Source organism: Onychostoma macrolepis, chromosome 18, assembly GCF_012432095.1.
Source record: "Onychostoma macrolepis isolate SWU-2019 chromosome 18, ASM1243209v1, whole genome shotgun sequence".
Lineage (NCBI taxonomy): Eukaryota > Metazoa > Chordata > Actinopteri > Cypriniformes > Cyprinidae > Onychostoma > Onychostoma macrolepis.
Window position 1 is genome coordinate 23,228,196 of NC_081172.1, and position 72,089 is coordinate 23,300,284.

The following is a 72,089-nucleotide window of genomic DNA, read 5'->3' on the forward strand; positions in this document are numbered from 1 at the left end:
ATTTTCATACAGCTAAAAATAAAATCATAGTGGTTTGATATGGCCTGAAGGTGAGTTAATGATGACTTCTGAACTATTGCTGTAGCATGCCAGTGGGTTTGCCCCTGTTGAGAAAATGCTCTGGTTACTAACATAACCTCGGTTCCCTGAGATAAGGGAGCGAGAGCGTTGCATCATTGATGCTATGGGAAAACTCCTGTTTTACTCTGATACTGAAGCCTGATTTGTTCATGTTTGTGTAGCTGCACAAACCAATGGTGCTCTAGGAGGAGCCGAACGGATATATAAGCTGGCTCAGAGTGCCATTTCATTAGAATCACTCAACTGAAGCAACAGCCATTGATTCACCTTCAGCTTATACAGTAGCACGGCCAGTTACACAATGCTTATTCCCTTATTTCAGGAAACCGAGGTTATGTTGGTAACCGGAGTGTTCCCTATCGAACGGTCTCTCCCGTTGCGTCACTGTCGCTATGGGGAATACATCCAGCCAAGCTGTGCTATGAGCAGAAGCAAAACTAAGCCTGCTCCGCAAGCCCAAGTCCAAAGCACTCAGAGAACGCTTCATAAGTCTGAGCTACAAGGAGACCCGTGAGGACAACCAACTTAACCCTTTACGGACAATAGATAAGTCCCATGTCGGTACAGTCCTGGAGCAAGGGCGATTAAGCTCAACCGGCAAGCTCCACTTAAGAACTTAATGACCAGGTCGTTTCTACCGATCGATTGGTCAGTCACCTGAGAATAATTCACTGTGATAACTAGCTGTCTGCATAAACTTTAAGTGTGGAGGGGGAACGCCCCTTATCCAACCACTCCTGGAGGATAAGGGGCGAAAGTTAGCATGTGGGACACGTCACAAGAAATCAGGTCCAGGCTTCATGCTGAACACCAGACACAGGAGACTGACCATTTAAGGGCATAAAGACGTCTCATAGATGGAGCTCTAGCCTCAAAAATGGTATTAGCGACTTTTGGGGAGAGTTGATTAGACTCCCGTCGAGGGGCCAAACATGAAGGCTCCACAGCTGTGGCTGGGGGTGCCAAATCGTATCCCTTGCTTGCGAGAGAAGGTCTCTCCTCTGGAATCCGTGGAATCGACCACGGAGCTGCAGACAGCTAGTTGAATCAACTCCAAAAACCATGTCTGGGTTCTCCAGAGTGGGGCCACAAGGAGGAAAGTGCATTCCGTCTCCCTGACTCACCTGATAAGCTGGGGAGCAGGGCAATTAGAGGGAAAGCATATAGACGGGTGTTGGGCCAATCATGGGCCAGAGCATCCCGCTGTCTCGAGAAATAGGTTGGGCAGTGATAGTTGTCTTCGGAGGCGAAGAGGTCGACTTCTGCCTTGCTGAAAACTGACCAAATCATCTGAACCATCTGGGGATTTAGTCTCAATTCCCCTGGAGCTACATTGTCCCTGGACAACATATCTGCTCCCTGGTTAAGAGTGCCTGGCACATGAACCGCCTGTAAAGAGATGAGTTTGTTTTGTGCCCAAAACAGGAGATGTCAAGTCATCCTCTACAGGGGACGTGACCTGAGGCCGCCTTGGCGACTGATGTGAGCTACCACCGTCGTATTGTCCTTCCTGACCTGCACGTGGTGCCCCTTTAACTCCCTGGGGTCGATGGTATCGCAGGCGATACCAGCACTGTTTTTTTAAGATCAGTGCAAAACACTAGTGTAGCCAGAAATGTTTAAGTAGGTGGGCCTACATAAAACTGGGTGGGCCAGGTGTGTAGCATATGAAAACTGCATGTCAAATTGCCAACAAAAAATTCAGCACCAAGGTTCATTACACAGTACTTCTAAAGCATGCATTAAAATTAGTAATTTGTTATGTTAATGTTCATTTCAAAATTTACTAATAGGACATTATTAAAATTAAAAGTTGTTTCTGTTAACATTTGCCTGAGCTGGTTAACAAAGATGAATAAACACGGTAACAAATGTATTGCTGATGTTAGTTAATGCATTAACTAACGTTAACTAAAGGAAGTTTATTAAAAAGCATTACCTCAGTGTGAAACAACGGGGCTTCACTGATGATTTCATAATCAAACATCTCTGTCAGATCACACATCGAGGACTGCAGAAATGTGCACAGCTGCAAATTATGCAGTTTGTTGTGGCGACCAGAATCTAGCACAATGTTTATGTGTTTCTTTCTACAAAGGACGCATCTGTTTAGCAGATCAAACACTGTACCTATGCTAATATGATGTTTCAAACACGCTTGGTTCAAGCTTCCGATCGATAAATCCAGCACCCTCAGGTGGTCTGTCTGAGGGTTTATTGCTAAGACTTTTACTTTTTAAAAGAATTAATCTGATTTATGTTTGCTTCACTAGGCTATTTTCAAATTTAACTTCACAAACACGTGCATTTTACTATTATATCCTTATGTTGTAAACATAACATTGTGGGTGGGAATAAAAGAAACGGACGAATCATCATTTTGACAAGCATATGATGATATGCACCTATAGGAAGAGGAAAAACTATATGACCTGAAATAATACGTTTATTAGTATAGTTTAATAAATTACATCCATTTGGAAAATTACAAACTTCTCATTGGATTAGCTACAGATGGCCCACCCGTAGCTACGCGACAGGTGCAAAAGACACTAAAAATACTCTGTTGATTTTGGTCACACAAATAAGTGTTATACATCAATCAAAACTGTTAAGTGTCTACTTTTATTTGTGTACACTCACAATAACAATAAAACTTTGTGCTTTTGGAAAAAAATAAAACAAACAGGGTACACTCTCTCACTCTGTCTTCTCAGTCTCCACGAACTGCTTTTATGCTGCCTTCACATGCTATCGGAAATTTCCTATTTCCCACTTATGAAGTCGTGAGCTTGTCGTATTCAAGTGCTTTAATGTCGGAAAGAATAAAATGTAGCATCCCATTGGTTGACATTCATATAAACATTCACCTCGCTATACATGCAGTTTGCTGACAATTCTGGAATTTCGGTCAAATACATGCTTATTTCACTGCTTATAAAACATACATGCTTTGAATGATCGTTCATATCTAGCCTATAAATACACTACTTTAGTGACAAGGGATAGTTGTTGTGAGAACAGCATTGACAGCAGCAATGGTTGTCACCTCCACCATGATTTAAGTTTATGACCCGCCCAAATCGGAAACTTGGGAATCAAAATTATTTCCGAATTTCCCAGTAGCAAATACAACTTGAGAGGCCGTTCACATCCAATTTCCGATTAGGAAACTCCTATTTACGATAATTATGATAGCACGTGAAGGCAGCATAAGACACGTCACTAAAAGTAACTGTAACTCAGCAAATACTCAGCATACAGACATGGGAGTTATATCTATAGAAAACTTGAAGTGTCTACTTTTAAATGAAGTAAGCCCTATCGAAAACAAACATTATGTGATGAAATAATCTGTATGAAACCAACACGATGTTCAGTCTTTCCCGTCTAACTCATTATCTCTAATGCAATCCCGCCCCCTAGCGGCTGGCGCAGTTCATATGTAAATATCCACGTGAGACGCGTGCACATGTAAACGCCCAACGCAAACAAAGACTGAGGAGAAGAGACCGGTCATCGTGGCTACTGTTAGCTTCTGAAAGAAGACGCGCTGAGTAAAGGCAGGATTTCCCTCAAAAGAAGAACAAGATTTCATCCGGTAGAGGAGATCAATCTGATGAGTAAGTAATGTTTCTTTTTTGCATTAGTTAACGTTATTGTGACTTAAACTTGAACACATTTACTAGTTGGGTTATCCCAAACTACAACATGGTGAATGCTATGCGTCTAAGAATGTTTATACCATGTTTATTATTAATACTCTGTTCACAAATATATTTTAATAGCGTGCTAAACAATAATAATTAGTTTCTCAGATATAAAATATCATTTTTTATAGTACAAAGTACATCCTTTTATAGTACAAAGCATGCGTGAGTCTATGGCTACAGAATCATATCATAGGCTACTATAAAATCATACTATATGACTACAAAATCATAGTTGTTTTTTTCCCCCAAACTATAATTCCTGACTACAATGTTTGAAATCGAGTAAAACATTTTGAATATGATAGGCAATTCATTGTATTTAAATTTCTTACAGTGTGATGATGTTTTCATGCTCTATGTAAAACAATAAAGGTAATATGCATTTACACTGTAACATGATGAATGCTACGAGTCTAAGTATGTTTAGATCATGTTTATTATTAATAGCCTACTCTGTTCAAAAATAGATTTTAATAACGTGCTAAACAATAATAATTAGTTTCTCGGATATAAATTTTTTTTTTTTTTTTTTTTTACAATAGTACAAAGCATGCGTGAGTCTATGGCTACAAAATCTATATATACAGGTGCATCTCAATAAATTAGAATGTCGTGGAAAAGTTCATTTATTTCAGTAATTCAACTCAAATTGTGAAACTCGTGTATTAAATAAATTCAATGCACACAGACTGAAGTAGTTTAAGGGTGAATCCCATTTCTCTGTCTTACCCCTTCCCCTTACCCCTCCCCCTTAGATTTGCGCGTTCACGTGAGAGTAAGGGCTATCTCAATTCTCATTTTGATCGAGCCGTAGGGCTAAGCGGAAGTGGTAGATACCCCTTAAAACCAAGCATTTTCACGAGCTTACTTGAAACAAAGGGGTACCCAGAACACACTGAGCAACCGGCAACAATGGCGGCCAGATCATCCAGAGAGTCCCATAAATGTAAGTATTTTCGGCTTAAATACTTTATTTAAAAATTACAACAGTCTTGTTTTGTGCTCTAGACAGTCCTGTACATATATATTTGCAACCATGTTCTTAATTGAAACATTTTAAAATATCGCTAGTTTGCTACGCTAAAGTTACATTGCTGATTTGCACAAGAGTCCTGCAGACTAGCCTTGAATGGACTCCATGCATGTCTACAGTTTTAACTAAACTCCAAAGTTTGTGATCAACACTTGTCGGCTCTGGTGACGTAGCAGACAGCTAGCGACGGTGTATGATGACGTAACCGTAACCAAGTGGTGTCTCATTTCATAGGGGTGTGTTTTCACCCCTAGCGCTTACCACTCAGTTTCGAGGGACAAGGGCTAGGGGTAAGACGAAGGGGTAGGGGTAGGGGAAGGGGAAGGGGTAAGACAGAGAAATGGGATTCAGCCTAAGTCTTTGGTTCTTTTTATTGTGATTGATTTTGGCTCACATTTAACAAAAACCCACTAATTCACTATCTCAACAAATTACAATATGGTGACACGCCAATCAGCTAATCAACTCAAAACCACCTGCAAAGGTTTCCTGAGCCTTCAAAATGGTCTCTCAGTTTGGTTCACTAGGCTACACAATCATGGGGAAGACTGCTGATCTGACAGTTGTCCAGAAGACAATCATTGACACCCTTCACAAGGAGGGAAGTGGAAGAAAAAGATGCAAAACCTACAGAGAGAACCGCAGCCTTATGAGGATTGTCAAGCAAAATCAATTCAAGAATTTGAGTGAACTTCACAAGGAATGGACTGAGGCTGGGGTCAAGGCATCAAGAGCCACCACACACAGACGTGTCAAGGAATTTGGCTACAGTTGTCCTCTCCTGAACCACAGACAATGTCAGAGGCGTCTTACCTGGGCTAAGGAGAAGAAGAACTGGATTGTTGCCCAGTGGTCCAAAGTTCTCTTTTCAGATGAGAGCAAGTTTTGTATTTCATTTGGAAACCAAGGTGCTATAGTCTGGAGGAAGGGTGGAGAAGCTCATAGCCCAAGTTGCTTGAAGTCCAGTGTTAAGTTTCCACAGTCTGTGATGATTTGGGGCGCAATGTCATCTGCTGGTGTTGGTCCATTGTGTTTTTTGAAAACCAAAGTCACTGCACCCGTTTACCAAGAAATTTTGGAGCACTTCATGCTTCCTTCTGCTGACTAGCTTTTTAAAGATGCTGATTACATTTTCCAGCAGGATTTGGCACCTGCCCACACTGCCAAAAGCACCAAAAGTTGGTTAAATGACCATGGTGTTGGTTGTGCTTGACTGGCCAGCAAACTTACCAGACCTGAGGAAAATGAGAAACAAGTGACCAAAAAATTCAGATGAGCTGAAGGCCACTGTCAAAGAAACCTGGGCTTCCATACCACTTCAGCAGTGCCACAAACTGATCATCTCCATGCCACGCCGAATTGAGGCAGTAATTAAAGCAAAAGGAGCCCCTACCAAGTATTGAGTACATATACAGTAAATGAACATACTTCCCAGAAGGCCAACAATTCACTAAAAATGTTTTTTTTTTTTTTATTGGTCTTATGAAGTATTCTAATTTGTTGAGATAATGAATTGGCACAACAGCGCCTACACTTTCTCCGCCGGCTGAAAAGAGCAAGTCTCCCTCCACCTCCACTTTCTACAGGGGCACCATTGAGAGTGTGTTGACCAGCTGCATCACTGTCTGGTACGGGAACTGTACCGCAGCAGACCGCAAGACCCTCCAGCGGACAGTGAACACAGCTGCAAAGATCATCGGTGCCCCTCTCCCCTCCATCCTGGACATTTTCCTTACACGATGCTCCAGCAAAGCCAACAGTATCGTGAAGGACTCCACACACCCCTCCCACAGTCTCTTCCAGCTCCTACCATCAGGAAGACGGTACCGGTGCATCAGAGCCCGCTCTTCCAGACTGCTCAACAGCTTTTTCCCCCAGGCTGTGAGAGCCCTGAACTCAAATCACCCCGCCCCTCTCTGAACCCCCATACAAACCCCCTACCTCCTGAAACATGGACCATCTGAAACTTATGGAACTTTTTTTTTTTTTTTTTTTATGTGCAATCGAAGTGTGCTACACGCAGGTGAGTGGGCCTGTACAAACCACCTGTAGTAGCACACTCTCCTCAATGTGCACTAGTCACTTTCCACACACACTGCTGTGTGTATACAAATCCCACAAAAAGACTCAGTAATATATATATGTTTACATGCTCATGCACTACAAATCATCCTGCACTGTTCCCCAGCCAGCTGCTGACTCACTATGTTTCTCTTCGCACATGTACAGTATTTATCTGAAGCACTCGTATAGTTTGTATAGTTTGTATTTTATAGTTTATGTATAGGTAAAAAAAAAAAAAATTATATATAGTATATTTATAGTCAAAATCTATCAGTAGGATAGTTGTGTATAGGTTTATATTGTTTTACTTCATTGCTGTATGCCTGTATTTATGTTGCACCATGGTCCTGTGAGGCACGACATTTCGTTTCACTGTATGCCCCCGCATGTAGCGGAATGACAATAAAGCTCAACTTGACTTGACTTGACTTGGTGGGTTTTTGTTAAATATGAGTCAAAATCATCACAATTAAAAGAACCAAAAACCATTTATTGAGATGCACATTTATATGTAACAGTGTGTCAAGGTGTCACGGTGTCAGGATAGTGGAAAACACACACACTCTAAACGTAACTGAGATCGGACAAAGACTGTAACGAAACTGAATGCTTATAAAGAACAGGAAACAAAGGAGTAAACGAGATGATTAATCCAAAACAGGTGGGTATAATAAATGATGATTAACTAATGACAAGAACCGGAACGAAACCAAACAAGGGCAAACAGGAAACTAGAAGGGCAAACATGTAACAATATATATATATATATATATATATATATATATACAGTACATGGTGTATTTTACCTCATCCAGTGTAGGCCTAGTGATTTATTATAGGCTTTTTATTATCTAAATTAATACCAAAGACTTACGCAATCGCTCTGTCTACATTATGAAAACGAATAATATTATAACAGTTAAATTCCTAGTAATTCCTCTAATTAAAATAGCTATTTCTCTAATAAAACAACAGCGGTAAGTGCATTTATTCAGCGATCACTGTCGCAAACAATACAGTCGAGATCTCATGACAGAACACCCACTGGTTGAGTGGCACTTTTATTTAGATGCAGAAAATGTATCCATGTAACAGCGAAGCTCTGATTCGGGGATTTGAACTCTTATTATCTGGCAACCGCACTCATGAAAACTTGCGTAGTAGAGGCGTGTACAGCAGTCTGCAATAACATTTTAGGCTTGTTTGAGATGAGCAAAATCTGCGCAAAACCGATCACCGGTGATCACCGCGAGGTGCATGCCGGTTAGAAAAGTGTCCCAGTTACGTCCGACTTGCTCTGTCATGCTGACGTGTGCCAAAAAACTCTCGAGACGGCGAGGTATGGAGTCAATTTAATGCCGCATATATATGCAAAAGAAAATAAAGTTTTGCAAAGAAAAATAAAGAATTGCAAAAGAAAATGAAGTATTGCAAAAAGAAAATAACTTTTGCAAATAAAAATAAAGAATTGCAAAATAGATAAATAAAACAGAGCAAAAGCAATGATTTTGCAATACATATTTTCCATGGCCATATCTACTAATTTATTTGCAATGCAGCTTTTATTTTGCGTTTCAGTCAAGTTTGAGCTTGCGATACCGTTTTCCCTTTGCGCTTCACGTTTCTGCGCGTCTCACTTTGTGGCGCTGTTTTGACATGGGGGTGGAGTCAGGGGACATGTTGTTTACATTAGTTCAGAGTTACTGCTAGTTTTAATGTAAAAGAATGCAATTAACTTCATAAACTATACATCATTAAAAAGGTCTAAGACTCAAGCTTCATATCCATCTCGACTTTGTTTTTCATTTACATAACTCCTGGCATAAATTAAGAAATGACTGGCACTGGAAGTTTAAAAAAAATGAAGCTTGAGTCTTTTTGGTTTAAATTTCTCGTGGCCAAGAGATATTAATGGGTAAACAAACCAGCGTGACCATAGCAACCTGGGATTATCAGAGATGTATTTATTAATATTTTATTTTTAATTAAGAAATTATAAAAAAAAAAAAAAAACATTATTAAATTATTATATTAACACCACCAGGGGGTAATTTTACCCATGGCTGTTTTTCAAATAGGCTACATAATATATTTACAATTAAAAATATCCAAGTCTTACAGTCATTGACTTTTACTAAAATTGTGTTATTTACAATCCCTGTTTATTGTTAAAAATTGTTTAGATAAAACCAGAACAAAAATGGGGCATTTATACCTATAAGCGCCATCAGGACAAATTTACGCATAATTCCTGTCATCACGTTCAAATGAAGATGTTTTAGATGTTTATTCCTCTACTCATAAATGTTCAAACTTTGGATTAAATATTAATTTGTGTTTGCAATTTTTTATCGTTTATGGTTCACTACTGTGTTGCTTATTTATTCCTGAAAAAAATCTGAATTATGATGTAATGAATAAAACAATTTTATGATTACCCCAAGTTTATTAGTGTTGTTCTCTTATTCAAATGATAAATTATATAACTAAACAAATTAATTAATTAGGTGAAACTGTGCACTTGAATTTGTCATTGTACATCCTTTGCAATGTGGTGAATTAGTATTGCTTATAATAGTCTATTTAGGGTGTTTTAGTCATTTAAATAACATGGGTTATCTTGAAACATTTTATTAGCTATAATATTACAACACCCAAATATGTATTTATTTCCTCGTAGTTCTCGTTGTCATTGCAGACTGGTTGATATTCATCATTAAGAAAAGTGATTAGTGTAACCTGCTTAAAAATAGCTGTGAACTTAAAACAACAGGACAAAAACATAGCTGATGACTAAAAATAATAATTTTATGACTCTAGACATTGTGAAGACAGTCGCATAATACAGTGACATACTACGTTTTTAGCCATATCAAAACAGTAGTCATGGCATGGGTGAATTTGACCCGCTGGCGCTTTTAGGTATACAGTGACCTCTGGTGGTTGAAGTGTTAACCATAGGCTACGTACTGGACTGTATTGCGATGCAGACAACATTCGAATTAAGTTTATTATGAATAAATGTTACATAAAGTATAATAAAATAGGCTGACAAGAAAATGTTTTTATCCATCCCACAAGTCTTGTAAGTCCATGTATTTTATTAGTATTGGTAATATTTTTATATTCGTTGTTATGTATTTGATTTATTTTCCCTTCATTTCGATCTCTTAACGTTCAGGGCTGTATAATAATAATAATAATAATAATAGCCTAATATACACATATATTACATAAAAAGACACGATCAACGGACTGTGGGATGGATACATATATTTGATCAGTCTCTGATAATCCCAGGTTGCTATGGTCACGCGGGTTTGTTTATGCATGATTAAACTCATGGCCACGACATACAGTATTATCACGTTCCCACGACTTAATATCTCGTGGCCACGACAAAACTAAACCAAAAATACTTTTTAATCTTTTTTTAAACTTCCAGTGCCAGTCATTTCTTAATTTATGCCAGGAGTTATGTAAATGAAAAACGAAGTCGAGATGGATATGAAGCTTGAGTCTTAGACCTTTTAATGATGTATAGTTTATGAAGTTAATTGCATTCTTTACATTAAAACTAACAGTAACTCTGAACTAATGTAAACAAAGAGCGCTGTGCACAGGTTAAGAGATTTTAAACAAGCACTATTAATGCACATTTAGTTAACCAGATGAAACAATACACATTTTAATGCTATAAAAGTGTGCACACATTGAGAGAAATAAACAGCAGATGTTCATATTAACAACTTCTTTAACTTGAGCAAACGCTGCTAATACACATATACATTTGTTAATAAAATGAAAGCATGCATGTTTTAAAGCTAGTGAATAGAAGGAAGCGATCCGCCCGCATGCCGCTGCTCAATGACGGTGCCTGGATCAGCTGTGATCTGCGTCTCGGGCCGATGACGTCACTTCCAGGGAGGCATGCCCAGGCCTGTTAGACACGCCCCGTCCCTGACTCCACCCCATGTCAAAACAGCGCCACAAAGTGAGACGTGCAGAAACGTGAAGCGCAAAGGGAAAACGGTATCGCAAGCTCAAACTTGACTGAAACGCAAAATAAAAGCTGCATTGCAAATAAATTAGTAGATATGGCCATGGAAAATATGTATTGCAAAATCATTGCTTTTGCTCTGTTCTATTTATCTATTTTGCAATTCTTTATTTTTATTTGCAAAACTTATTTTCTTTTTGCAATACTTCATTTTCTTTTGCAATTCTTTATTTTTCTTTGCAAAACTTATTTTCTTTTGCAAAACTTTATTTTCTTTTGCATATATATTCGGCATTAAATTGACTCCATAGTGAGGCAGTTGTGTGGATTGAGCAGTCGCGCGCAGTTGTTCTCCACTGACTGCGTTGATCAAAAGCATGATGGGAAACGACTGACTGACGACACAGCTTAATGCTCATTTGTTCAGACAACTGTGATGCTGCCTTGCTGATTGCTTGAGCAGTCGCCTTGGTAGTGCACAGGGCCGGTTCTCGCACCATGTTCAACTCAGTGACGGTGTTGGGATCCTGGCCATACTCGTCCATGTCTCTGAGAAGTTTGGCCTGAAACTCCTGGTGCACCGACATAGTATGCAGGGCTGAGCTGGCCTGGCCAGCCGCTGCATAAACCCTGTTTGCCAAGGAGGATGTCAGCCTGCAGGGCTTGGATGGATGCGCCACAGCTTTGAGACCTCGCGTAAACGGAGGGCAGAGGTGTGCAGCCACCGCCTCTTCCAGAGGGGGAGCTTGGTGTACCCCTTCCCTTCAGCACCATCAACCGAGGTGAGAGCAGCTGCAGTGGAAGGATTAACACGTGCCGAGTAGGGAACTCGCCATGTCTTGGTGAGCTTGACGTGCTCTGGAGCATATGCTGTTTTTTTTCAACAGGGGCCTCCCAGGCTCCCACCCAAGTTTAAGATATAAAATAATACTCATATTAATTTTAGGTTTTGAGATATTGGAAATTTATTTTTAATTCAAGGTCTTTTTTTTAGGTTAGACAGTGTTAATCCAGGGAAGAGAATTTGATTAGAATTGTTTCAATTAGGTCAGTCAGTGTAAAAATGAAATGAATGAAAGGATGGAAGAATGTAAGAGTAAATAAAATAGATCTTACTTGAGGCTATGTCAAAGTCAAACAGCGTACAAAGCACAGTTAAGTTATCTTTCATGAGAGTAATTTTTCTAGGCGTAATTAACAAAGCATTTTAACGCTACAAGCAGTTCCAGGACAGTTTAGTAGTCCTCCTGAGGACTTCTAAATACCTAAAAGAAACTCACAAATGTTCCGAAGCATGTCTGGTTTTGTCAGTCTATGTTGCAACTGAATAATTATATACACATTATAATATTGCAGTAAGACTGATTAGGAGAAACTGAATAGTAGTGGTGGCGAGATGAAGCCTAATAAAGCTTTGAAGCTTTCCAGGCAAGTGTATTGATAAGTTGTTAATTTCTCGAGGCTTCAAATGCATGTTAGGGACACCTGATGGTCGATGCAAATAAGGTGCCAAAAAAAATTGTGAGGAGTGTGACAGCGCCAGAATGTGTGCTACATGGTTCAAAAAGGCAATTAACATATGCACACACAAACACATTTTTTAAATAAGTTATTTGAAGTTTTATGCTCAGTGTTGTTTCATAATGTTTCATAATTTTCAAGTGTTTTTGTTGAAAATAGGAAAATGATAGTTATTAAGACTGGATAGAGCTATTTAGACTGGATACAAGTGGGTGAAAGTGATTTACGTGGACTGGAAAGAGGGCAGTTGAAGTAGATGTTTAAAAAACACTATTCCTTAAACTGTATTCAGGCTATGTCGAATCCACCAAAAGTGAACCACTTCTCGAAGCACTGCAGCCAAACAAGGTCTTGAACGTCACCAGTGATATCACCAGAGCTGGGTAGATTACTTACAAATTGTAATCCGTTACTGATTCCAGATTACGTGACAAAAATTGTAGTGAGTAACGTAATCCCTTACATTACACATTTTAGGTAATATAATCAGATTACTTTTAGATTACTTTTGATTTAACTCGTTTATCACATTTATTTAAATAACATTATTCTGTACCATAATGATGTAAAATAATGCAAAGAGTAAGAAAACTTGTTCCATTCATTGTAATTTATAACATGAAGTGCATTAAACATCAAGGTTTCCCAAACTAGGGTTCATAAAAGTTAACTGCAGGGTGGTTGTGAGTTTAATGAAAAGCTGACCATTAATCATAAATTAAAATAAAAATAAATTATTTGAAAACAAACTCCCTTTCGAGGAAAATCTCTTCACTCCGTGGCCATATTTGCAACGCCTCCAGGCAGCTCGTACAAGACCTATCTTAACGAATGGGGGAATCCTGAAATCTCAAAAACTGCGCGCTGAACTCACAATTAAATTACATATGTCAAATCAGCAACAAAAATCTGTAATTAATTGCCCCATGAATGTTGTTTCTTATGCTCAAATAGCGTTTAAAAAGCTTATTTTTCAGGCTAGACCAGCCAATGCGCATGCGTAGCTCCAATGTGCTTATGACTGTGCATGTGCATTGGCTGGTCTAGTCAGGTTTCTATGGGAAATTTGGCTCTTTCATTTAGATGGTGGGACTATTCCTCCATATTGCGCGTTGCAGTTTCTCCCATTCATAAGTATAGGAGTGAACCATCTTTGTATTTCTATAGTCTTTGTTTTAAATAAAACACTTACTAAAAAAGATGAAACATTTTTAGTTACCTGCATGCCATGCGATCATTAATCAACATCAAAGAAACCGTGAACATGCAAATGTGACACTTAATTATTGAAATATTTATTTTAAAATCTCAGGGGTACTTAAAGCAAATATATTTGGTGAATAAGGTTTAGATGACAAAAGAAGTTTTACATTACATGTAACTAAGAAATAACGTGAATATGTGCATTTTAATTAGTTATAATTAATAATACATGGTTAAAAAACCTATAGAGTAATCATTCAAATAAAAATTAATGTGTTTATCAGTACTTGATGCAATGTTGAACCCTTCTTAAACTGAAATGATTTTTGTAAATCCAGTGGTCAAATGCTGTCGCTGTCTATGTGTGAATGTCCACAAAACTGGACTATATATACATATATAATATGTATATAATCGGTAGGCTACTTTAGAAAGGAAAATTTAAAAGATGAAAAAGAGAAATTAGGGAGAATCAATTAATTATGAATAATTTATTTCTATTGTGTGAATAATATGTAATCCATAAAAAAGTAACTGTAGTCTAGAATAGACAGAATAGAAACTGCACATAATTAGCCATCGGTGTAATACCTGATTACATTCTACACGTATGTTATATGCTACACAAAGTTTGCGTGTCTGTGTAACATTATCAAGAATTATGTATGTATGTGTATGTGTATATATATATATATATATATATGTGTGTGTGTGTGTGTGTGTGTGTGTGTATTTTGAACGACATCCAGTGAGGAAAATAAGTATTTGAACACCCTGCTATTTTGCAAGTTCTCCCACTTAGAAATCATGGAGGGGTCTGAAATTGTCATCGTAGGTGCATGTCCACTGTGAGAGACATAATCTAAAAAAAAATCCAGAAATCACAATGTATGATTTTTAACTATTTATTTGTATGATACAGCTGCAAATAAGTATTTGAACACCTGAGAAGATCAATGTTAATATTTGGTACAGTAGCCTTTGTTTGCAATTACAGAGGTCAAACGTTTCCTGTAGTTTTCACCAGGTTTGCACACACTGCAGGAGGGATTTTGGCCCACCTCCACACAGATCTTCTCTAGATCAGTCAGGTTTCTGGCCTGTCGCTGAGAAACACGGAGTTTGAGCTCCTCCAAAGATTCTCTATTGGGTTTAGGTCTGGAGACTGGCTAGGCCACGCCAGAACCTTGATATGCTTCTTACAGAGCCACTCCTTGGTTATCCTGGCTGTGTGCTTCGGGTCATTGTCATGTTGGAAGACCCAGCCTCGACCCATCTTCAATGCTCTAACTGAGGGAAGGAGGTTGTTCCCAAAATCTCGCAATACATGGCCCCGGTCATCCTCTCTCCTTAATACAGTGCAGTCGCCCTGTCCCATGTGCAGAAAAACACCCCAAAGCATGATGCTACCACCCCATGCTTCACAGTAGGGATGGTGTTCTTGGGATGGTACTCATCATTCTTCTTCCTCCAAACACGTTTAGTGGAATTATGACCAAAAGTTCTATTTTGGTCTCATCTGACCACATGACTTTCTCCCATGACTCCTCTGGATCATCCAAATGGTCATTGGCAAACTTAAGTCGGGCTGGACATGTGCTGGTTTAAGCAGGGGAACCTTCCGTGCCATGCATGATTTCAAACCATGACGTCTTAGTGTATTACCAACAGTAACCTTGGAAACGGTGGTCCCAGCTCTTTTCAGGTCATTGACCAGCTCCTCCCGTGTAGTTCTGGGCTGATTTCTCACCTTTCTTAGGATCACTGAGACCCCACGAGGTGAGATCTTGCATGGAGCCCCAGTCCGAGGGAGATTGACGGTCATGTTTAGCTTCTTCCATTTTCTAATGATTGCTCCAACAGTGGACCTTTTTCACCAAGCTGCTTGGCAATTTCCCGTAGCCCTTTCCAGCCTTGTGGAGGTGTACAATTTTGTCTCTAGTGTCTTTGGACAGCTCTTTGGTCTTAGCCATGTTAGTAGTTGGATTCTTACTAATTGTATGGGGTGGACAGGTGTCTTTATGCAGCTAACGACCTCAAACAGGTGCATCTAATTTAGGATAATAAATGGAGTGGAGGTGGACATTTTAAAGGCAGACTAACAGGTCTTTGAGGGTCAGAATTCTAGCTGATAGACAGGTGTTCAAATACTTATTTGCAGCTGTATCATACAAATAAATAGTTAAAAATCATACATTGTGATTTCTGGATTTTTTTAGATTATGTCTCTCACAGTGGACATGCACCTACGATGACAATTTCAGACCCTCCATGATTTCTAAGTGGGAGAACTTGCAAAATAGCAGGGTGTTCAAATACTTATTTTCCTCACTGTATATACATATGGGTGATGATTCTGATTGTAGTTGTGGGCAATCTGGACCACAAAAATGCCAGGACAGTTCCCATTATAAACAGTAAAACCATTACAAATTCGGTGATTGTTTCTGTTTTTTTTATTTTTATTTTTTTTATAATAATAATAATAATATAGATTTTTTTTTTCACAAGAATAAAACTGCCATGTATACTTCCACGTAAGTACACATAAAACAGCCTATAGTAGAAACTGAGTGTCAAGTTTCGAATTAATAAAAAAAAGTTAAAAAACAAAGCTTCATTCGTCATACATGCAGACAGTGCTGCAGGAAAGTTTGTCAACCCTTTAGAATTTTCTATATTTCTGCATAAATATGACCCAAAACATAATCAGATTTTTGCACAAGTCCTGAAAGTAGACAAAGAGAACCCAATCAAACAAATGAGACAAAAAAATATTTTCTTTGTCATTTATTCATTCAGGAAAATGATCCAATATTGCATATCTGTGAGTGGCAAAAGTATGTGAATGTCTTGGATTAGCAGTTAATTTAAAGGTGAAATTAGAGTCAGTGCAATGACTATCAAATGTCAGTACGTGACCTGTTTTATTTAAAGAACAGGGATCTTTCAAAGTCTGATCATGTTTGTGGAAGCGAATCATGTCATGAACAAAGGAGATTACTGAGGACATCGGAAAAAGTGTTGATGTTGCTCATCAGGCTAGAAAAGGTTACAAAACAATCTCTAAAGAGTTTGGACTGCACAAATCCACAGTCAGAAAGATCGTGTACAAATGGAGGAAATTCAAGACCACTGTTCCCAGGTGAAAAAGAAATATATTTAAATTGTGCTTTTACAGACACACTTAATATATTTAAACTATACTATACTAAGTGCATATTAAATGTATTATTTTGAAACAACTTTAAGTATATTAAGTGTATTTCAAGATATGTTTGAGTTTGATTTTAATGTATTTGCAATATATTTAATATACTGAAATTGTGTTAAAATGGAACCACTTTAAGTATATTTAGTGCAATTTAAGTGTATTTCTTAAAATACATTTAAAATGTACTTTTAATACTTCACGAACTACAGTTAGAGTATATTTGAAGTATCGTTTTAATGTACTTCAAGTACATTTCAATTGTATTTCAGCTCATTAGAAATGCATTAGCATTACACTACTAGTATATTATAATGCTGGTTTTTCAGTTTTTTTTCAGTATATACACACATACAGACTTTGATATCTAGACAACTTTAATGTATTATATATTGTTGTGTACATTACAAATATTCATAAAGTACATTAAAAAAGTACGGCAGCATATATACTTTGGTGAAAAAAAAAACTATTACGTGTATTAAAAATGCACTTGAAATACAAGTATGTTTATAGTATATTTGTATTACTACAAACATACTCAAGTACATTTTAAAACATTATACAAAAAGCATTATAATAAATGAAAAAAGACTGAAATGCTATGGCAGAGCTATCTTATCAATTTGTAGAACATTTCAGTTATACCTGTATTACTGAAAAGTACAGAATTGTACATCAATGAATAAATAAAAATTACAATGCAATTTTCTGAAGAAAAAATAAATAAAAATCTACTGAAAAACAGTGCAGAAGTGAATAGCTGTGTGTGTGTGTGTATAAAGACTGAAGATGATAAAGTTCAAGCAACAGAATAGGGAGGGATGGAGGGGGTTTTGGAGGTAGACGAGGAGATGGCGTAGGGATGGTGAGAGGCAAAAGTGTGGGGATGATGGCAGGATGTGGCGAAGGGATGGTGATGGGAGGATGACGATGATGCCCTGGCGGCTTAGATGGTGTTTGGCACATGGCACAGACCCAGAGCATCCCAGTGCTGACAACACACGGCGGACTCGAGGGAGGGAGGAGCCAAGATGTAGATGGTGTGACTGCTGACATCTGGAGGCGGACCGTTGGAGACAGAGCTGGTGGATCCGAAGGCGCAGACGGAGGGCCGATGGAGCTGAGCGTCATCGCAGGTTCTGGAGACCTGGGCATAGCCGCAGCGACGAGCATTGTTGGTGGAGCCAGAGTACCCGAGGACTGGAGTGATGCCGGTGTGACCGAAGACCGCGGTGTACCCGACGGGAAAAACCTACTACAGCCAAAGAGGTGAAGGGTTGGTGTGCAGCAGACGGCTTGCAAGTCTGTGGCAGAAGTAGAGTGACGACTGACCAAGGGGGAGCTGGTGGGACGAGGTCACTTCTTTGAGTACGACCGGCATTTTCTGCAAACATAGTTTTGGCTTGCAATGTTTTGCAATTGTTTTGTTTTGCATCCATGATGTATTATAATTTGCATTGATATTCATTAGAATTTAGTTTACCTTTTGACAATATCCTCATCAAGCTCATCAAGCTGCCGTCACTGTACAGCACTCTATGGGTTACATTGAACAAATGATTAGAAGAAGCCCAACAACAGCACTTACAGTGAGCAAAGTTCAAGTACAAACTGACTGATATTAAAATAAAATAAAAAACTACATAAAACTATTGCAAATGAAGGTAACACCAGTGACAAAAAAATGATACATGTGGTCTTGAAATAATTGCACAAAAAAGCTAAAAAATAAATAATTAAGCTGTCATTTATATGTATTCATAAAGTCAAAAGGTAATCTAATAATGTGGTCTAAGTTTAAATGTAAAATAATAATAATAATAATAATAATAATTTAAGACATTTTGCCATACCAAAAGTGGATGTTTCTGTAGAATGATTTATTAACATATTATTTACTATACTTTTTAGGAATACATTAAAAGTATTCTTGTGTTTATCATATTCCTTATGTGTAACTAAGCATATATTTATTACCAAATTATTTCTAGTATACTTTTTAGAAGTACATTAAAAGTATGCTTGTGTTTAGCATATTTCTTAGAAGTATAACTAAGCATGTATTTAATACAAAAGTACTTCAAGTATACTTTTTAGAAACATATTAAAATACAATTCAGTATATTTTTAATGCACTTCAAATAAGCAAGTTGGGAATACAAATGTATTATAAACATACTACTTGAATTTCAAGTATATTTTTAATACATTTAATAATATGTCTTGTCCACTTGGGAAGTGGTCGACCAACAAAGATCACTCCAAAGCAGAATGTGTAATAGTCCGCGAGGTTGCAAAAGTTCCCAAGGTAACTTCCAAGCAACTAAAGGCCTTTCTCACATTGGCTAATGCCTAATGTTCATGGGCCCACCATCAGGACAACTCTGAGCAACCATGGTGTGTATGGCAGAGTTGCAAGAAGAAAGCCACTTTTCTCCAAAAAGGAAATTGCTTGCTAAAGATCATGTGGATAAGCCAGAGGATTATTGGAGAAAGGTTTAATGGATGGATGAAACCAAAATAGAACTTATTGGTTTGAATGAGAAGCTATTACGTTCGGAGAAAAGAACACACTGCATTCCATTTTACGAATCTCATCCGATCTGTGAATTATACCAGCAAATTCTAAAGGAAAACATCAGGACATCTGTTTAAGAACAGAGTCTCAAGAGAGCGTGGGTCATGCAGCAAGACAACAACCCCAAGCACACAAGTCATTCTACCAAAGAATGGTTAAAGAAGAACAAAGTTAATATTCTGGAATGGCTGAGTCAAAGTCCAGACCTTAATCCAATTAAAATGTTGTGGAAGGACCTGAGCAAGCAGTTCATAGGAGGAAACCCACCAACATCACAGAGTTTAAGTGGTTCTGTACTAAGGAATGGGTTAAAACTCATACATGTTATTGTGCAGGATTGATCAGCATTTACAAGAAACGTTCACCTCAGTTACTGCAGCAATAGGGGGGTCACACCAGATACTGAAAGCAAAGATTCACATACTTTTGCAACACACAGATATGTAACACTGGATCATTTTTCTCAATAAATAAATGAAATGATGTTTTGGGTCATATTTATGCAGAAATATAGAAAATTCTAAAGGGTTCACAAACTTTCAAGCAGCACCGTATACTATGTGGCCCCTCACTTACATTAATAACAATCCTTGATGTGGCGCTTGAGCCAAAAAGTTTGCCCAACCTTGTGTTGGCCATACACGCTACTGACTGACATTACAAGTTGCTTTGATGAAATCCATGCATGTTTGATTAGCCTGTAATTTCACATTTTCAGATTTTAAATCCAGCCTTCAGTGGGTTTCCTATGACCGTTGTTAGTAAACAACTGACAACTTAAATACTTTTTTTCATCTAGTAAGTAAGAATGTTTCTTACTTAATAGATGAACAAAAGTATTTAAGTTGTTAGCCACACACATGATGAAGTCATGAGAAGCTAATGCTTAGTTAATGATAACTACTGTATTTGGATGTTAACAGAATTCACATACTATGTGCTGTGATTGGCCAATGTACATTTCCCTGCAGGCTACTATGAAGAAGACGCTTGATAACTCATATCATATTTAATGAAAAACATTTGTTCTCACAGTAATTGAAATGCTGTTCTAGCCTGTATGCATGCATGAGGTAATGTGGATTTTTGTATATTCCCTTAATAATTCAAGTAGTCTTACATGCACGAAATAATGCTTTTTTGAATCATGTACCATAAGCATAGCTTTATCCACAATGGATAGTAAAGAAAACAAAGAAAACATCATGATCATGCGTAATAAATCATAAATCATGATGATGTACTCACCATAGTTAATGTCTTAATTAAGGTGTTGTTCATCCATGAAGTCATAAATGAAAGACTTTGAACTTATGCTAGTTCCTGATAATTCACGAGATATTAATGCATGAAGAAATGCATAATTCACAAATTAATTTATGCACAAATTCAAGTTATTAATGTACCCTTACTGTGTTACTGTTATTTTTTTATTTTTTTATTTTTTTTTAGTAGATGCGGTGTAGAAACGTTTAGATGTTGGAGACACAAAAAACGCTGCAGGAACAATGGAAAGAGGATAAATACGAGGCATGCAAGGTTACCAACTATCATGCATTAAGGGTTGCATCATGCTTTCAGGCACTGTCTCTCACGGGACTTGTTCGACCAGCATGGGACCACAGATTTACCACAGATATTCTAGATTTGACTGATCTAAATCGTAAGATTCTGCATCAAACAATTTTTTTCCTGCACTTTGCAAAGTGGCTGTTAGCTAATTATCAGCATTCACACAGAGAATTTGAAGAATGCAAAAATGAGTGTTTGTACCGTGGAAATGTTCTATTTGGTGCGTGAAATTTGCCAGTAACCTCCGTCAGTAACGTCAGAAGTGAAAAATATGTTTATAAGATAAAGGACACAAAAATGGCAAAGGCCACAGAGCAAACCACACTGCGAAAAGGGCATGACCCAATTTGTCTTGAACTTTAAAGTGACTAATATACATAGAGTTTATTTTGAGCTGCTTACCATGTCAGATGACTAAAATGTTGTACTATTTAATGCAATCAAGAGATGCTGTCCCCAGTGCATAACTTACTATACAGTTATGTGCATATCTCCAGTTCACAAGAGACTCTGTATAACTGAACCAGACTATAACTTCAAAATGAGCATGCATACGTCAAACAGACAGCAGATAACAAAGAAATACTTAAATAAATAAATAAATTAGTGGTGTCAAAATTAGCGCGTTAACGCAGGCGATTAATTTTTTCAGTTTAGCACGTTAAAAATGTTTAACGCAATTAACGCAGGGGTGGGGCTACAGTTGGCCACCCCACTCACAACTGCTTCTTCTGTCGCTTTTTCTTTTAACATGTAGTGCATTTATTCAGTCGCAGAACGTCTTTACGACCACATCAAACGGAATACATTTCAGACGCGCGCTCCACTTCACTTTAGCGCCAGGCGCGAGTCAAACGAGCGCAGAATTGGTACTGGGCCCGCGCCAGGTGCACTCTTGTCATAAATTAATCTATTACTTTTCCTACATAATTTTTGTAACATAAAAAGTGGTAAAATACCTATTTAGGAGTCTTAGACCTTTCCAACGATATATAGTTTGTCATGATTAGATTAGGATTTAATTGTAAAATAGTGAAGTAAACTTAGGCGTCCCGTATACGGGACGGTGACAGTTAAGAGGTTAAGACCTGAGGTGGGTCAGAAAAGGTAAAGAGTTGAAAGAAAATATGATGCGTGTCAGATCCGTGTCATGTTCAGCAGCGACAGCTCTTAAAGAAATAGCAGCCAAAACAACCTAATAACCAGCTGCTGTGATGTCTGTTCATTACAGAACAAAAGAAAAAAGAGGAAGTCAATAACTTTTATAGCTTTTCATCTGTATTTAATTTAGGATTTAGTGTTTGATAACTTCAGTTTACATTTCTGTATAATTCTGCTGAAGGGCACAGGTAAATATGACATTTAATATAATGGGTTTATGTGAAGATTGTTTTAAGTTCACTTAAATTAGAAGTTTTTTTTTTTTTTAAAGTCTAATAAATGTTAAAATTGATAGCTCTCAATTATATTGTAATGTTGAATGGCTATAGTTCATATAGTCTATATATGGCTATAGTCTATAGCAGGCATTCTCAAATCTGGACCACTCCTGCAGAGTTTAGCTCTAACCCTAATCAAACACACCTGAGCATGCTAATCAGAGTCTTCAAGATTATTAGAAAATCAGTTAGGTGAGTTTGATCAGTGTTGGGGCTAAACTCTGCAGCAGATTGGCCCTCCAGGGAAAGATTTGAGGAACCCTGGTCTATAGGCTACAGTCCGAAGGGCAATTTTATAGACAAATCAGTAGTATTGGTGTCAGTGATACTGTCCTTCAGTCATAAAAAAAGATGCCATTAAACAAATATTAAAAAATATACTGTATTTATGTTGTTTGTACATTCATTTGAAGATTGAATGTGAAATTATCGCAATATAAAAGTATATATAAAAACTTTAATGTTAGGTGGGATTAATCGCTATTAATTTCAGAAAAATGTGCGATTAATTCGTTATTTTTTTTTAATCAATTGACAGCACTAAAATAAACACATAATTATTTATAATTAAAAGTAATTATTTATTTATTACTGAGATGGCACATTCAGATGGGAGTAAAATCACTGAGGAGCTCTGGTAATGATTACTTTACCCCACCTTCTTCATGTAAAACTATTCCTGTTCGAATAGGGCTTTAGAGAATAAAAACTTTAACTTAAATAAAAACAGGGCTTTAACCTGTTAATACTCACTACTAATACCTTAACCTTTTCTTATTATTTACAAGTAGAAATGTTTAAGTTTTTCTGCTGTACAAGTAACTAGCTAGCTAACCAGCATAAAAATAAAGCTTCCAACCCCCACTCCCCTCCCTCCCTCCCTCCTCATTTTAATCATCTAAAGAGCCTTTTGTGCAACTGAAAGCTTCCATGGATATTAAAGGTTTTTTATGGAACAATGGATGTCAATAAAGAACCTTTATTTTAAGAGTGCTGGTAAACCTAATACAGACAGGTATTAATACAGGTGCCCTCAGAGAATGCATACATGCCTTTTGAGAGAAGATGCTTGTTTACTAATACTACTAAAGTGACCGGTTCCATTTAATTTAATTTACATTTATTTTTTATACCACTTTTCACAATACATACTGTTGCAAAGCAGCATTGTACAGGAAAATGTTTCTGCATTATACATATAAGTAACCATGTGTGTATTAAATTAAATGCCAGGTAATCAAAGTTCCGGTCAGTCTGAGTAACACCAGAGCAGCTACATGGAAATGTGTTTTTTTTTATACTGGATTTTTTTAACTGGATCATCGACTAAATAAATCTAATAAAACTTGAATGTTGCTGTGTTGAGGAAGCAGACATTTTTTGGTGCAGCAAATGGATGTTTAATTCCATTTTAAATACCACCTCTGTGCAGCTGCTTGGACAAATGAATCAAGCATCGCTTCACACACAGTTCACACCTTGATGTTTTAAGAGGCAAAGGGCTTAACTGACATCGCACGTTTTGGTGGAGGAATACAACAACAACAATTTATTTAATTTTATGGGACATTGAAAAAAATATCCAAGTTTGCATCTCTCCATCTTGTTACTTCGGCAGAAAGATTTTTTCCTCACTTCGCCTATTGAAAACTTGGCTAAACGGAGCATGAGCAGGCAAAAACTTGCATAACACAAAATGATCATTGACAATTTGGACACTTAAAATATCAAGAAGACATTTACTAATACACTTGAGCACAAAGCTAAATTGGTGTCTTAAATTTCACTGTTTAGTCGTAGTTTAGAGAAGCAGTCTTTAGAAGCATCATTGCTTCTACACTTTTGAAAGTATATGCTTCTACACTTTTGAAAAGCACCAGCTGAAACTGGTATAGAGCCCTCTCCTCCACAATCAATCTAGGCTGGTATACAGCAGGAAGTAGAATGTCAGAAAAAAAAGAGGAATGTTAATGTTTGCTAGACCCTGTACCTCCGTGCTCGCCTCGCCTTACAGACTCTGGGATGATTAAATGGATGTAATGTATATTCCTCCTCATTTTGCCTCAGTGTGTTTTCAGCCTTGCGTTCCTATTCATCGCAGATGCTAGTATGATCCATCATGGGTTCAAGTGATGGATTGCTGTGCCCTTCATGAGCCGCCTTGGACACGCTCTTATTGTATCCTCTTACCACCACCAACTGACGGCCCAGGCAGAGCTCCGGATACACAGGGAGTAAATTAGAGCTTGATGGATATCAAAAATTGCTGCACTGTAAGGCTGTGATATCCCATGCCACAGGCAGCAGCAGCACAGGAGACCTCTGGACAGAGAAAAAAATAATGCACAATAATGAGATAATTTTTGTGAAGAAAATTTTGTATAAAGTAAATAAATGTTAACATTTTTCAATATTAACAAATATGCATTTTAACACAAATATACATTAACCCAAATATGACATTTAGAGCTCAAGACTATTTGAAATACTGGTGTCCAGTGTTGGGGTACCTTAAATCTGAAATGCAATCTGGTAGTGGTAACAAAAAAACATGACTAATAAGTAAGATCATATTTGAGATTATATCCTATTGTAAGACTACTTAAAAATGTCCAGTAATTTATAGATTAGTTTTGATCTAACTATTACTAGGTGTAACAATGCAAGAATTTTAATTGAAATAAAACAGAAATTAAACAATAATTTATAAGAAATTTGTAAATACTGTACAGCCAGGTATATATCCCTCAAGTGGTGTTCGGGTCATTTTTGTCCGAAGATGATTTTCTTTTTCCCAAAAATAGCCTACTAGTTAATGTTATCGCATTGGACTGAAATTTAATGACTTTGTTCACAAAGGGTATAACTACTTCTCATTTTTTTTTTTTATGCTTTTTTTTTTAATCATTTTCGTACTTTTTTGGGGGATAGTTTTCACCTTGTTAGACTTGTGGTGTTCCTGGACAAAAATGACCCGGCCTCAAAAAACTGCTTATAAATCACTCATTATGCTATATTATCACCAAAGATTGGATTCAATCTTTTCGTCAACTTCTTTTCTTTAGTTTAGGACTGGTTTTGTGTTTCTATTTGCATCTTATTAATCGTAGGCCTCATTTATCTGAGAGTAGGCACCTAATTTTTTGAGTGAAAATGTCACTCAATATGAGATTAAAAATTATGAAAATTTACTGTTTATCACACTAGTGTGCTTTAATGTTTAATCAGGAAGTCTGTTTTGAAAGGCTTTTATTTTGTACAAAATTGCAGAAAATCACACTTGCCAAAAATGGCCGGCCATTGAAAGTGAATGGAAAAAAAAAAAAAAAAAAGAAAGTGAATGGGGAAGAATGAAATTAAGACAGTAAGTCAAGTCATCTTTATTTATATAGCGCTTTTAACAATACAGATTGTGTCAAAGCAACTTTCCAATATCAAAATAGGAAAATAGTGCCAATAATGTAAAATGACAAGATTAAACACTCAATTTTCAGTTAAAGGCATTTCATTATTGAATTCAATGATGTCATCGTCCAGCTCAGTTCAGTTTAAATAATATCTGGGCAATCAAGTCAATGATATCGCAGGAAATGAAGTGTCCCCAACTAAGCAAGTCAGAGGTTACAGCTGCAAGGAACCAAAACTCTGTTGGTGACAGAATGGAGAAAAAAACCTTGGGAGAAACCAGGCTCAGTCGGGGGGCCAGTTCTCCTCTGACCAGACGGACCAGCAGTTCAATTCCAACTGCAGCAAAGTCATATTGTGTAAAGGACTCATTTGGTTCCCGTGGTCTTGTCCCGATGACTGTCTAGGTGACGAGATCCTCAATGGGATCTGTCTCTGGGGTTCATCTAGGTGTCCTGATCTCCGCTGATGTTCAGGGCTGTAGAGGTCATCTCTAGGTGCTGATCCACCATCTGATCTAGATACAGACTGGATCGGGTGGCTATGGTGATCTCGGAATAAGAAAGAAACAGACTAATATTAGCATAGATGCCATTCTTCTTACGATGTAACAAGTATATTGGGTGTTATGAGAAGTGTTCCCGGTTCTGGTTGACCTAATTAATGCAGCATAAAAATCCTTTAACGGATTTGGATATTAGAAGTATATTACTGTATTATGTGTAAGCCAGGTTAAAGAGATGGGTCTTTAATCTCGATTTAAACTGACAGATTGTGTCTGCCTCCCGAACAGTGTTTAGATTGTTCCACAGTTTTGGTGCTAAATAGGAAAAGGTTCTGCTGCCCGCAGTTGATTTTGATATTCTAGGTATTATCAAATAGCCAGAGTTTTGAGAACGTAGTGGATGTGGAGGTCTATAACACGATAAGAGCTCGCTCAAGTACTGAGGAGCTAAACCATTCAGGGCTTCATAAGTAATTAACAAGATTTTAAAATCTATACAATGTTTAATAGGGAGCCAGTGCAGTGTTGACAGAACCGGGCTAATGTGGTCATACTTCCTGGTTCTAGTACGAGAAGGAGTTTGTTTATTAAGCGTGTAGAACAACCACCCAATAAAGCATTACAATAATCTAACCTTGAGGTCATAAATGCATGAATTAACATTTCTGCATTTGACTTTGAGAGTATAGGTCTCAATTTAGATGTATTTTTAAGATGAAAAAATGCAGTTTTACAAATACTAGAAACGTGGCTGTCAAAGGAAAGAGTGCTATCAAATAGCACACCTAGGTTCCTAACTGATGACAAAGAATCGACAGAGCAGCCATCAAGTGTTAGACAGTGTTCCAAGTTATTCCATGTGGGGGTTTTAGGTCCGATAATTAACACCTCTGTTTTTTCAGAATTTAGCAGTAAGAAATTACTTGTCATCCAGTTTTTTATATCGACTATGCATTCCGTTAGTTTCTCAATTTGGTGTGTTTTGCCGAGCCACAAAGAAATATATATCTGAATATCTTCAGCATAACAGTGAAAGCTAACACCGTGTTTCCTGATGATATTTCCTAAGGGTAACATGTAAAGCGTGAAAAGTTACGGCCCAAGTACTGAGCCTTGAGGTACTCCATACTGCACCTGTGATCGATATGATACCTCTTCATTCACTGCTACAAAATGGATGGCGGTCAGATAAGTATGATTTGAACCATGCTAATGCACTTCCACTAATACCAACAAAGTTTTCTAGTCTATTTAAAAGAATGTTGTGGTCGATAGTGTCGAACGCAGCACTAAGATCCAGTAGTACTAATAGAGAGATACAACCACGATCAGATGATAAGAGCAGGTCATTTGTAACTCTAATGTGAGCAGTCTCAGACTGACTGACTGGAAATCCTCACAGATACCATTTTTTTCTAAGAAGGAATGTAATTGTGAGGATACTACCTTTTCTAGTATCTTTGACAGAAAAGGGAGATTCGAGATCGGTCTGTAATTAACTAGATCTTTGGGATGAAGTTGTGTGTTGAGAGGCTTAATAACAGCCAATTTGAAGGTTTTGGGAACATATCCTAATGACAATGACAAATTAATAATAGCCAAAAGAGGATCTATGACTTCTGGAAGCACCTCTTTTAGTAGTTTAGATGGAATAGGGTCTAACATACATGTTGTTGGTTTAGATGATTTAACAAATTTATACAATTCTTTCTCTCCTATAGTAGAGAATGAGTGGAATTCCTCAGGGGATCTGTAGTGCACTATCTGATGCGATACTTTAGCTGACGGCTGCATGGTTACAATTTTATCTCTGATAGTACCGATCTTGGAAGTAAAATAGTTCATAAAGTCATTACTGCTGTGCTGTAACTAGTGTTAAGGAGCATGTTGTGCTTGCAAACATAAAGGCCTTGGACCAGTGTGTGTGTAGATGCATGTACTCATGCTATCTCACTCACACACACACACACACACACACACACACACACACACCCATGCATACAAACTATTGTGAGTTTTACACCTATTTCATCCTACCCTGAACTGCATGCAATATGCTTTTATGAATCTGATATTATAACTCTATTTCTCGCATAAACACACACACACTCAAACTGCCTTGTCTTTAGCCTGCATTGACTTCAAAAGAATCTTTTTTTCCATCCTTTGACCAGAATGTTACATCAATTTCTCTGTTGACAAAAATCTGTGCGTGTGTGTGTAATTTAAAATACTAAATCAACTATTCTATTTAAATTTAGTTGATTAATTGAATAACTGATGACAGACAAAGCAGAATCCCAGTGGCATGTGCATTCCCCAGCCTTTCCTAACATTTCCTTGTTTCACGCCACTACTCTGTTAATATCTCTACATCCCATATTAAAACACAGAATGCAGATCCTGTGCAGGAACTACTAAGCCACAGCTCCAACAGAACTCTACTTTAATTGAAAATAAAACTTCACTGAAGAGTGTCATAACCTTAGAAAGGACCTCATATTTGATATAAACTATCCCACATTTCCCAGTATGACACACATTCAAAAATAATGGAGGAAAGGAATCCGGTATGCCCAGCATTGAGCTGCACAACATATATTAATCAAAGCCATTATTATTACCTCTGAATGACCTGTATAAATGATTTAACAGAAAGAATCTATGACTTTGAGTCAATCTGACTTGCAAATTAAATTCAGAATCAATAATTAATGGCTGGATGATGTGGGGATTAGGCCTGTTTCACACATCCTGCGCTTGCCTGTGCGTGAGCAGTGAGAGCGTCATTGCAGACTCACATTTCACTTTCAAGCTGATAGAGCTTCTGCAGTGTAACAGATCAGCCACACTGTACAGGAAATTTCTGATTTATAACATTGAGTATTTCCTTTAAAGTATTTACAGTGTATAAAACATTCTTTATTATAAAAGTATTATAAAGTTGAAATGTTTGTAGAATAAAATGTTGGAGGTCATAAAACTGGAGATCATTTTGGTTAATTATTTTGTTTTAATTATACGGAATACTGTTTATAACGGATATTTGGCTGCTCAAACCATTAGACTGAGGTGCCAAGGCCATTAATGTAGTGCTCTACCCCACTACTGTAATAGGTACATTGCAGGAGGTATATCTGATGAATTCTACTCTGTTGAATTGGGAACATTAACTGAAGAAGAACAAACGCAGGTTAGAGCCCTTCTCTGGGAGTTTCAAGATGTGTTCACCACTCATAAAAGAGATTTAGGGTGTATGAACCTCTAGTCGCATTCCACCATCAGAACACATGCTGGTAAAGACCCATATTAGTCAGTTGTTAGATGCACAGATCATTCAGGAGAGTTGCAGTCCATATGCTTTTCCGATCATATTAGGATGTGTTAATTGCCATCAACTTAACTCTAAGGCCCGCAAAGACCCCTTCCCACTGCCTCAGACTGAGGAAACATTGGACCTCTTTGGCAGGTGCCCGTTGGTTCTCTCACGACTGCTTTTTTTTTTTTTTGAGAGATGAGATGAGTTATCTGGAGCATTTTATCTCCTCTCGGGGGGTTGTGACAGGTCCTAAGAAGATTGAGGCTGTAGTCCAGTGGACTCACCCTACAACGGTGTCAGATCTGTAAACTGTCTTGGGTTTTGCCAGCTATTATAGGCACTTTGTGGAGGGTTTTGCCAAGTTGGCGGCCCCATTATACAAAGTAGTGTCAGAGTTGATGGGAGGTTAGTCTAGTAAGTATGGTCAGAAAGTAACTGCGGTATGGTCAGAGCAATTTGAGGAAGCATTTCAAGCTTTGCTCCAGTGTAATATTTGGATCATCCCTTTATTTTAGAGGTTTATGCCAGTTATGTTGGACTAGGAGCAGTACTAGCTGGTTATAGAGGTAGAGAGGAAGTTCTGGCAGCAGGGGCAATGTATTGTACAAAGCACTATATAGTTAAAGATGACTTGACTTGAATGAGATTGTGGCTATTGATTTGACCATCTTAGAGCTGTCACACTCTGGACAGGAGGAGTTGATGGCGATGACTGATGTGTCCAGTAAATTCACTGTGACGGTGCCTATTAGGGACCATCAAGCTAAGACCACAGCCTGTATTCTGGTGAATGAGTGTAGATCAGTAGATCCTCAGTAGCTCTTCAGCATATCCAATAGCTCAGAAAAACTTGTTGTAACAGAAACTATACTCTCTCTTTTCTAGTGCACATTCACACCCTAAAGAGAGCAGCCCAGAAAATGGAGTGCAGCTGGAAGATAACAAAACTAGAGGTATTTCATATTGCATGCAGGGAAAGTACCCTATCCTACAGAAAAGCATTAAAAACTGCCAGCTTTTCATCTCTTTTAGAAGAAAACAAACACAACCCTAGGTATTTTTTTCTATACAGTGGCTAAATTAAAGAAAAATAAAACATCAACAGTTGAAGAGATTTCCCAACAGCACAACCGTAATGACTTTATAAATTTCTTTACTTCCAAGATTGACACTGTCAGAAAGAAAATATTAACCATGCAGTCGTTCGCTACAGTATCGCATCAGATACAATTCTACTCATTTGTAGGAGAGGAAGAATTGTGTAAACTTGTTAAATCATCTAAACCAACAAACACGTATGTTAGACCCTATACCATTAAAGCTACTAAAGGAGGTGCTTCCAGACATCATATATTCTCTTCTGAATATTATTAATCTGTCCCAAAAACCTTCAAACTAGCTGTTATTAAGGATCTCATTAACGTGATCCTAGACAACTGGTTAATTACAGAACAATCTCAAATCTCCCTTTTCTGTTAAAGATACTAGAAAAAGCAGTATCCTTACAACTACATTCTTTCTTATGTCAGGATTTCCAGTCAGGATTTTAACTGTATCGTATTACTGAGACTGCTTGCATTAGAGTTACAAATGACCTGCTCTTATCATCCAGTCGTGGCTGTATCACTCTATTAGTGCTGGATCTGTGGTAGTTTCTATCCTCTCTATGAAGAATTGCTCTTGAAGTCTTGGGGTTTTGGTGTCAGAAAATGGACTTTATTATCAGAGATAACGCAGTCGAGAGTCTCTGCAGAGAATCTCCCGAATCTGGGTTTGCACCCTCTTATATACAGTTTTTTCTAAGGCGAGTTCAATAGATTTCCTATATCATTATTGTTCACCTTTTTTTGGATGTGCCTCTAGTCTGCTTTCAGGAAGCGAACAGGATGCCTCCATTTACGTTAAAGAATAGGCACCATCATATAGTTTTTGACTAATGTCACAACAGGATGTGCAGTTTCAGCGCAGAATGTATGTCTACACATCCTCTTCTCATGCTGGCCTCTACACACAGGCAGATACATGTTTATAATAGTAGAATAACTTGATACATATATGGCTATATTCACTTGATTAATTATACTTGATTAATTTATATTTTGATTAATAAAACTCTTCTACATTCCCCTTTGAGACTTACTAAGTCTCACCTTTTACTTGTTTTTACCCAGAGTGCAGTTTCATAATTCAGTCAACAGTTATCACTACCTAGTGACTAAATTAAGTCACACAGTTTTATCAACAATGACTAGATTATGCAACAGCACTCTGGCGGAGCAGCAGGACCAAACCTCTCCCCCACACTTGACTAGGAAGGAGTAAAAGATCCTGTCTCAGTTCAAGATTGCTTCAGTCTGTTCCTGTCTGTTGTGCTGCTGAGAGGTTTGCGATTGCAGCTCCGTGTAGCTTCGCTTTTTATTGAATACCTTACTTTCACTCCCTGTTGTTTAAAGTGATAATATATAACTTAATTTCCACCATATTTCTGGTGTTATCTTTCAAACTAATCTAAATAATTTGATCGTTCGCTTTTAAAACCGTGAGATCAGCGTGAGTTCAGCGCGCGTGCAGCACGTTAGCATTCGTTAGCCAGTTAGCTGGAACCGCAAGTGACAATTCGCGTTTCTATTTGCGCCTACTATTGTTTTCTTTTTTCATCAAACAACAGTGGTAAGTGGTAAGTTAAGTTGGTATCATTCATCAATCATGGCGAGTAATGGCTTCTTCTCCTGCTATTGTTGTTTGCACTGTTTGCCACATGTACAGTTTATCTGTCTCTGTCAGCAGCGAGGGATTAACGTGTGATAAATGCAGGGAAATAGTTAGGCTGATAGAGAAGGTTTTAGAACTAGAGACACACATCCAAATTTTAGTTGAGGATAGTAAGAATGTGAGGGCTGCAGATACCGCTTTGGATGCGACTAGTTTAGGGAGTCCTGTACATTTTTCGGTTCCGGTTGAGCCCGTGCAGCAGGGCAACTGGGTGACTGTGAGGCGGCCTAGTCGCGGGTCAAAACACCGCTCTTCAGTTCCGATCAGAACATCAAACAGGTTTTCACCACTCAGTGACGCACCCACTGAGAAACCTGTTGAAAGTGCTCTAGTTATGGGCGATTCTATTGTACGGAACGTGACAATAGAGACACCAGCCACCATAGTCCATTGTTTACCGGGAGCCAGAGCGCCTGACATCTTGGTAAATTGAAAAGTGCTGACTAATGCTAAACGTGAATTCAGTAAGATTGTTATCCACGTCGGCACTAATGATGTTTGACTTTGCAAGTCGGAGGTCACTAAAAATAATGTTAAAGAGGTGTGTGAACTTGCAAATACGATGTCAGACACTGTAATATGCTCTGGTCTGCTCCCTGCTTACCGTGGCGATGAGATTCATTGCAGAATGTCGTCACTCAATGGCTGGATGTCTAAGTGGTGCCCGCAGAATAACATAGGCTTTATAGACAATTGGACGAGTTTTTGGGGCAGACCTGACCTGTTGAAAAGAGATGGTGTTCATCCCTCCTGGGGTGGTGCTGCTCTTCTCTCTAGAAATATGGCACATAGTCATAGAGTTTGTATTTGACTAACTGGGGCCCAGGTCAGGATGCAGACAGACTGGCTAAACCGACTGTCTGCTAGCCGCCTCACGCCACAGAAGTCAGTTAATTCTCAGCACATAGAGACTCCTTCACCTAGATATCACACTATAGAGACTGTGTCTGTTCCCCATACTAGAAAATACAGAAAACATCCAAACCAAAGTAATAGTAACAATTTAATTGATGTTCAACAAATAAAAAACAGATATAATACAGATAAACACATGATAAAGCTTGGCTTATTGAATATTAGATCCCTTTCTACAAAAACACTTTTTGTAAATGATATCTTTCACTGACCATAAACTAGATGTGCTTTGTTTGACAGAAAGCTGGCTAAAACCAGATGATTACATTACTTTAAACGAGTCTACACCCCAAGATTACTGTTACAAACATGAACCGTGTCCAAAAGGTAAAGGGGGAGGTGTTGCTACAATTTATAGAAATATTTTCAGTATTTCTCAGAGGTTGGGTTTCAAGTATAATTCGTTCGAAGTAATGGTGCTTCATATAACACAGGGGTTCCCAAACTTGTTCCTGGAGCCTCCCCAACACTGCACATTTTGCATGTCTCCTTTATCAATCACCTGATTCAACTCATCAGCTCATTAGTAGCAACTCCAAGACCTGAAATGGGTGTGTCAGACAAAGGAGACATGGAAAATGTGCAGTTATCCAAAGAAACAAGTGTTAATGATAAATCCCCTGTGATATTTGTACTGGCTACTGTATACAGGCCACCAGGGCACCATACAGACTTTATTAAAGAATTTGCTGATTTTCTATCCAAGTTGGTGCTGGCTGCAGATAAAGTCCTAATTGTTGGTGATTTTAATATCCATGTTGATAATGAAAAAAATTTGTTGGGATCAGCATTTATAAACATTCTAAACTCTATTGGTCTTAAACAACACGTGTCAGGACCTACTCATTGTTGAAATCATACTCTAGATTTAATACTGTCACATGGAATTGATGTCAGTGGCATTGAAATTTTGCAGCAGAGTGATGATATTTCAGATTATTATCTAGTCTCCTGTATATTACATATAGCTAAAGCTGTAAAGCCAACTCCTTATACAAATATGGTAAAACCATCACTTCTACCACAAAAAACTGCTTTATAAATAATCTTCCTGACTTATCTCAGTTCCTCAGCATATCCAATAGCTCAGAACAACTTGATGATGTAACAGAAACTATGGACTCTCTCTCTTCTCTAGCACTTTATATACAGTCAGGTCCATAAATATTGGGACATCGACACAATTCTAACATTTTTGGCTCTATACACCACCACAATGTATTTAAAATGAAACGAACAAGATGTGCTTTAACTGCAGACTGTCAGCTTTAATTTGGTATTTACATCCAAATCAGGTGAACGGTGTAGGAATTACAACAGTTTGCATATGTGCATCCCACTTGTTAAGGAACCAAAAGTAATGGGACAATTGGCTTCTCAGCTGTTCCATGGCCAGGTGTGTGTTATTCCCTCATTATCCCAATTACAATGAGCAGATAAAAGGTCCAGAGTTAATTTCAAGTGTGCTATTACATTTGGAATCTGTTGCTGTCAACTGTCAAGATGAGATCCAAAGAGCTGTCACTATCAGTGAAGCAAGCCATCATTAGGCTGAAAAACAAAACAAACCCATCAGAGATAGCAAAAACACCAAAAGACCCGGAAGACCACGGAAAACAACTGTGGTGGATGACCGAAGAATTCTTTCCCTGGTGAAGAAAACACCCTTCACAACAGTTGGCCAGATCAAGAACACTCTCCAGGAGGTAGGTGTATGTGTGTCAAAGTCAACAATCAAGAGAAGACTTCACCAGAGTGAATACAGAGGGTTCACCACAAGATGTAAACCATTGGTGAGCCTCAAAAACAGTAAGGCCAGATTAGAGTTTGCCAAACGACATCTAAAAAAGCCTTCACAGTTCTGGAACAACATCCTATGGACAGATGAGACCAAGATCAACTTGTACCAGAGTGATGGGAAGAGTATGGAGAAGGAAAGGAACTGCTCATGATCCTAAGCATACCACCTCATCAGTGAAGCATGGTGGTGGTAGTGTCATGGCGTGGGCAAATCCATTGTGGTGGTGTATAGAGCCAAAAATGTTAGAATTGTGTCGATGTCCCAATATTTATGGACCTGACTGTACGGTTGCTCCTTTACACTTAAGGAAGATTAAGGATAAGACTCCAACACCGTGGTATAATGAGCACACTCGTGCCCTAAAGAGAGCAGCCCGGAAAATGGAGCGCAGCTGGAGGAAAACAAAACTAGAGGTATTTCGTATAGCTTGGTGGGAAAGTACCCTATCCTACAGAAAAGCATTAAAAATTGCTAGATCTGATTACTTTTCATCTCTTCTAGAAGAAAACAAACATAACCCCCGGTATTTATTCAATACAGTGACTAAATTAACAAAAAATACATCATCAACAGGTGTTGGCATTTCCCAAGAGCACAGCAGTAATGACTTTATGAACTACTTTACCTCCAAAATCAATACTATCAAAGATAAAATTGTAACCATGCAGCCATCAGCTACAGTATCGCATCAGATAGATGCACTATAGATCCCCTGAGGAACAATTCCACTCATTCTCTACTGTAGGAGAGGAAGAATTGTATAAACTTGTTAAATCATCTAAACCAACAACATGTATGTTAGACCCTATTCCATCTAAACTACTAAAAGAGCTGCTTCCAGAAGTCATAGATCCTCTTTTGGCTATTATTAATTCATCATTGTCATTTGGATATGTCCCCAAAACCTTCAAATTGGCTGTTATTAAGCCTCTCATTAAAAAAATACAACTTGACCCCAAAGATCTAGTTAGTTACAGACTGATCTCAAATCTCCCTTTTCTGTCAAAGATACTAGAAAAGGTAGTATCCTCACAATTATATTTCTTATTAGCTTTCACTGTTATGCTGACGATACTCAGCTCTATATTTCTTCGCAGCCCGGTGAAACACACCAAATTAAGAAACTAACAGAATGCATAGTCGATATAAAAAATTGGATGAAGAGTAATTTCTTACTGCTAAATTCTGAAAAAACAGAGGTGTTAATTATCAGACCTAAAAACCCCACATGTAATAACCTAGAACACCATCTAACATTTGATGGCTGCTCTGTCAATTCTTCTTCATCAGTTAGGTACCTAGGTGTGCTGTTTGATAGCAATTTTTCATTTGAAATCCATGTTTCTAGCATCTGTAAAACTGCGTTTTTCCATCTCAAAAACATATCTAAATTGCGACCTATGCTCTCAACATGAAATGCAGAAATGCTAATTCATGCGTTTATGACCTCAAGGTTAGACTATTGTTATGTTTTATTGGGTGGTTGTTCTGCACGCTTGATCAACAAACTACAGTTGATCCATTATGCAGCAGCTAGAGTCCTTACTAGAACCAGGAAGTATGACCATATTAGCCCGGTTCTGTCAACACTGCACTGGCAAGATATCATCAGATATTGATATCTATTTGATATCAAACATCAGATAGATTTTAAAATCTTTTTAATTACTTATAAAGCCCTGAATGGCTTAGCTTCTCAGTACTTGAGCGAGCTCTTATCACATTATAGTCCTCCATGTCCGCTGCGTTCTCAAAACTCTGGCCATTTTGATAATACCTAGAATATCAAAATCGACTGCGGGCGGCAGATCCTTTTCCTATTTAGCATCCAAACTCTGGAACAATCTACCTAACACTGTTCCGGAGGCAGACACACGCTGACAGTTTAAATCTAGTTTAAAGACCCATCTCTTTAGCCTGGCTTACACATAACACACTAATACACTTCTATTATTCAAATCTGTTAAAGGATTGTTAGGCTGCGTTAATTAGATCAACTGGAACCGGGAACACTCCCCTTAACACACGATGTACTCGTTACATCGTAAGAAGAACGGCATCTATGCTAATATTTGTCTGTTTCTTTCTTATTCTGTTTCTCAGTCAGTATCCAATCAGATGGTGGATCAGCACCAAGAGATGATGTCTATTGCCCTGATCATCAGCAGAGACCAGGACACCTAGATGAGCCTCAGAGACATATCCCCAGTGAAGACATCGACTAAAATACAATAAAACTAAACAAAATAACTAAAAATATAATAAAATACCTAACTACATAATACTATTATTGTTAGAAATTGCAACAATATAAAGATAGAAATATAATACATTTATACATTTACCATTTTAATTAAAACAATGAATTACACAAAATGAATAAATACATTCTAAAATAATAAATAGTATACAGGTGCTGGTCATATAATTAGAATATTATCAAAAGTTGATTTATTTCACTAATTCCATTCAAAAGTGAAACTTGTATATTATATTCATTCATTATACACAGACTGATATATTTCAAATGTTTATTTCTTTTAATTTTCTTTTAATTTTGATGATTAGAGCTTACAGCTCATGAAAGTCGAAAATCAGTATCTCAAAATATTAGAATATTTACATTTGAGTTTCAATAAATGACCATCCCTACAGTACAAATTCCGGATATCTCTTGTTCTTTGAAACCATAATAATGGAGAAGACTGCTGACTTGACAATGATCCAGAAGATGACGCCTCCACAAAGAGGGTAAGTCACAGAGGGTCATTACTGAAAGGTGTGGCTGTTTACAGAGTGCTGTATCAAAGCATATTAAATGCAAAGTTGACTGGAAGGAATAATTTGGGTAGGAAAAGGTGCACAAGCAACAGGGATGATTGCAAGCTTGAGAATACTGTCAAGCAAAGCTGATTCAAACACTTGTGGGAGCTTCAAAAGGAGTGAACTGAAGCTGGAGTCAGTGCATCAAGAGTCACCACGCTCAGGCGTCTTCAGGAAAAGGGCTACCAAGCCACTTCTGAAGCAGAGACAACGTCAGAAGCGTCTTACCTGGGCTGTGGAGAAAAAGAACTGGACTGTTGCTCAGTGGTCCAAAGTCCTCTTTTCAGAAGAAAGTAAATTTTGCATTTCATTTGGAAATCAAGGTCCTAGAGTCTGGAGGAAGAGTGAGAGGCACAGAATCCAAGTCGCTTGAAGTCCAGTGTTAAGTTTCCACAGTCTGTGATGATTTGTGCTGCCATGTCATCTGCTGGTGTTGGTCCACTGTGTTTTCTGAAGTCCACAGTCAACGCAGTCATCTACCAGGAAATTTTAGAGCACTTCATGCTTCCTTCTGCTGACAAGCTTTATGGAGATGTTGATTTCATTTTCCAGCAGGACTTGGCACTTGCACAGAGTGCCAAAGCAACCAGTATCTGGTTTAAGGACCATGGTATCCCTGTTCTTAATTGGCCAGCAAACTCGCCTGACCTTAACCCCATAGAAAATCTATGGGGTATTGTGAAGAGGAAGATGCGATATGCCAGACCCAACAATGCTATCAGAGCAACCTGGGCTCCCATAACACCTGAGCAGTGCCACAGACTGATCGACTCCATGCCACGCCGCATTGCTGCAGTAATTCAGGCAAAAGGAGCCCCAACTACATGCTCATACTTTTCAGTTGGCCAAGATTTCTAAAATCCTTTCTTTGTATTGGTCTCAAGTAATATTCTAATTTTCTGAGATACTGAATTTGGGATTTTCCTTAGTTGTCAGTCATAATCATCAAAATTAAAAGAAATAAACATTTGAAATATATCAGTCTGTGTGTAATGAATGAATATAATATACAAGTTTCACTTTTGAATGGAATTAGTGAAATAAATCAACTTTTGATGATATTCTAATTATATGACCAGCACCTGTATGTATGTATGTATATGTATGTATGTATGTATGTATGTATGTATATATATATATATATATATTAAATGAATTGAACTATAAATTTAAATTATAATAAACAAACAAATATATATTAAAAAAAGACCAAGAAACAATAAATGCATTAAACTATACATTACAATTATAGCAAATGAATAAATCATATAAATTAAAAACTTCAAATAATGAATAAAACACAAATATAACAAATACATTAAATTATAAATTAAAATGCTCCATCGGGACAAGACCACAGGAATCAGATAAGCCCTTTAGACAATCTTACATGGCTGCGGTTGGAATTTAACTGTGGGTTTCGTCTGGCCAGAGGAGAACTGGCCCCCTGACTGAGCCTGGTTTCTCCCAAGGTTTTTTTCTCCATTCTGTAACAGAGGGAGTTTTGGTTCCTTGCCGCTGTCGCCTCTGGCTTGCTCAGTTGGGGACACTTAATTTCTAGCGATTATCGTCGATTTGATTGCACATATACTATTTAAACTAAACTGAGCTAGACAATGACATCTCTGAATTCAATAATGAAATGCCTTTAACTGAAAATTGAGTGTTTAATTTTGTACATTACTGACACTCTATGCTCCAATTTGATACTGTTAAGTGCTTTGACACAATCTGTATTGTTGAAAGCGCTATATAAATAAAGGTGACTTGACTGTCTCCATAATCCCTCATTTAAGATAAAACATTGTTATAAGCATGAGCATGCAATTGGTTCAGCACTTGCCTGTGGTTGTCACAGTTATGTATACAACAGAAATAAAAATTCAAAACATAAAACAACGTAACATCACACAAAAATAGCATAGTTGATCTTCAGCCTAGACACTTTGCGCATCGTAGAGGGCCACCCTTGGGCAGAGGTTAGGCTAGCACTTACACCCAGATTATGGTTCATCTTTATACTACTTCTTCGTCCTCAGTTGAGGTACTAGAGTCTCCATCATTAGTCAATGTTTGTGACTCCCAGTTGGATGCATAAGGCCAGTCCTGGTAATGTACATTTTGGTTAATCTTCAAATTCAGTTTTCATCATCTTAGCATTTCCATTTGCCTAGCTGTGGCTTTGACAACTAGTGACCTCAGTATAGGAAGCACACAACAAAACAGTAATCCTATTAATACTGCAACTCCTAAAAACATTCCTAATTTAGCTAACCATGCTCCTAACTTTAGATCAAACCAATCCCACATTCGATTATCTGTCCCAGCATTAGTTTTAAATACGCGTTATTGTTGAATTTCATTAGTCCTAGCTATGATTTATGCACAGCTGTTCACAGAAAAGTGAGCAAGACGCGACAGTTACAATATCATGATTATGGTTAAATAAGAAAAATTACATATAACCAAATTAGGCTACATTTTAGACAACACACCATTAGATATGATATTAAGCGCAACTTTAATTATTATTGTAGATTTATTAAGTAAAAATGCTTGAATGCTTCCTTTGGTGTAATCAATCAATCTAATCAATCTCAGCATGTGTTAATTTTATGTCGCTTAACGTTTGTCTCACTAAAGTTAACGTTAAGTTAACTCTGGAAGCGATCTGTTGATTCTGCTAAACTGTAATTAAAACTGAAACTAAAACAGGTACTAAACTATATAAAAACTAAATAAAAATGTTTACAAAATAAAAACTAAACTAAAACGAACAAAAATATTAATGAAACTAATAAAAACTAAACTGAATTTTATAGCAAATTTGAAAACGATATTAAAATAAAACGAATTTAAAAATTCAAAACTATAATAACCTTGTTGAGCAGACAACTTTTTCTAAAATTGTAGACGTTAACAGAAGATTTGAAATGGGTCTGTAATTTGCCAGTTCACAAGTATATAGTTGCGGTTTCTTAATAAGAGGCTTCATAACCGCCAGCTTGAAGGGTTTTGGGAGATGACAGAGATAACGATGAGTTAATATTGAGAAGCAGTACTTCTGCTACAGGTAACAGCTCTTTCAATAATTTAGTGGGTACTGGATCTAATAAATATTTCGCTGGTTTACTGTAGATGCAATGGTAAGTTTATTTAGCTCTTCCTGTCCTATAGTTGTAAAGCACTGCAATTTCTCTTTGGGCGCGATGAATGAAGCTGAATTACATGATGCTGTAGATTCTACATTTGTTATTGTATTTCTGATGCTATCTATTTTATCAGTGAAGAAATTCATAAAGTCTGTGACTGTGAAACTATGAGAGAATATTTAGTTCGGGTGATGTCTCTTTTCTTTTATTTTTTTAAAATTTAGCCGCTGTGTTAAAAACCTTGGATTGTGTTGGATATTTTCTGTGAGTTTGCGGATATGCTTGGCCCTGGCAGTTTTCAGAGCCTGTCTATAGCTGGACATACTGTTTTTCCACGCAATTCTAAAAAATTCCAAGTTAGTTTTTCTCCATTTGCACTCAAGATTACAAGTTTCTTTCTTGAGTGAATGGTTATTACTGTTGTACCATGGTGCAGTACGTTTTTTTTTTTTTTTTTCTAATATTATTTTAATTTGACAGGGGCAACAGCTTCTAATGTATGTCATGTTCAGTTATGTTGTCTAGATCATGTCAATTTATGGGTACACAGAGCATTTCAGACAAATCACGCAGGTTATTTGTGAATCTATCTTTAGTGGTTGGAACTAGTTCTACCCAAACAATGACGCAGAGTGACATAGTATCACACCAACATGATCTCACAGAATTCCGTGTAATGTTCACAGACTTAATTAACCCTGAATCTGTGGTGGCATCACGGAATCGCCGAAAATTCCGTGACGGGCTCACAGAAGGCATCAGCCGTGGTCCATGCACGGATTCACTGGTTCAACACCAGCGCTGCATCGGACCACGTAAAAAGAGTGACTCCGATGCAGTTATACTTTCACTGGAGTACCTGACCCCACCCCTACCCTAAACCTACCCAGTTCTGAACAATAACGATGACGATAAATTCCCCAGTATCGCGTCGGCATATTGATGCTAAGGGTTTCCGTGCGTGGAGCACAGCTGATGCCTGTCACTGACTTACATTGGTATCACTTCTGTGAGCCCATCACGGAATTTTTGGCGATTCCGTGATGCCACCACAGATTCGGAGGTTAATTAAGTCCGTGAACATTACACAGAATTCTGTGATCACACAGTATGTGTATTACGTCAGTAACATTATCACTTTGAGGTACAATACCTATATCAGTAAGATCAATTTCATGCAATATAATTAAATCTAGCACATGACTAAAAAGATGAGTGGGTCTGGTGATGTTTTGCTTGACCCAAAAGAGTTTATTAAGTCTGTAAATGCAAGTCCTAATGCATTATTTGTATTATCAACGTGAATGTTAAAGTCTCTAACAATTAGAGCTTTATCAACATTAACCAAGAGGTCTGAGAGGAGATATGCAAATTATTCTTGAAATCTGCATACATGTCTGGCGGTCTGTATACACACTTGCCAGAGCAAGAGATAGGAGAGATTTTTTTCTGCATATCTGACTGTAATATTAACCAGAAGTATTTTGAATGAGTTAAACCTGTATCCTGTTTTCTGAGTAACATTGAGAATATCACTGTATATTGTTGCAACACCACTGCCTCAACAAATCTGATGGGGCTCGTGCTTATAACAGTAGCTTGGTGGAGTAGACTCATTTAGACCAATATAGTCATTTGGTTTTAGCCAGGTTTCAGTCAAGCAGAATACATCAAAACACTGATCTATGACAATTTCATTTACAATAACAGCTTTGGCTGTGAGTGATCTAATGTTTAGGAGCCAAAAACATTAGATCAAAAACCTTTTTTAATCACGATCAGATTTTTTTAGATTCTGCATTAAATTGATTTTTTGACCTCACTATTCGGGGAACAGACACAGTCTTTATAGACTGGACAACACAAGTACTTCTATCATTTAAGTGGGTAGAACAAGAGCCATTATAGCAGTTATTTGAGAATTGGCTTACTTGTCACATGGAACGTAGCGTCCTGGAGATGTTGTCTGACAGGAGTTCTGCTCTGCCTCTGCTGGGGTGTAGGCCATCAGCATGAAAAAGCCTAGGACGTTCCCAGAAATGATTCCAATTATTAACAAAGGGCAGTTTCTGTTCTTAACACCATGACAAAAATCATTCATTCAGAGCAAAAAGTTTACCGAAACATTAATGTCCTTGTTGATACGTGGGAAGTGGTCCTGGCACAATGATACTCATCACAGGAGATGTGCTGCATACCATCATGATCAGGTTCCAAAAGTTCCTCTTCAGAATGTAGGGTATCAGAGCGAATCAGACAGTTTAAAGGGGTCATATAATGCCCATTTTCCACAAGTTGATATTATTCTTTAGGGTCTTAATGAAAAGTCTGTAACATAGTTTGGTTAAAATTTCTCATTGGTAGTGTAAAAAAATACCTTTTTCACCCTGTCAAAAACAGCTCTTGTCAGAGCAAGCGGTATTGTGTCATTCTCCTTTAAATGTTAATGAGCTCTGCTGACTCCGCCCCTCTCTTCCTAGCCGCTCTCTGAGGGACTGTTTACTTTAGCCGCATTCATAGTGAAACTTGCTAATTAGCACATTATTATGAAAAGTCATTTGCAAAGATTCATTTAAAAAAACCTTGTACTCACTTTTTCTGAAGGAGAAGCTGGATCACGAATGATTCGCGCGAACATAGACGCATGTAGGTAGATGGAGGGTGCATTCTCTTCAGAAACAAACCTAATCCTCTTCAGCCACTCAGACGACAGGAGTAAATGACTACTGCTATGTTCATTATTACATCCAACAACAAAACACCTCAATCGCTTAGGAGTCATTCTTGTTTACATCTGCTCCGGCGGTGGAACAACTGATGACAGCTCATTCAGGGCGGGTCTGAGGTAAGACACCAGTGCAGTCTGTGCTGAAACGCTACTGTCAATCAACAATCGTGGGAGGGGCCTCCGTCCATGTGATGTCACACGGACAGACGGCTCGATTTGAGAAAGGGGTAAAGATTTAACGAGATTACAAAAAAAACACTGGGTGGATTTTTATCATTATAGGGTGGTTGTGTACACACACTGCCAACACACATTTCAGTTCAAATAACTTGTAAAAGTGCATGTAGCATTATATGACCCCTTTAAGATTCGATCAGAACATGGTTGGAACCACCCAAAGAGACAAATTACAGCTAAAGCTGTAAAGCCAACTCCTTATACAAATATGGTAAAACCATCACTTCTACCACAAAAAACTGCTTTATAAATAATCTTCCTGACTTATCTCAGTTCCTCAGCATATCCAATAGCTCAGAACAACTTGATGATGTAACAGAAACTATGGACTCTCTCTCTTCTCTAGCACTTTATATACAGTCAGGTCCATAAATATTGGGACATCGACACAATTCTAACATTTTTGGCTCTATACACCACCACAATGTATTTAAAATGAAACGAACAAGATGTGCTTTAACTGCAGACTGTCAGCTTTAATTTGGTATTTACATCCAAATCAGGTGAACGGTGTAGGAATTACAACAGTTTGCATATGTGCATCCCACTTGTTAAGGAACCAAAAGTAATGGGACAATTGGCTTCTCAGCTGTTCCATGGCCAGGTGTGTGTTATTCCCTCATTATCCCAATTACAATGAGCAGATAAAAGGTCCAGAGTTAATTTCAAGTGTGCTATTACATTTGGAATCTGTTGCTGTCAACTGTCAAGATGAGATCCAAAGAGCTGTCACTATCAGTGAAGCAAGCCATCATTAGGCTGAAAAAACAAAACAAACCCATCAGAGAGATAGCAAAAACACCAAAAGACCCGGAAGACCACGGAAAACAACTGTGGTGGATGACCGAAGAATTCTTTCCCTGGTGAAGAAAACACCCTTCACAACAGTTGGCCAGATCAAGAACACTCTCCAGGAGGTAGGTGTATGTGTGTCAAAGTCAACAATCAAGAGAAGACTTCACCAGAGTGAATACAGAGGGTTCACCACAAGATGTAAACCATTGGTGAGCCTCAAAAACAGTAAGGCCAGATTAGAGTTTGCCAAACGACATCTAAAAAAGCCTTCACAGTTCTGGAACAACATCCTATGGACAGATGAGACCAAGATCAACTTGTACCAGAGTGATGGGAAGAGTATGGAGAAGGAAAGAAACTGCTCATGATCCTAAGCATACCACCTCATCAGTGAAGCATGGTGGTGGTAGTGTCATGGCGTGGGCATGTATGGCTGCCAGTGGAACTGGTTCTCTTGTATTTATTGATGATGTGACTCCTGACAAAAGCAGCAGGATGAATTCTGAAGTGTTTCGGGCAATATTATCTGCTCATATTCAGCCAAATGCTTCAGAACTCATTGGACGGCGCTTCACAGTGCAGATGGACAATGACCCAAAGCATACTGCAAAAGCAACCAAAGAGTTTTTGAAGGGAAAGAAGTGGACTGTTATGCAATGGCCAAGTCAATCACCTGACCTGAATCCGATTGAGCATGCATTTCACTTGCTGAAGACAAAACTGAAGGGAAAATGCCCCAAGAACAAGCAGGAACTGAAGACGGTTGCAGTAGAGGCCTGGCAGAGCATCACCAGGGATGAAACCCAGCGTCTGGTGATGTCTATGCGTTCCAGACTTCAGGCTGTAATTGACTGCAAAGGATTTGCAACCAAGTATTAAAAAGTGAAAGTTTGATTTATGATTATTATTCTGTGCCATTACTTTTGGTCCCTTAACAAGTGGGAGGCACATATGCAAACTGTTGTAATTCCTACACCGTTCACCTGATTTGGATGTAAATACCAAATTAAAGCTGACAGTCTGCAGTTAAAGCACATCTTGTTCGTTTCATTTGAAATCCATTGTGGTGGTGTATAGAGCCAAAAATGTTAGAATTGTGTCGATGTCCCAATATTTATGGACCTGACTGTACGGTTGCTCCTTTACACTTAAGGAAGATTAAGGATAAGACTCCAACACCGTGGTATAATGAGCACACTCGTGCCCTAAAGAGAGCAGCCCGGAAAATGGAGCGCAGCTGGAGGAAAACAAAACTAGAGGTATTTCGTATAGCTTGGTGGGAAAGTACCCTATCCTACAGAAAAGCATTAAAAATTGCTAGATCTGATTACTTTTCATCTCTTCTAGAAGAAAACAAACATAACCCCCGGTATTTATTCAATACAGTGACTAAATTAACAAAAAATACATCAACAGGTGTTGGCATTTCCCAAGAGCACAGCAGTAATGACTTTATGAACTACTTTACCTCCAAAATCAATACTATCAAAGATAAAATTGTAACCATGCAGCCATCAGCTACAGTATCGCATCAGATAGATGCACTATAGATCCCCTGAGGAACAATTCCACTCATTCTCTACTGTAGGAGAGGAAGAATTGTATAAACTTGTTAAATCATCTAAACCAACAACATGTATGTTAGACCCTATTCCATCTAAACTACTAAAAGAGCTGCTTCCAGAAGTCATAGATCCTCTTTTGGCTATTATTAATTCATCATTGTCATTAGGATATGTCCCCAAAACCTTCAAATTGGCTGTTATTAAGCCTCTCATTAAAAAAATACAACTTGACCCCAAAGATCTAGTTAGTTACAGACTGATCTCAAATCTCCCTTTTCTGTCAAAGATACTAGAAAAGGTAGTATCCTCACAATTATATTTCTTCTTTGAGAAAAATAGTATCTGTGAGGAATTCCAATCAGTATTTAGACCGCATCATAGTACTGAGACTGCTCTCATTAGAGTTACAAATGACCTGCTTCTATCATCTGATCGTGGTTGCATCTCTTTATTAGTTCTATTGGATCTTATCGCTGCATTCAACTCTATCGACCATAACATTCTTTTGAATAGACTAGAAAACTTTGTTGGCATTAGTGGAAGTGCCTTAGCATGGTTCAAATCGTACTTATCTGACCGCCATCAGTTCGTAGCAGTGAATGAAGAGGTATCATATCGATCACAAGTGCAGTATGGAGTACCTCAAGGCTCAGTACTAGGGCCGTTACTTTTCACGCTTTACATGTTACCCTTGGGAGATATTATCAGGAGACAGTGTTAGCTTTCACTGTTATGCTGACGATACTCAGCTCTATATTTCTTCGCAGCCCGGTGAAACACACCAAATTGAGAAACTAACAGAATGCATAGTCGATATAAAAAATTGGATGAAGAGTAATTTCTTACTGCTAAATTCTGAAAAAACAGAGGTGTTAATTATCAGACCTAAAAACCCCACATGTAATAACCTAGAACACCATCTAACATTTGATGGCTGCTCTGTCAATTCTTCTTCATCAGTTAGGTACCTAGGTGTGCTGTTTGATAGCAATTTTTCATTTGAAATCCATGTTTCTAGCATCTGTAAAACTGCGTTTTTCCATCTCAAAAACATATCTAAATTGCGACCTATGCTCTCAACATGAAATGCAGAAATGCTAATTCATGCGTTTATGACCTCAAGGTTAGACTATTGTTATGTTTTATTGGGTGGTTGTTCTGCACGCTTGATCAACAAACTACAGTTGATCCATTATGCAGCAGCTAGAGTCCTTACTAGAACCAGGAAGTATGACCATATTAGCCCGGTTCTGTCAACACTGCACTGGCAAGATATCATCAGATATTGATATCTATTTGATATCAAACATCAGATAGATTTTAAAATCTTTTTAATTACTTATAAAGCCCTGAATGGCTTAGCTTCTCAGTACTTGAGCGAGCTCTTATCACATTATAGTCCTCCATGTCCGCTGCGTTCTCAAAACTCTGGCCATTTTGATAATACCTAGAATATCAAAATCGACTGCGGGCGGCAGATCCTTTTCCTATTTAGCATCCAAACTCTGGAACAATCTACCTAACACTGTTCGGAGGCAGACACACGCTGACAGTTTAAATCTAGTTTAAAGACCCATCTCTTTAGCCTGGCTTACACATAACACACTAATACACTTCTATTATTCAAATCTGTTAAAGGATTGTTAGGCTGCGTTAATTAGATCAACTGGAACCGAACACTCCCTTAACACACGATGTACTCGTTACATCGTAAGAAGAACGGCATCTATGCTAATATTTGTCTGTTTCTTTCTTATTCTGTTTCTCAGTCAGTATCCAATCAGATGGTGGATCAGCACCAAGAGATGATGTCTATTGCCCTGATCATCAGCAGAGACCAGGACACCTAGATGAGCCTCAGAGACATATCCCCAGTGAAGACATCGACTAAAATACAATAAAACTAAACAAAATAACTAAAAATATAATAAAATACCTAACTACATAATACTATTATTGTTAGAAATTGCAACAATATAAAGATAGAAATATAATACATTTATACATTTACCATTTTAATTAAAACAATGAATTACACAAAATGAATAAATACATTCTAAAATAATAAATAGTATACAGGTGCTGGTCATATAATTAGAATATTATCAAAAAGTTGATTTATTTCACTAATTCCATTCAAAAAGTGAAACTTGTATATTATATTCATTCATTATACACAGACTGATATATTTCAAATGTTTATTTCTTTTAATTTTCTTTTAATTTTGATGATTAGAGCTTACAGCTCATGAAAGTCGAAAATCAGTATCTCAAAATATTAGAATATTTACATTTGAGTTTCAATAAATGACCATCCCTACAGTACAAATTCCGGATATCTCTTGTTCTTTGAAACCATAATAATGGAGAAGACTGCTGACTTGACAATGATCCAGAAGATGACGCCCTCCACAAAGAGGGTAAGTCACAGAGGGTCATTACTGAAAGGTGTGGCTGTTTACAGAGTGCTGTATCAAAGCATATTAAATGCAAAGTTGACTGGAAGGAATAATTTGGGTAGGAAAAGGTGCACAAGCAACAGGGATGATTGCAAGCTTGAGAATACTGTCAAGCAAAGCTGATTCAAACACTTGTGGGAGCTTCAAAAGGAGTGAACTGAAGCTGGAGTCAGTGCATCAAGAGTCACCACGCTCAGACGTCTTCAGGAAAAGGGCTACCAAGCCACTTCTGAAGCAGAGACAACGTCAGAAGCGTCTTACCTGGGCTGTGGAGAAAAAGAACTGGACTGTTGCTCAGTGGTCCAAAGTCCTCTTTTCAGAAGAAAGTAAATTTTGCATTTCATTTGGAAATCAAGGTCCTAGAGTCTGGAGGAAGAGTGGAGAGGCACAGAATCCAAGTCGCTTGAAGTCCAGTGTTAAGTTTCCACAGTCTGTGATGATTTGTGCTGCCATGTCATCTGCTGGTGTTGGTCCACTGTGTTTTCTGAAGTCCACAGTCAACGCAGTCATCTACCAGGAAATTTTAGAGCACTTCATGCTTCCTTCTGCTGACAAGCTTTATGGAGATGTTGATTTCATTTTCCAGCAGGACTTGGCACTTGCACAGAGTGCCAAAGCAACCAGTATCTGGTTTAAGGACCATGGTATCCCTGTTCTTAATTGGCCAGCAAACTCGCCTGACCTTAACCCCATAGAAAATCTATGGGGTATTGTGAAGAGGAAGATGCGATATGCCAGACCCAACAATGCTATCAGAGCAACCTGGGCTCCCATAACACCTGAGCAGTGCCACAGACTGATCGACTCCATGCCACGCCGCATTGCTGCAGTAATTCAGGCAAAAGGAGCCCCAACTACATGCTCATACTTTTCAGTTGGCCAAGATTTCTAAAAATCCTTTCTTTGTATTGGTCTCAAGTAATATTCTAATTTTCTGAGATACTGAATTTGGGATTTTCCTTAGTTGTCAGTCATAATCATCAAAATTAAAAGAAATAAACATTTGAAATATATCAGTCTGTGTGTAATGAATGAATATAATATACAAGTTTCACTTTTTGAATGGAATTAGTGAAATAAATCAACTTTTTGATGATATTCTAATTATATGACCAGCACCTGTATGTATGTATGTATATGTATGTATGTATGTATGTATATATATATATATATATTAAATGAATTGAACTATAAATTTAAATTATAATAAACAAACAAATATATATTAAAAAGACCAAGAAACAATAAATGCATTAAACTATACATTACAATTATAGCAAATGAATAAATCATATAAATTAAAAACTTCAAATAATGAATAAAACACAAATATAACAAATACATTAAATTATAAATTAAAATGCTCCATCGGGACAAGACCACAGGAATCAGATAAGCCCTTTAGACAATCTGACATGGCTGCGGTTGGAATTTAACTGTGGGTTTCGTCTGGCCAGAGGAGAACTGGCCCCCTGACTGAGCCTGGTTTCTCCCAAGGTTTTTTTCTCCATTCTGTAACAGAGGGAGTTTTGGTTCCTTGCCGCTGTCGCCTCTGGCTTGCTCAGTTGGGGACACTTAATTTCTAGCGATTATCGTCGATTTGATTGCACATATACTATTTAAACTAAACTGAGCTAGACAATGACATCTCTGAATTAAATAATGAAATGCCTTTAACTGAAAATTGAGTGTTTAATTTTGTACATTACTGACACTCTATGCTCCAATTTGATACTGTTAAGTGCTTTGACACAATCTGTATTGTTGAAAGCGCTATATAAATAAAGGTGACTTGACTGTCTCCATAATCCCTCATTTAAGATAAAACATTGTTATAAGCATGAGCATGCAATTGGTTCAGCACTTGCCTGTGGTTGTCACAGTTATGTATACAACAGAAATAAAAATTCAAAACATAAAACAACGTAACATCACACAAAAATAGCATAGTTGATCTTCAGCCTAGACACTTTGCGCATCGTAGAGGGCCACCCTTGGGCAGAGGTTAGGCTAGCACTTACACCCAGATTATGGTTCATCTTTATACTACTTCTTCGTCCTCAGTTGAGGTACTAGAGTCTCCATCATTAGTCAATGTTTGTGACTCCCAGTTGGATGCATAAGGCCAGTCCTGGTAATGTACATTTTGGTTAATCTTCAAATTCAGTTTTTCATCATCTTAGCATTTCCATTTGCCTAGCTGTGGCTTTGACAACTAGTGACCTCAGTATAGGAAGCACACAACAAAACAGTAATCCTATTAATACTGCAACTCCTAAAAACATTCCTAATTTAGCTAACCATGCTCCTAACTTTAGATCAAACCAATCCCACATTCGATTATCTGTCCCAGCATTAGTTTTAAATACGTTTGCCGTTATTGTTGAATTTCATTAGTCCTAGCTATGATTTATGCACAGCTGTTCACAGAAAAGTGAGCAAGACGCGACAGTTACAATATCATGATTATGGTTAAATAAGAAAAATTACATATAACCAAATTAGGCTACATTTTAGACAACACACCATTAGATATGATATTAAGCGCAACTTTAATTATTATTGTAGATTTATTAAGTAAAAATGCTTGAATGCTTCCTTTGGTGTAATCAATCAATCTAATCAATCTCAGCATGTGTTAATTTTATGTCGCTTAACGTTTGTCTCACTAAAGTTAACGTTAAGTTAACTCTGGAAGCGATCTGTTGATTCTGCTAAACTGTAATTAAAACTGAAACTAAAACAGGAACTAAACTATATAAAAACTAAATAAAAATGTTTACAAAATAAAAACTAAACTAAAACGAACAAAAATATTAATGAAACTAATAAAAACTAAACTGAATTTTATAGCAAATTTGAAAACGATATTAAAATAAAACGAATTTAAAAATTCAAAACTATAATAACCTTGTTGAGCAGACAACTTTTTCTAAAATTGTAGACGTTAACAGAAGATTTGAAATGGGTCTGTAATTTGCCAGTTCACAAGTATATAGTTGCGGTTTCTTAATAAGAGGCTTAATAACCGCCAGCTTGAAGGGTTTTGGGAGATGACAGAGATAACGATGAGTTAATATTGAGAAGCAGTACTTCTGCTACAGGTAACAGCTCTTTCAATAATTTAGTGGGTACTGGATCTAATAAATATTTCGCTGGTTTACTGTAGATGCAATGGTAAGTTTATTTAGCTCTTCCTGTCCTATAGTTGTAAAGCACTGCAATTTCTCTTTGGGCGCGATGAATGAAGCTGAATTACATGATGCTGTAGATTCTACATTTGTTATTGTATTTCTGATGCTATCTATTTTATCAGTGAAGAAATTCATAAAGTCTGTGACTGTGAAACTGTGAGAGAATATTTAGTTCGGGTGATGTCTCTTTTCTTTTATTTTTTTTAAATTTAGCCGCTGTGTTAAAAACCTTGGATTGTGTTGGATATTTTCTGTGAGTTTGCGGATATGCTTGGCCCTGGCAGTTTTCAGAGCCTGTCTATAGCTGGACATACTGTTTTTCCACGCAATTCTAAAAAATTCCAAGTTAGTTTTTCTCCATTTGCACTCAAGATTACAAGTTTCTTTCTTGAGTGAATGGTTATTACTGTTGTACCATGGTGCAGTACGTTTTTTTTCTTTTTTTTTCTAATATTATTTTAATTTGACAGGGGCAACAGCTTCTAATGTATGTCATGTTCAGTTATGTTGTCTAGATCATGTCAATTTATGGGTACACAGAGCATTTCAGACAAATCACGCAGGTTATTTGTGAATCTATCTTTAGTGGTTGGAACTAGTTCTACCCAAACAATGACGCAGAGTGACATAGTATCACACCAACATGATCTCACAGAATTCCGTGTAATGTTCACAGACTTAATTAACCCTGAATCTGTGGTGGCATCACGGAATCGCCGAAAATTCCGTGACGGGCTCACAGAAGGCATCAGCCGTGGTCCATGCACGGATTCACTGGTTCAACACCAGCGCTGCATCGGACCACGTAAAAAGAGTGACTCCGATGCAGTTATACTTTCACTGGAGTACCTGACCCCACCCCTACCCTAAACCTACCCAGTTCTGAACAATAACGATGACGATAAATTCCCCAGTATCGCGTCGGCATATTGATGCTAAGGGTTTCCGTGCGTGGAGCACAGCTGATGCCTGTCACTGACTTACATTGGTATCACTTCTGTGAGCCCATCACGGAATTTTGGCGATTCCGTGATGCCACCACAGATTCGGAGGTTAATTAAGTCCGTGAACATTACACAGAATTCTGTGATCACACAGTATGTGTATTACGTCAGTAACATTATCACTTTGAGGTACAATACCTATATCAGTAAGATCAATTTCATGCGATATAATTAAATCTAGCACATGACTAAAAAGATGAGTGGGTCTGGTGATGTTTTGCTTGACCCAAAAGAGTTTATTAAGTCTGTAAATGCAAGTCCTAATGCATTATTTGTATTATCAACGTGAATGTTAAAGTCTCTAACAATTAGAGCTTTATCAACATTAACCAAGAGGTCTGAGAGGAGATATGCAAATTATTCTTGGAAATCTGCATACATGTCTGGCGGTCTGTATACACACTTGCCAGAGCAAGAGATAGGAGAGATTTTTTTCTGCATATCTGACTGTAATATTAACCAGAAGTATTTTGAATGAGTTAAACCTGTATCCTGTTTTCTGAGTAACATTGAGAATATCACTGTATATTGTTGCAACACCACTGCCTCAACAAATCTGATGGGGCTCGTGCTTATAACAGTAGCTTGGTGGAGTAGACTCATTTAGACCAATATAGTCATTTGGTTTTAGCCAGGTTTCAGTCAAGCAGAATACATCAAAACACTGATCTATGATAATTTCATTTACAATAACAGCTTTGGCTGTGAGTGATCTAATGTTTAGGAGCCAAAAACATTAGATCAAAAACCTTTTTTAATCACAATCAGATTTTTTTAGATTCTGCATTAAATTGATTTTTTGACCTCACTATTCGGGGAACAGACACAGTCTTTATAGACTGGACAACACAAGTACTTCTATCATTTAAGTGGGTAGAACAAGAGCCATTATAGCAGTTATTTGAGAATTGGCTTACTTGTCACATGGAACGTAGCGTCCTGGAGATGTTGTCTGACAGGAGTTCTGCTCTGCCTCTGCTGGGGTGTAGGCCATCAGCACGAAAAAGCCTAGGACGTTCCCAGAAATGATTCCAATTATTAACAAAGGGCAGTTTCTGTTCTTAACACCATGACAAAAATCATTCATTTAGAGCAAAAAGTTTACCGAAACATTAATGTCCTTGTTGATACGTGGGAAGTGGTCCTGGCACAATGATACTCATCACAGGAGATGTGCTGCATACCATCATGATCAGGTTCCAAAAGTCCCTCTTCAGAATGTAGGGTATCAGAGCGAATCAGACAGTTTAAAGGGGTCATATAATGCCCATTTTCCACAAGTTGATATTATTCTTTAGGGTCTTAATGAAAAGTCTGTAACATAGTTTGGTTAAAATTTCTCATTGGTAGTGTAAAAAAATACCTTTTTCACCCTGTCAAAAACAGCTCTTGTCAGAGCAAGCGGTATTGTGTCATTCTCCTTTAAATGTTAATGAGCTCTGCTGACTCCGCCCCTCTCTTCCTAGCCGCTCTCTGAGGGACTGTTTACTTTAGCCGCATTCATAGTGAAACTTGCTAATTAGCACATTATTATGAAAAGTCATTTGCAAAGATTCATTTAAAAAAACCTTGTACTCACTTTTTCTGAAGGAGAAGCTGGATCACGAATGATTCGCGCGAACATAGACGCATGTAGGTAGATGGAGGGCGCATTCTCTTCAGAAACAAACCTAATCCTCTTCAGCCACTCAGACGACAGGAGTAAATGACTACTGCTATGTTCATTATTACATCCAACAACAAAACACCTCAATCGCTTAGTAGTCATTCTTGTTTACATCTGCTCCGGCGGTGAAACAACTGATGACAGCTCATTCAGGGCGGGTCTGAGGTAAGACACCAGTGCAGTCTGTGCTGAAACGCTACTGTCAATCAACAATCGTGGGAGGGGCCTCCGTCCATGTGATGTCACACGGACAGACGGCTCGATTTGAGAAAGGGGTAAAGATTTAACGAGATTACAAAAAAAACACTGGGTGGATTTTTATCATTATAGGGTGGTTGTGTACACACACTGCCAACACACATTTCAGTTCAAATAACTTGTAAAAGTGCATGTAGCATTATATGACCCCTTTAAGATTCGATCAGAACATGGTTGGAACCACCCAAAGAGACAAATTCCACAAAGAGGCCCAGGATAACTTTAAAATCATTCGTGTACCCGTAAGCCAATCACATAACGGTTGGTTATGACATATGTTATTCGCCGGCTCAGCCGCCTCGAACTTCCGCTGTAAACACAGGTATGCGGCGAAAACAAAACCATCGAGTGAAATACCGGAATGAAGATGGCTGTGAACGACTTTTCCAGATTACCTGAAGTAAATACGCATCCACAATTATCGCCATGCCGAACTTTGGCCTCCTCAGTTTCTCGCTGACGATCGGTAATAGTTGATAAATTAAACTTTTCCCAAAACCTGTCAGGAGTAGGGCCACAACATCACCTCCATTGAAAATGTGAACCAAACACTCTTCTTGTTCGGGCTTCAGTTGGCAAATGCCGGGAATATTCTCCACAACAGAGCGAATAGCATCCCGTGTCTCCATGTCCGCTGTCGTTTTAGATTTCCCTCACCTAAACTACAATCTTAAATTCGGCGCTTAGTGTCTACGTCACGGCTCTCAGCCCGCCCTCTGATCGTTGATTGGCCCGGCTGCTGCGGAGCCGGAGATAAACTGGGAGATAAACTGCTATATCAGACTGAGTACAGAAGTTAAATGAAATTGAGCGGAAGTACGAAGTCTGACGTAGTCAGGCTACAGGATAACCAGACAATGTCATAAATCTGTCCACGATACCCTGGCACCACCAACTAGCAGCTTTGAGCATTCTCACAGCATTAAAACATAATGAGTTTGTCAAATTTGGGGCCAGTAACCTAGATCAATGGTCAAAGAGATGCACAGCATGACCATCACATGTAAATCCATGATATAAGTCATGAGCTAAAGACTTCCTCAGATTGACTTCCCCCAACTAGCAGACAAAGACCAGACTGAGATTCTTTCTAAACCCTTTTGACCTTTGGTCTTCACAGAACATGTCGCTAAAAGGACTTATGAGCAACTAATCATTTCTATGCATAACTCCATATTATGTATGTAACCCACACATTTGACTATCATGTCCTAATCATCACTCATTTTGTATGTATTTTGAATAACTATTGAATAGTTTATATGATTATATTCATGTTGGGTATGTATGCTTTTGAAAATTCACGCTTTAAACGTTTCTATCAATCAATTCTTTGTAAAATGTATTATATTTTTGTTTAAGAAATCCTGTCCAAATTATACTCTGTAAGAGCGGGATAATTCAGACCATGTGACTGGTAAGATAACATGTTGATTTATGTATTGGGAGGAGAAACATAGCAACACCCCGAGCTAAGACTAATTGGTCAAGACACCATTTGGGATGTGTCCAACAGTTCGGTTTAAAAACTCAGGACACCATCAAATTATGCTTTTAGTCATCGCTTTTTGCTCTTAGACATGCTTTTGCCACCACAGCTTTTTGCCGCTGCTTTTTAGCGCTCTTTGAGCATGCTCTGGTTTACATGCCAGCTGCTTCGTACATCATGAGGAGAAAATCCATCTAGTCTCGTCACACTCTTATTCCCTCTTTTTTACTTGTTCATTTCTTTGCTGTTGAGAGTTTTGCCGCAAAGTCCAACTCCGCCCTCCTCAAAACTTCAACCAGCCACTGAATCCGCACCATTCATCAACCAACGCCCAAGACGTCACTTCAAAAGACCACTGCATTTCCAGCCAATCAGCAACCTTGGATTATGTGGGGGGAAAAAAGTGTTATGTGCATTTTTTAAATTAGTTATGTTTGTTTGCCATACCTGCGTCATGATGTCATTGCACGTCTCAACAGGCGGCACGCCTGTGATGCGCTCCATTAATATTAAATACAGAGTCAAGTAAGCAATCACTGCAACGCTCATCTTTAATTCGCCTTTAATCTTCTCTATTATACTTCTTTTCAGGTATCTGTAGAAGAAAATGCACACAATACACTTTCCTTTTGAGTATAAATTCTGTTCAGTGTGATGATAATGAGTTATACGTGTTAAAAACAGTTCATCTGACTTAATCATTGTGTGTCATGAGTTTAATGTGCAAAAGCACATGGTTAACATGGGTGCTTTGCGGTTATCCAGATAGCCCGCTATTCATGATAAATGGTCAAAATGTCGATGTTATATGAGAATTTATGATGTTTAATAACTGAATCTAAATTCATCCCGTACACCAATTAGAACACGCAACCACAATGAGGGTGTGGATACATAAATAATTGGATTTTTAATATCTGATGTCACGGACACTTATTTACTATAAGATAGCAACCTTTAAAAACTGTAAGAGAATCAATATAGGCTTAAATATTTTATTAAAAGTTACAAGTTATCTGAAACTTACATTTGGGTCGTTTAACCCCTCCCCCTCCCTCTTATGTCTGTTAACTGAGTTATGCATTGCATTTGTCTTAATTTAATGTGTCTTTATTGTGTGGAGCGCATCGGACGTGATTGATTGAGCGGTGTTTAGGTACGAGTATGTGGTTAATATATTAGCTACATTGATGTATCATCAATTTCATACCGTCATTTTGTGTTAAGGGTAGATGTTGATGAAAACGTTACATATCCTCCCATTGCTTATGTGTACATTCTGGAAATTTTATACTGTTTGTAGAAAGAATGAGTGTCGTTTGTGAAGGCCATGTCTTCTTTTTGGGGCTGAAGCATGTGAACTGTGTGGAGGGTGTTCTTGATGTGACCCGTTGATTGGATTTTCTTGTTCCTTCTAATGTGATGGAAAATGTTTAACGTCTCATGTTTATAGCCAGTCATTACTGTGAAAAATAAATGATACATGCATTGATGATGTATTGTGCTGAACTTTTGCTATATGCATGTTGCTTTTCTTATTTCATTAATGTTAAATACAGAGTCAAGGAAGCCATCACTGCAACGCTCGTCTTTAATTCGCCTTTAATCTTCTCTATTATACACTGAACAAAATTATAAACGCAACACTTTTGTTTTTGCCCCCATTTTTCATGAGCTGAACTCAAAGATCTAAACTTTCTCTATGTACACAAAAGGCCTATTTCTCTCAAATATTGTTCACAAATCTGTGTTAGTGAGCACTTCTCCTTTGCCAAGATACTCCATCCACCTCACAGGTGTGGCATATCAAGATGCTGATTAGACAGCATGATTATTGCACAGGTGTGCCTTAGGCTGGCCACAATAAAAGGCCACTCTAAAATGTGCAGTTTTATCACACAGCACAATGCCACAGATGTTGCAAGTTTTGAGGGAGCGCGCAATTGGCATGCTGACTGCAGGAATGTCCACCAGAGCTGTTGCCCGTGAATTAAATGTTAATTTCTCTACCATAAGCCGTCTCCAAAGGTGTTTCAGAGAATTTGGCAGCGTGTAATGCACAGAGATACCGTGACGAGATCCTGAGGCCCATTGTTGTGCCATTCATCCACGATTAATCACCTCATGTTGCAGCATGATAATGCACAGCCCCATGTTGCAAGGATCTGTACTGCCAAATTCTCTGAAACGCCTTTGGAGACGGCTTATGGTAGAAAAATGAACATTCAATTCACGGGCAACAGCTCTGGTGGATATTCCTGCAGTCAGCATGCCAATTGCGGCCATTTGGCCAGCAGCGGCCCTGCCCCTGACATACTGATTAGTTAATAATTACTCATGAAGAATGAGTACACTTTAATTTGCACAGAAATATGCAATATTTGACTCATATTCAGTGATGCTATTAACTTTTTCCCCCTTTTGTTTGTGTGTCAATCACAGCTAAATAAAACCAAAGGCCATTCAGCCACAGGTCACTGCATCTTTTGCTGTGTAAGTTCATTTTTTGGGAGTTGGGAAGCACAACGTTTACTTTTATTAACAACAGTAATATGTGCAAAATGTAAGTTTTATATAGAAAATTAACATATTCTACTCTTATTAAATGTACCATTACTCTTCTGTAGTATTATATGGAACTGACCAATAACTTCAGTGATTATAAAATGAGCTCTCTTGCTTTGTGTGATTCAGTCAGAGAAGTTTGTTTTTCAATGCACTTTGTGACTTTTCTTACTTCATACACAAAAAAAGAGCAAAACTTTTACAAAATTTGATTTCTTGATGATTAAAATTTTATAATAGTGATTTTATCATTTCGAAATATAAAGTAAAAAGTAGAAATGGATGACTAATAAGCCTATAAGTGTTCCTCTACTGCCATCTACTGGTTATAGTGGTAATTTGATGCCCCCTTTTTTAATTTTACAAAAATGTTTGTTTACCACAAAGTATATTTTGGCCATCCCTTTAAAAATAAAATTTTAATTGTATGCTTTTTAAAGTGCTGTAAATAGTTGTGTCAAATACTTCAATGTGCTTGAATTTCTCTCTCAAAAGTAGTTCTCTGTGCAGAATTTGAATGCTTCTCACCAGAGCTCACAGCAACCTTTATTTATTCTGCAGCAAATTCAAGTGCTTCTCACTGGATCTCGCAGCACTGTGCAGTAACAGTGTCACGAAATCAACACTGCTTCCTGAGTAAACCTGTTCTGAGCTCGGAGAAGTTTGTTTACATTTGCGTAACAGGATTATCTTGCGATTAGTTTACAGAGACATGCGTTACGGCAGATGCGATAAGCACGTCTTTAAACATAAATTAACGGTAGCAATGTAAATATACAGTATGAAGAAATTAACTTACTTATTGATGCACGCACACATGCGATTACTCAAAGCATCGTGGATGAAATGACGTTACTATCACCGTTAGGTCCAACGATCTCGCGCTTATTATAACAACAGCGCTCGTTTACACCTTTTCTAAACTGCGCCAGCATCCGGGTCTCTAACTCGGTCTGGGTCCTAACTATAGGTCATTAACTAACTGCCAGACTAATAAATCACACAACGAATAAACCTATTACACAAATAACTGCATGAACAGTCAAACTGGCCCTCAATTTAGTACAACCACTTTCAAGCCTCAGAAAGTTAGTAAAGACATTATTAAAGTAAACCATGTGACTCCATTTGTTTAACCTCAATTTATGAAGTGATGTGAATGTTTTGTATGCACAAAATAACATTGCATTTTTATTTACAAAATAACATGTTCACGAGAGCACCATGACAGCTGGCCATCTCATGGTGCTTTTGTGAAAATACTTTGGAGATACATAATTTGTGAATAAAGACATACTATTTTTGTTGTTGCTGTTTTTCGCGTACACAAGGCATCTGTTAAAAATATCTTCATTTGTGTTCTGCACAAAAGGGTCTTATGGGTTTGGAGCGACATGAGGATAAGTAATTAATGACAGAATTTAATTTTTTGGGTGAAATATGTTCTAATGTGGTTATAATTGGTCATTGTTCTGTTTTATAAACATTTTCAATATTTTAAAGATTTATTGTTGCAGTTACGAACTGGCCATGTCACAAAGTTACGTCGTGCCGACGTATACGCAACTTTCACTTTTCCGGTTGCCACACGTCGCCACGACGTAACTTTGGTCACCAGATTACGTTGCAGTTACATAACAGTTATGTATTTTTGTGTGTTCGACTTGAAGCGGCGCTGCGCAGAATGATCAGTGAATGACATCAAAGTGCCGCAAGAACTATTCGAAAGCATAAGGATCCGTCTGCTCTCTTGTGGCTCTCGCGGTACTGTGATGTCATACATTGATCATTCTGCGCAGCGCCGCTTCAAGTCGAAAACACCTATTAGGATCAAGGGAATCACATGACTAGACAGGAACCACGACTAAACTACAAAATAAAAGATATGAAATCATGAGCATGAAACAAAACCCAAAGCAGGCTTGACAGGGATAAATGTTATGAGATCAAATAGGTGCATATGGCAAAGGATAAAAGATTCCAAAAATTCCATTTACAAAACAAGAAAATATTGCATAGAATCTGTACTTGCTAATTTATTACATATTTTGTTCATCAGACAAACACAAACAGGCAATTACAAGATGATCTAATTTAAAATCTAACATAAATCATTGTGTTTATTGACCACATTGTGACCCATCACGATAATGAATATAATAATAATAATAATAATAATAATAATAATAATAATGATGATTTACAACATCATAACAAATAATGCTTCATCATTTAAACCTATTGGTCATAAAGTCTGAAAGGTAACGATCTCTGTAAAATTATTTCTTTTGCCCCCTCTTGGTTGAACTAACTTTTTCAATACCACAAAAACGCAAGGAGGACCCATCATTTAAAGATAAAAAAAATGCACTGCTACAGGATGCAATCATTGTAATTGCAATTGTCACAAGTTCACCAGCAAATGTCATCATGCCTGTCACAAGACCAGTCACCTCAGCACATTGCATTTCACAGAATCATCCCCGGCTCACACCTGCTCACAGTCCATGATCACCATCAACTGAATTCCAATCACCCACACCTGAGACTGATTATCACCACACACCTGTCAGTCATTGACAACGTTTACATGGACATCAGTAATCTAATTATTTACCTTATTCTAAATAAGACAATATTATGATTAAGGTGTTTGCATTAGTTGCTTTTAGAATATTACTTTTATATTCCCGTTTTACATGTTATAGTACACGTCATTACATCCCCATGTGACGCCATCCGACGTACCCTCCTCAATTTCACGTATAAACATAGTTCGTCTTCGTGATTATGCCATATACAGTTTTGGTTGTTTCATTTTTAATTTTATGAATGCTTCAAGTGCAGTTAATTATTTGTGCGTGCATTCAGACGACGGCGGTGTTGAAGCTCCTTTATTTGCCGTCAAACGGTTGACCATTGTCATGTGCGGCGAAAAGTCCTACACGACGGTAATAATGTGATTAAGGTGTATACATGTCTTCAATAATGCGACTAAAATAGGAATACTCCACATGTCTTAATTTGATTTGTGTTTACTTCAAGTATGACTTTAGCTGGATTAAGGTAATCAAAAATCTCTGTTTACATGGTAGATTCTCAATCAGAGTATTGTCTTAATCATGTTAAAATTGGAATATTGTTGTCCATGTAAACGTACTCAGTGTCTGGTCTCGTTTCAAGTGAAGTGCTCTCGTTTCGTTTCACTACCAAAGACTTACCTGATTCACCCAACGCCTGTATCCTTACCAGTTCATCCTCATCTTCCGTCAAGCCCATCCCGGAAACCTGTGGAAAAAAGAAAGAGCTCCAGTTAGCTCAGCAAGCTAAGTTGACTGATCTAACCTGTGATTTACCTGCTCACCTGTTGATTCTCTGCCTCTCTGCTTCCAGTCAACCTGTTAAATGAAGACACCATCACTTACCTGTTACTCACCTCGTGGTCTCCTTCTGTTCCGTGACAGCAATCACTGCATAGTACTCTTTATGTTCACTAATTATTTTGTTTTAAATGGTGTGTTTTACCAACATAACCGAAACCACAAGGACAGCAAATTAGAGAGACAACATGCATAGATGCACAATAACAGAGTTGATTCATTATTATTATTATTATTTAATTAGTTTATTTTTTTCTTGGATGGGAAAAAAAAAAGTATTATTATTTAATAGGATTATTACACTATTATTACACAACAGAGGTGTGGATATTCCAGAATGAGTTTGACTTTTGTCAGCATACAATTAGGCCTGTTTTCTATGTTCTTCCAAAAATCATAGGTTCGTTGATACTCATCAAGATGTTTAAATAGTGGTTTAATTTCAGTGACAAACTTTACCAAAACTTAAGGCACATCCTTTTAAGGATGAAACTATAACTTTTAGGATGAGATCTATACCGTATTGACCTTGTAACACAGTTCGTAGATCGGGAAGAAGGCGGGAACCGGCGAACATTCAAACAAAGTTTTAATAAAATAAACAAACATCAAAGTAAAGCGGCAGCCCCACACGGACGACTGCCGCACATAAAATAAAAAATAAAAGTCCAGGCCTGGTCCTCTCTCGTCTTCCACTGTCGTCACTCCTCCTTTTATCCTTCCGGAGCTCCTCCGTGGGACTCGAGACCGGCGAGTGGCGCAGGTGTCACTCATTATCATTAACTCCACCGGCCTCACGCCGTTCCCACGGCTCTCGGCCCCGCCCCACTTGCCACAGACCTGAATGTTTTTTTTCTTGGAAATGCATCTGAAAAAATGTGGTCGTCTTATATTCAGGGTGTAGACTTTGACATGTCAATAATACACCCACAACAATAGGTGGTGCCAAATATGCGTAAAACAAGTGTTCCACAAGTACCAAATACGTATGTACTGTATGTGTGTTGCAATGTTAGAACATCACGAGTGAAAACAAAAGTGTTTAAAAAAGCGTTAACTAGTAACATGACACAAGCTCTCTCTTAACTTTACAACTGATGATTTTTTTAAGTTTCAAAAAAATTGTTTTGATTGTGTCAACTCAATTGTGTCAATTTCTTTTGATGTTCTTCCAGGGAAAATGGGTAAAAGCAGCAGGAGTAATGGGGTTACAAAGAAGACTTTCATCAACCATCCCCATTAAATAAAAAATGCTGCTTACTGGGGTCTGTACATGGCTGCAAACACCTACCTCTTTTCCCTTTTCATTCTTTCTTCAATATGATAAATGCCTCCCTCCTTTTTAAGTAGTCTTTCACTCTCATGTCCTTTTCTCTCTCACGCTGTCTTTCTCTCTAACTCTAAGGGTGTGCAGCTATATTCACTGTGGGGTACATCTGGGGGAATAGTATGAAAGCACTGGAACTCTCTGGATTAATCACTCTGGTCCCGCTCCACGGGGCCTGGACATATAGTTCTCTCATTCTCTTTCTCTCAGTATCTTTTTCTCTCTAATCCCTCTCTTTCACCTTCTGCCCTCCCAGGAAAGAAGCAGAACCCCAGGCATCGTTGAAGGAAATTGAAAACCCAAGCAAACAATGGCAGTAATGGTGATAACAAAAACGAACTGGGGTTTTACAAAATAACATGCATTCCTCTATACAGCTTTATGGGGAAAACAATAGACTGGCCCTTTGTCGAAGTAAACAATGTGCACAGTTCAGTAAATTAGCCTCTATATCATTATTATTACAAAAGAGCTGAGTGTAAAGGGGTGTAGATGTCCTTCCACAGATTTGCTTTCAAAACTGCATTGTGTGCAATGTATACATCAGTCATCAGTCTTTTGGTGCAATATTTGGACAACATGCTTATAACTCTGATTTGGCAAAGTGGAGGCATTCAGCATTTTTGTGACTTGAAATTAAGACCTTGTGTGTGTGTGTGTGTGTGAGAGAGAGAGAGAGAATGAGAGAATGAGAAACAAAACAGTTACAATGCTCCCAGGGTAGGTTTTAAACCTCACACAGGAATAATAAACATATTCAGCAAAAGGAAACACAAATGTGCACACCAGCCTGTATATATACACATTATAACTCCATTTTAAGGGGTTCAATAGTATTTGGACAGTTGACCAAAAAGAGGTTAATTGACTAGGCGCTGTCCATTGCCTTGTTAGTTCAAGACTAATAAATCAGATAAAACATCTGGAGTTGAAATGAGGTATGACATTGGCATTTGGAAGCTGTTTGACTAGTGCTACCTATATGAAGATAGCAAAAACTTAGGTGTGGCCAGATCAATGGTTGGCTACATTCTTAATAAGAAAATGAGCTCAACAACATCAAAAGGCCTGGGGCCTCATTTATAACCGTTGCCTACGCACAAAACCTGCCCTGAAAGAGGCATACGCCACTTTTATAGGCAAAAGCTAGGATTTATAAAAACAAACTTGATGGGGAAAATTTGCGCACCTGCACACAAACTCTGACCTGTGTGTACAAACTCTTTTTCCTGGAGTGAGAAAATTATTGAAGTAAACACCACCATCAGCAAAACTGCATAGATTTTATTTGATTTTAATTGTTTAAAACAATTGAAATACTATTTCGCTCTAACTCTATTCTAAAATATTTATCTGATAACCATTTTAAACAGTTTCATTTTTATGGATATTTTGATATATTTATTCTAAAACATAGCAAGGATATTGGATGATTTTTTGCAATAAAAATTAATGTATGGCACAAATGGCATTTATAGTCCGTATCTCATATTTCCTTAATGTATTTTATTTTTGACGGTGTGAAACATGGTGTCACGTGGATGGGAATATGCATGGAAATGATATGTAGATGAGGTTATGCATAGTAAAACTAGGTGTTGTAAGCTCAATATATGGTTAATTCAGGGATGAGAGTGGGTGGAGATGCACGTACACACAATCTTCCCCTGAATAGGATTTATAAAAGGGATTCTTGCGCAGGTTCTGGTGTACGCCTGGTTTTATAAATCTGTAGTCAAGTCAAGTCACTATTATTTGTATAGCGCTTTTAACAATGCAAATTGTGTCAAAGCACCTTTACATCAGCTTGATATAAAGCTGGGTGGCTTTATATCAGCTTTACAATATTTAGACGGGGAAATAGTTTGTCGAAATAGTGTCATTCTCCTCTGGCCAGACAAAATCAGCAATTTAAATCTAGGCTAAAGCAGAGTCAGATTGTGCAAAGGACTCATCTGGTTCCTGTGGTCTTATCCCGATGGCCGTCTAGGAGACAGGGTCTTCACTGGCGATCAGTATCTGGGGCTCATCTAGTTGTCCTTGTCTCCGCTGATGTTCAGGGCTGTAGAGGTCATCTCTAGGTGTTGATCCACCATCTGATCTGGATACAGACTGGATCTGGGTGGCTGCAGTGACCATCTGATCTGGATACAGTCTGGATCTGGGTGGCTACAGTGACCTCGGAATAAGAAAGAAACAGACTAATATTAGCGTAGATGCCATTCTTCTAATGATGTAACAAGTACATCAGGTGTTTTGGGAAGTGTTCCCAGTTCCGGTAGACCTAGTTAATGCAGCCTAACAATCCTTTAATGGAATGAATTATAGAAATGCGATAGTGTATTATGTGTAAACCAGTGGCGGCTGCTGGTCTTTCAAAGAGGGGAAGCTCATTTTCGGCCTACATCATAAAAATTGTCCATTTATTTCTACTTAAATTCTGCCCTATGTTCCTTTTCAAGAAATGCTCGTACCAACTAGGCGTCTTTTCCAGTGACACTAGCCTAGCCTACTGTATGAATGAATGAATGAACAAACAATCTAAAAAAAAAAAAAAGATATTAAACTCGACGGAGGAAATGTGGGAATTAGGTTAAACTGAAACATGGAATGTGGTGTAGGCCTATAATAGGGTTGTCACAATACCATAAAAATGTCTTACGATACTATACCAACTCAATTTATAATTCAATTCTACAAAATTAATCAAAAATTAATAAATAAATAGATGTAAGTGAAAATAGACAATATTATTCTATGAATACTTAATTAATGTGAATGAATGACTGGCTATTGCTTCATGAAGTGACATTTTGATGTGGCATTTATTCATTTAGACTGCATTTATAATTTCATAAATAATGTTATGAGATTAATGTTTTAAATACTAAATTCTGAATATAGAATTATGTTGGAAAATAATGTAATATGCCTACTTTTAGACGGGAAACTTAAAAACGGCCAGCAGGTGGCAGAAGTTCGTGATTGAATCACTGAATCATTCAAATGATTCTTTCAAAACGGCTGAATCCTTCAGGAGCGAATCAAATGACTGTTTTTATGAATGGCTCAGTGAATCAGTGATTCTCCCAAGACAACGCGGATTTGGATTTGAACACAAACGAAACAAAAACAGCACTCTTGCTCGTGTCGTATTGCCTAAGTGTCAGGAGCATTTTTTTGCTCTCATATCTCGAAATTTCCAAGTTAGCAGCATGTATATTAAAACACAACATTATAAATGAATAAAAAAAATATATAATGATTGATAAGAACCAAGTGCAAAGCCGCTATGGGACTGAGCTCGAATAGCTTCAGCGTCAGCGACTTTTTATAGTACAAAATCACTGTCAATCAAAAGGAGATACAGACCCTCCAATCATCACGCAGAAGCCCGGAGTCCAGGCCAGCCCACTCCTCCATTCACCCCCAGAGACGCTGAGCGTCCGTGGGCGGGACATAATCGCAGCATTTATCCAATAAATCTAGTTTCGAGGCACTGAAAAAAACTGTTCAAAGCAGCCCCATTGAAGTCAATGGACGCTCGGCTTCAACAGGGAAATGCACTGACGCTACAGGAATGTATGAGAAGGAAATCGAGTCCGACCTGCTATATGTAGCTGATTCTGAACAAACTCGTCTTCGAGATGAACGTGTTCTAATGTATTTTTAGTCAATAAAATGTTAACACAATAGTACATATTTGACCATTAATTTTGACATTATAGGGGAAGCCGAGCTTCCCTTGCAGTCTTAAAGAAATCCCCACTGGTGTAAACCAGATTAAACAGATGAGCCTTTAATCTAGATTTAAACTGACAGAGTGTGTCTGCTTCCCGAACAGTGTTAGGTAGATTGTTCCAGAGTTTGGACAATAAATAGGAAAACGATCTCCTGCCCGCAGTTGATTTTGATAGTGTAGGTGTCACAGTTCAGGGTGCCTTCTCGGCTCCTCTTACTGTTTGTGTTGTCCTGTCATGTTCGGCAGCTCGTGGTCTGGGCAATCAGTGCTGATCGTGCAGCGGGAGTGCACGGATCATGAGCTGACTCTCCCCCACCTGTCGCTCATTCCCCCACTCCCATATATGGCCCTGTTTTCTGTTCCTCGTTGTGAGTAGATTGTTTTGTCCTTGCTCGTGTTCTGTGTAAGAATCACACATCATTATCTGACCCTCTGTTCCCTTGTGCTGCAGGACTCGTAGCACAGAGATCCAGCAGTTTGTGTGGTCCACTTCCCTAAGCTGCTGTTAAATATTGTTTATGTTATTTTGTGGTTTGTGGCGAAAATAAAGGTTTCTCCTTTCTCTAACTCTGCGTCTGAGTCCTCTATCACCCGCACCCTGACACTAGGTATTATCAAATGGCCAGAGTTTTGAGATCAAAGCTGTAAACTTTTATGCATAAGCAAAATCTAGCTTTTGTGCATATGTACACTTTTAAGATGAAATCTACGGAGAGTTTTATAAACAAGACCCCTGGAAGACCACGGAAGACAACTAAAGTGGATGATCGCAGAATCCTTTCTTTGGTGAAGAAAACTCCCTTCATAACATCACGCTGCCAGAGCGCCCCCCAGTGCCTCCGCCACAAAGGCGCTCCCAAGAATCCGCTTCCCCTGAACCCCAGCCCAAGACCACCTCTAATTTCCCCAGGAAAATTTGGGGGGGGGGGTAGTAAGGCTCCTGCCAGAGAGGCCGAGGTGGGGGCTGGGGCCGAGGTCTTGGAGGCAGATCCGCCATGGCTGCCGGACTCCCCTGATCCGCCATAGCTCCTGGAACGGGTGCCGCCCTGGAGGCCGTCTGTGTCTCCTGGTCCCTAGAGGCCTCCAGAGCGCCCCCCCCCCCTCCCCGTTGGATGTTGCAAGGCGCGGGACGCGCCTTGTGGGAGGGGGGAGTAATGTCAGTCCTGTCTTGTGTTTCCCCTCCTGTCGTGCCCTATTTGGTTTGTTCCTGTTCCCGTGATTATTAGTTGATTTGTCCCCAGACGTGTTTGATTGTTCCCCACCTGTTTGAGTTCTTCTTGTCTGATTTCCTTATGTTTATAAGCCCGGTGTTTCCCTGTCTCTGTGTCAGCTGTTAATTGTCATTTCTTGTGTTCCGTGGGTCCTGCATTCCGGTGTTCCTGTTATTTCCAAAATAAAGTCTATGTTGGATGCAACTCCTGGTCCCCGCGTTTCCCTGGCTCCAGCAGGACCGTGACAATACTGTATATGATTTGTTTATGGAATTATACATTCCATTTTGCATCTATTATTTGTCTTATTGAGTGTTTAAATTTACACAGATCCTATTTGTATATTTGCTGGTGGTTCTCTCCCTTACATGAATTATGTGGCAGTTAGTTTGGGTTTAAAATTCCAGGCAATTTGTTACAAATTATTTTTGGTTACACTTTATATTAGGTGGCCTTAACTACTATGTACTTGCATCAAAGAATAAGTACAATGTACTTATTGTGGTCATATTGTATTGCAAAACTTTTGCTGCTATTGAGGTGGGATACGGGTAAGGTTAGGGACAGGTTTGGTGGTATGGGTAGGTTTAAGGGTTAAGGTTAAGGTGTAAGGGATGGGTCAACATTGTAATTATAAATGTAATTACAGAAATGAATTACAGATGTAATTACATATAGGTATTTTTAAAATATAAGTACAATGTGAAAACATGGATGTACACAATAAGGGCATTGTACCAAATTATTAATTTAAATGTAAGTACACAGTAGTTAAGGCCACCTAATATAAGGTGGGACCTTATTTTTCCTACATCAATAATTTTACTTTACCATATGTATAGCAGGAACCTATGATCAATAAGGAGAAGCAACTCCAAGTTATGCTGACTATGCCACCCAAATCTCCCAAGGCGTAGCAGGATTCTTGGACTCCCAAGGCGTAGCAGGATTCTTGGACTCCCAAGGCGGAGCAGGGGACTTGGACACCTAAGGTGGAGCAGGATTCTCGGGGGCATAGCCCCCCCCCCAATTGTTTTGGTGAGGTTTAGAACTTGTATCTTCTGGAAGGGCTCTGGGGGGGTGCGGAGCTGGACGGAACCAGCGGAGACTCTTGGGGGCGCTCAGGAGGCACGGACTCTTGGGTGAGCTCTGGCAGCGCGGACTCTTGGGGGCGTTCTGGCAGCGTGGAACTCCCCAGCATAATCATAAAAGGGGAGTCCTCGAAGGGCTAGGGCGGCGAAACGGTCCGCAAACTCCATACTTCTGTTTGGTCTAAGCTTCTGTTATGGGTTGGTGGTTGAAGTAAACTTAAATAAAGGTCAGGAGAATGAAGTAGCATCAACACACTTTCCATTTATTTTACATTTAGCTCAGACAAAGAAAAAGGGGAAAACTGAGGACTTATAACATGACGGGAACAAAAGAGCAAACAAGATAATACAACTCAGGTGGGGACGATGAACGATGATTAATTAACAAGAACCGGAACTAAACCAAATAAGGGAAAACAGGAAATTAGAAGGGCAGACACATGACAGTAAGCTAGTTAATAGGCGCAAGGCTCTTGTATCACAAAAATCTTAACACCCAGTGCACAGGTCACAGCACACGCACAAGCACAAGTAAGGTCAAGTGTGAACACACTGCACTCAGTGCCCAAGTCCTACCACGCACACGAGGGCCAACTAGTGGCCTGCCAGGAAGCCTCGGCTCCTGCAACAACAAAATTACCAAACAGTCTATAAATAAAACAAAACTGATAATAGCAGACTAACACTTACAACTTAGAAACTAAAAATACACAGCTGGTTAACCCTTTCGCACGTGAGTTTAAAATATTCTAGCTGAGCCCCAGGCATGAGTTTTTTTAGGCGACCGTTATTTTAGAACTTATAGCCTTATTGTTTCCATGGCGAGGCGTCATGCTTGTCATGTGACACACCGCAGCCGTAATAGCGCTGTTATGACACATGGAGGTCCGTGTACGTTGCGTTCATTCGTTTTTTGATTTAAAATTGAAAATAGAAACATGAGAAAACGGCACCATTTTCGTTTTTTGTTTTTTTTTAAAAATGAAAAAACAAGAAATCGCCTTGATTTGCCGTTTTTACATTCAGGGGTTGAAAATGGATAAACAGCTCGAATGTTCGATTTCCATGTGTGGGAGGGAATGAAACGCCCCATTTCACTGATTGGTCAAGCAAAAATGAAGCGGTGCTGTCATCATGTTGTCTTCAGTTTTGTGCAACAGAATAAAAGCATTTATTGCAACTCCTGCGTTCATCTCCCTCTCATCAAACAACCAGACTAACAAGTGGCTTGACACAAACCATACTGGGGCAGCGCCTAGACAAGGGCTTTACTCCTGTGTAGGCATAGATTCTCTATGGCAAATATTAGGTGCTTATTGCAGAAATATGTATGTATCTCAGATCTGCCGCCACGTTACCCTTTTAGTCTATTTCTTTGGCTCACAGCCCATTTTATTTAGCTGTCCAGTTATCAAAATCTGTGTGGCAAAGCTGCGTGACATTTACATTATAGTGAACATTTACATTATAGTGAAGTGCAGACCAGTATTGATTTTAGCGTGAGTTTTTTTCATTGAGAAGTTTATATGATACTGTCATTATCTGACGGCATGTTACACATGTATATAATGCATGCTATTGTTATAGAAAAGGCCATTTTCTAACTTTATAAAATATGTCTGTCACCTTTAATATTAAATTCTGAATGTAGTCAATATTTGAAAAATATGACATTATAGGTGTTACCAATTAAATCAGTACCAGGCAAAGCCATCTTTGCACTGTGGCACAGAAGCTGCATCTTAAGTTAATGTATTTACAGAATTAGTGCTGCTCAGACAGTAGTAAATGCATTAACACAACAATTTCATTATGGAATGAGATTGTTTTAAACAAAAACATTTTGAGTAGCCTACAGAAATATGAAATGAGTGACAAAATGAAACAACTGGATAGGCTACTTGAATTATGAAGGTTAGATCGCCAGTAGGTGGCGGCAAGTCATTGTGTTGATGAATGAGTCATAGAGTCATTAATTCAACCGATTCGTTCAAAATGCTGATTTTTTTCAGGAGCAAAGCAAATGGGTCATTGAACCACTCACTCAAATGATTCATTCAAAGACTCGGATTCATTCAAGAACGAAACGCCTGTGTTTTAAGTCAAATAAAACAGACTGTTTTGTGTCTAAAATTAAATAAATTTATACTCATTATTAATGAAACTGTACTGTCTAAAATAAAAGTTATGACTGCTGGATATACTAAAATCAATACTGCTCTGCGCTTCACTATAAAGTAAATGCATTCGCCCAGTGTTGTCCAGTGC

The 72,089-nt window shown here is 38.2% G+C and overlaps 1 long non-coding RNA gene across 1 annotated transcript; it reads right to left on the minus strand.

The window, feature by feature from the left end:
* Positions 1-25,874: 25,874 nt before the first annotated feature.
* Positions 25,875-43,657, minus strand: LOC131524840 (uncharacterized). Its single transcript, XR_009267086.1, has 4 exons — positions 43,230-43,657; positions 43,042-43,132; positions 33,024-33,192; positions 25,875-26,374 (listed from the first exon to the last, which is right to left on the minus strand). It is a non-coding gene; the product is annotated as an uncharacterized LOC131524840 (long non-coding RNA).
* Positions 43,658-72,089: the final 28,432 nt, after the last annotated feature.